Source organism: Uranotaenia lowii, chromosome 1, assembly GCF_029784155.1.
Source record: "Uranotaenia lowii strain MFRU-FL chromosome 1, ASM2978415v1, whole genome shotgun sequence".
In the NCBI taxonomy this organism is placed as follows: Eukaryota; Metazoa; Arthropoda; class Insecta; order Diptera; family Culicidae; genus Uranotaenia; species Uranotaenia lowii.
Window position 1 is genome coordinate 216190119 of NC_073691.1, and position 55065 is coordinate 216245183.

At 35.7% G+C, this 55065-nt stretch overlaps 1 protein-coding gene across 1 annotated transcript; it reads left to right on the forward strand.

Moving 5' to 3' along the window:
- The first annotated feature begins 6648 nt into the window (after nt 1-6648).
- On the forward strand, nt 6649-41731 carry LOC129739898 (uncharacterized). Its single transcript, XM_055731438.1, has 4 exons — nt 6649-7068; nt 7219-7414; nt 40025-40122; nt 40193-41731. The coding sequence occupies exons 2-4, from the start codon at nt 7388-7390 to the stop codon at nt 41439-41441; spliced, it is 1374 nt and encodes a 457-aa protein (XP_055587413.1). The 5' UTR covers nt 6649-7068; nt 7219-7387; the 3' UTR covers nt 41442-41731.
- Nucleotides 41732-55065: the final 13334 nt, after the last annotated feature.

Below are 55065 nucleotides of genomic sequence, written 5' to 3' on the forward strand. Positions count from 1 at the left end.
ACGGCCCCTCCCTCCGTCTTGCGATTAATCAGTGATTAAATTAAATAAGCCACACGAAATTGAACGGCCTTGCTCAGTCAGGCTAGCTAGAGCAGGTGTGAGCAACGCGCGGCCCGCGGGCCGAATGCGGCCCTTGAGACATTTTTGTGCGGCCCGCGAAGCTTATATCAAATTAAATTTATTTAACGATTTATTTCTACGATAGATTGTTAATTATCATAAAATAGCAGTCTCTACTAAACCAAAAAATGATATATCAACAACTTCACTTGTTTGCAGTTGCATATGTCCCATAGTCATAAAGATTATTGACTTTTTGGTCGGTTTTATGCTATTAATTGAGCAATATTATTTATTGTAAAATCGTAATAAAGCAATAAGTAGAGTCATTTTTTTTTTGTTTCAAGCAAAGTAAAAATTGTATGATGAAGTGAAATATTTTTGCTCTTAATTGATTAAAGGAACTAAGTAAAGTTTTATAATAAAGATTGGTTGAACGATGATAAATTTCTTATCGACATGATTCAGCAAAATTCTGATTTCTCAGAATAGCATTTTTGGAGCCTATGTTTCAATAACTGATTTTGAAAGATTTCTGCGTCCTGAATTCAAAACATTTCACAGATTTTATCTATCTCTTCTAGTTTCGGTGATATGGCGTGTTGAAATTTTTAAGTTTATCAATTTTTGGTAAAATCGATCTTTCATAACCAATAAACCTGCATAAAGACAAAAAAATGTTTTTCAAATTAACTTTCTACCCTCATTCAATCAAGGACTCAGATATTGCCAAGATATTGTGGGATCAGAGATACGACGCTTTCAAAATATTGAATTCTTTAATTTATAGAAATTACAAATAATAAGATTAAAACTTCTTCTGGCATCATTTAAAGAAGTATTGAATATTGGATAGTAACGATTTTAATTCATTCATCAGCTTTGTTCAAAACTGCGAAATGAGTTGACTTGCAGTCTTAAAAATATCAAAGATTCCATTTAGTTCAATTTTTCTTTGAAATTTTGTCAAGACTTTTATTTTTTGCTGGTTTGGAAAAAAATAACAAAAAGAAAATTTCCATAACTTTTTCAAAAAAAAATAAAAATTACTCGCGATCTTTGGGAAAGTTGATCATTGAGTCAATCAGTTTTTTTTTCCCAGTTTTATTATTAATTTCTAATCTTTTTTTTTTTTGAAAATTATCTCGAAAATTAGAGCTGACAAAAACATAATTGAATATTTGGATTCAACGTCCCCGAATAAGTCAAAATCAGTTCTGAGATTCCATGCAACTCAGAAAAATGTTAATTTTGATTTTTTTTTATTGTATGTGACATTTCATAGGCAAATCATGCCAAACATTGATTAAATTGAGTCATTTTTATTCAAAACGAGCAAACCACATTACCAAAGCCATGAGATTTTCATAATTAAGCCTTGGAAAGCCTATCCCAGAGGTATCTAAATTAAATAAGAAAATGTATGAAATCTGTAAGAAAAATTAAGATTCAAAAATGTAAACTGAAACATTAACAAATCTGGTAAAAAAATCGGTAAAATAATGAATGTATCATGATTTTGAAACGTTGTTTAACATCTCTATGCAATGATTTCATACGGAACTTCAAATTAAAAAAATCACCGTTTACAGAAAAATGGAAGCTTTACGACAAAATTTAAATAAATCTTTTAACAAACCATAGAAAGACTTTCAAAAATTTACATTTTTAACTAATAGAAATAAAGCAAATAATATTTCTTGTATAAAAAATTATTTCGTTAGGAATTTCAATTCAATTAAAATATTATTGAAAAAGGATTAAGATTTATTGATGAACTTATTCAATTTCGGCTGATTTATAACCTATATTTAAAAAACAAGTTTATGCAAGTACATGAATTCGTTTTATTTATCCTTTTTAGTTTTGTTTTTGTCAAAAATTTGTTGTTATAAAAAAATAACGTAAAGCTCTGCAAACCATTATTAACTCAATTTTATTTTCAATGCGGCCCGCCGAAGTAATTTCAAATTAAAAGTGGCCCGTTACTTAAAAAGGTTGCTCACCCCTGAGCTAGAGGATCATTTGAAGCGGGTTCGATTTTATTCTACTGGTTTTTTTATTCGTGTTGTGGCAGGATTATTCCTTTTTTATTCGAACCATGACAGGGGTTAACAAACATTTTGAAGTCCGACCAGGAATTTTAATCTATTCCACGCGACGACGACGTGCTCGTGAATTTGTTAGGAGCTCCCTGACCTGGGTTCAGCGATTCGTAGTTAGTTTAATGATTGCTCCGGAATGTTATCGTTTGTTCTGATTCGATTTTTTTTTATCTTCCTGATATTTGGATCGAAAACAATTTCAAGTTTTTAAATGATTTATCGACCGTGTTCGCCTTTTGGAAATGTGTCTGGTTATCTTAAACCGTGTGGTCAGAGGACCACGCGTGGAATTCAACCGACTTAAATCATTCAACAGGCGTTCTCGGGTGAAAGGAAAGAACATGTGGATAACCTCCACCTGCATTCAATATTGGGGGGAACATGCATTCGTACTGAGTAGGACCAACAGCTAATGGAGCAGTAAGAACGTGGAGGTAGAGATATGTATACTAAGCTGCCGGTTTAAGAAAAAAATCGGCGAATGATCGAAGCGACTTGAAGTCGCAGCTCAAACGACCTAGATTTAATTGTCAACTATGGGTTTGAGGTAATCGACCTAAATGTTTTAAGATAAATTATTAATCTTTTAAAATTTTTATTGTAGTTATTTAGTACATTCTACACTAGCTGACCCGACTTGCTTTGCTACACCTTCCAAACATAAATTCAATTTGTAAAAATGATTAAAATTTTGATTATTTTTTGTAGGCATCAATTAAAATTTGATTCCATTATAATTCAGAAGCAAAAGCTTTTAAACAAGAAGTTTATAATTTCAATACAAAGATGATTTTTTTAAATTTTTTTTAATTTTCCAAATTTTGATCTTCAAATTTGTTTGTTGAAATTTTTACTTTGCTTTTATGAGCTTCTTAGTTCTTTCGTTATGCCAAAATGTATGATGACCTGGTGTGGATTCACCGCCCTCTACCCCTTCCAATGAGGATAGGGTTCACGAACTACCATAGAAACATTTTTGGGAACTAAATAACGTCAAATGTCACATTTGGGTCCATATTTTGAAAAGTTTTTTAATTATGCCCGACTCTGCGCTGAAAAATGGAGGGTCTCATCAACTTTTTTTTTTTAATATGGTTCCTTTTGCTAGATAAGTTATCAACTTATATGTGTGCCATACATGTTTTAACCTGCAAATAATTGGAGCAAGATATTTTTACTAAATTAACATAACTTATGTAAATCCCGAAAGAAAAATATGCCATTGTAAATTTACATGATCATAACAATGAAAACATTCTGGCTCATTATTCCTTTTTAATTTTTTAATGATTTTTTTTATCATCTCGAATCCGCTGCTTCGGTTTTTTGTTTGTGAAACGATTCTGCTACATACATTTTTAAGCGAATTTGTGTCAACGTAAGAACATAACTACACAATTAACACACGACGCACAATGGGGAAAAAGTGTGTAAACCGCGAAGAAATTCAATATCTTCCCTCTTAGTCGATGCAAACCCATGAAAAAGTACTTTCCTATAGTGAAAATTCCCATCGAAGCAATTGGACATAGTTTCTGAGGCCACACGAGCTTACGAACTGAGTTATAATGGCTTTTAACCCCAAATTCCCCTATATTTTGTGAACAATCCAGTAAAAAACTTATTTAGACTTGAAAAGTTTGAACAAAAATAGACCAATCTTGTGAAAATTTTTCTGAGAAATCGAATGGAGGCTGTTTGAACGACCAAACGCTTCGGAAAATGGAGTTATGGCTGTTTTACCCTCAATTCCGCTACATTTTCAATTATTTAATTAGCATGTTCGGACTTGAACATTTTGAACCAAATAAGACTTCTCTTATGTGATTTTTTTCGATGAATCCAACGAAGCTTGTTTGAGCCACCGCACGGATTGGAAACTGAAGATATGGCTGTTTTACCCTAAGTTTCCCAACATTTTTCAAATAGTTCAGAAAAAGTAAGATCAGACTTTAAAACTTTGAACAAAATGGGCCGAATCTTGGGTGATTTTTACCAAGGAATTTAACCAAGCCTTTTTGAGCTATCGCATGCATTGGAAATGGGAGTAAAGGCTGTTTTACCCTAAATTTCCGAACATGTTTTAGTTAATTCAGGAAATTGAGGGTAAAACAGCCTTAACTCCAGTTTGCAATCCGTGTGGTGGCTCAAATAAGCTTCGTTGGGTTCCTTGTAAAAAATCACACAAGATGCGTCACATTTGGTTCAAAATTTTGTTCGAACATGCTTTTTTTGAATTAATAGAAACATGTAGGGGAATAGAGGATAAAAAAAACCACCATAACTCCATTTTCCAAAGCGTGTGACGTCTCAAACAGCCTTCACTGAATTCCTCGGGAAAAATCCCATAAGATAAGTGGCATTTGGTTCAAAATTTTCAAGTCCGAACGTGGGCTTTTTCTGACTATTTGAAAAATGTAAGGGAATGGAAGATAAAACAGCCATAACTCCTGTTTCCAATGCGTGCGGTAGCTCAAAAAGGCTTCGATAGATTCCTTGAAAAAATCACACAAGATTTGTCCAATTTTGTTCAGGTTTTAAAGTCTGAACTATTTGAAAAATGTTGGGAAATTGAGGGTAAATCAGCCATAACTCCAGTTTCCAATCCTTGCGGTGGCTCAAACAGCCTTCATTGAATTCCTCGGAAAAAATCACACAAAATACGTCCCATTTGGTTCAAAATTGGGAAGGCCGAACATGCTTTTTTCTTATATAATTGAAAAATATAGGGGAATGGATGGTAAAAACAGCCATAACTTCATTTTTCGAAGCGTACGGTCGCTCGAACAGCCTCCATTCGATTTCTCAGAAAAAGTTTCGCTAGATTGGTCTATTTTTGTTCAAACTTATTAAGTTTTACTGGATTGTGTACAAAATATAGGGGAATTAAGTGTTAAAAAGGCACTATAGTTCCGTTCGTAAGCTCGTGCGGCCTCTGAAACTATGTCCGATCGCTTCTCTGGGAACTTTCACTATAGGAAAGTACTTTTTCATGGAGGTGTTTCGAGTATGAAGTATTTCTTCGCGGTTTCAATCTTACACTTTTTTCCCCATTATGCGACATATTACAGGACACGACACTAAACATTCTAACAAAGTTTTTTTTTAAAGTGTACTTTTAGTAAATATTGTCATTTTTGTCATTCTTGTCATTTTTGTCATTCTTGTCATTTTTGTCATTTTTGTCATTTTTGTCATTTTTGTCATTTTTGTCATTTTTGTCATTTTTGTCATTTTTGTCATTTTTGTCATTTTTGTCATTTTTGTCATTTTTGTCATTTTTGTCATTTTTGTCATTTTTGTCATTTTTGTCATTTTTGTCATTTTTGTCATTTTTGTCATTTTTGTCATTTTTGTCATTTTTGTCATTTTTGTCATTTTTGTCATTTTTGTCATTTTTGTCATTTTTGTCATTTTTGTCATTTTTGTCATTTTTGTGATTTTTGTCATTTTTGTCATTTTTGTCATTTTTGTCATTTTTGTCATTTTTGCCATTTTTGCCATTTTTGTCATTTTTGTCATTTTTGTCATTTTTGTCATTTTTGTCATTTTTGTCATTTTTGTCATTTTTGTCATTTTTGTCATTTTTGTCATTTTTGTCATTTTTGTCATTTTTGTCATTTTTGTCATTTTTGTCATTTTTGTCATTTTTGTCATTTTTGTCATTTTTGTCATTTTTGTCATTTTTGTCATTTTTGTCATTTTTGTCATTTTTGTCATTTTTGTCATTTTTGTCATTTTTGTCATTTTTGTCATTTTTGTCATTTTTGTCATTTTTGTCATTTTTGTCATTTTTGTCATTTTTGTCATTTTTGTCATTTTTGTCATTTTTGTCATTTTTGTCATTTTTGTCATTTTTGTCATTTTTGTCATTTTTGTCATTTTTGTCATTTTTGTCATTTTTGTCATTTTTGTCATTTTTGTCATTTTTGTCATTTTTGTCATTTTTGTCATTTTTGTCATTTTTGTCATTTTTGTCATTTTTGTCATTTTTGTCATTTTTGTCATTTTTGTCATTTTTGTCATTTTTGTCATTTTTGTCATTTTTGTCATTTTTGTCATTTTTGTCATTTTTGTCATTTTTGTCATTTTTTTGAGAGTTTAATCCTCTGAATGATTTTAAACTTTGTTCATAACTTTGCAATTAGAATGTTTTTAGCTCGAATTGAAAAAATGAACTTCAGTTTTTTGTTGCATTTTGAGTTCTCCCTTTTTTCATTTTTTTACCAAGGCCATCAACACCAGAAGAAAGGCACTAGTGGAGCTGACAACGATCGCTAAAAAAATGCATTGATTTTTTTTTTGCAATACCGGCAACGTTCCGTCACCGCTATTGCTTGATCTCCGGATAGGATCCTACACAAACCACGGAGCAAAGAAACAAACAAACTAAACCAAAACGCACTACTGGCTTCGAACCTCCTGAACACCGAACTCCTCGATCAAGTGCCGGTATCGAGCGCACGCCGAAGATCGGCCAACCAATTCTGTCAGTCTGTAACGAACTTTTGAGCACGCTGCCAGCTGTTGAGCTTGTGCTCTGTGCTTTGTGGATTTTGATCCAATCCTATCCTATCCATTCCATTCTTCTCTTCAACCGGACGGACGACGGAGCCTCTAATCAATTTTAATTATCGATCGTGCGCGTTTGTTGTAGTTTCCTCCGAACAATTGACGCGTGAACTTGCTTGCGCCTCGGAAAATCGCAACCGTGAGTTTTCGTGCGTGCACCGTCTTCTTCAATCTTAGCAGCGGAATCAGCAACAGCTGAGCTTTGCTGCAAGCGTGGGGTATCGGATTTTGTTTTTGGTTTTGTTTTCAACTCAAGTCGTTGGTTTTTCGGTTTATTTTTTTGTCTGTTCGTCTATCGAGGAAGCTGCAGCACAACAACCCATGGTACATGGTGAGACAAACAACAACAACAAGAGTGTTTAATAACCAATATCTGAAAATTATCTTCATTACGCAACACGCGAACCAGTGAGAGTGCCAAACGGCACAAAGTGCCGGCCAAGAGTAATTACCTTCAAAATTATGCAAATTCTCGCCACAGTGAACGAAGAAACTGAAACGTATAGCAGCTGAGCTGAGCGGCAGGAAGGAAGGACGGAAGGAAGGAAGGAAGTTTGAACCATCGACACGGATTGTGGATGCATTTCTGGCAGAACGAAGTTCACACCAGCCAATGTTAGGATAGCCGCAGCATCCATCGAACAGCGAAAATGAGGTCCTTGGTCTTACTTTTGGTTGTAAGTAGAACGATGCCTACATTTAATTTTTCAATTCCAAAAGAGCACACAAACGGATATGGCAGTGGCTAATGGTTCATTCATGCATTTTCCGACCAGCCCTCTTCAAGTAGATCAATGAAGCGTGCTAATCGAGATGATGTGCATTCCCCGTACGATTCTACGAACCCACTAATGAGTCTCTCATACAAAATACATGAGAGACACATCTAAAATACATTCTTTCAACAGATGATTGGCAACGAACTGTGCTATGTGTGTTAAAGAAATAAATTAAATCGGTGCAATCGAGGGGTGATGTTGTCAACGTCACCTCAACCTCCCACCTTCTTCCACCTAGCAGTTATGAAAAAAAAAACCACAAATCGCGTGATTGATGATTTAAACGATTGCCGATTCAATTGGCCGGTGGCAAGGATTTTTTTGTGCTACCGACTGCAAGTGTTATATGCTTAGGTAGCTACCTAATGATTGTCTTGAAGATTTTTTTTCTAAGCTGTTCGAAAACTTGAACCCTTGAAATAAATGCTCAACTTTTCGTCATCTGCCTGATTGGTTTGGACAGGTGACTTCCGATTCGGTGGATTAATTGAAAACTGTCCAAAAATTAATGACATGCTGATTAGTTAATCGAAATGAACAAGCATTGGAAAGGGGTGGTAATGTTGCAGAAGTGTTGAGTCGAAATTAATTTGCAAAACTGTTGATTGAAATTTTTAAAGTGTCTCCAGAGTATGTTTAAGCAGTACAGCTAACGAACATTCTACTTCAACAGTGTTAAAAACTACAACTTGTGATAAAAAGATGAAAGTTTTTGACCGTCGTAGCGCGATAGTTAGCATCCATTACATCCACTTGGCCTTTCTTTAACTACATCTACATTTGATTGCGCATTTCCAAATGCCCAACTGTTTGGTGCATTTTTGATAAGTGGTTTGGATTGTTGACTCTTAGCTGTTCCCATAAAATATAAATCTCGCTGAACTTTTTTTTGACGAAGAACCACCGTTCACATCATCAATGTTTACTTGAATGCTCCTCTTCGGAATATTTCATGCTGACATGATTTAAGGCAAAAGTGAAAATTGTTACAAGTTAAAAAAAAATTCTAGTCTATTTCTTTTTTTTGGTTTTATAAAAATCCTATATTTAAAAAAAATGCCTAAATATTCTACAAAAGATTTTTTTAAAGAATTTTCATCCTATTGGACGATTTATCCCAGGGTTTTTTCAACAACAAAACTAATTCCCTGCGTTCTCAAATTTTTGCAGAAAATAAGATGTTAAACAATAGAAAAAAAATGTAAAATTTAGAACCAACTGAAAGCTGAAAATCTTTATAATAAAGAAATTTTAAAAAAATGTATGATTTAGGAGCACGTTTTACCAAGATTTGTATTTTGATATATCGTATAATATTTTTTACATGACTTTTTGGAAATATAACTTAAAGACGTATATGAACGTTTGAGGGAAGATTATGTTCAACACAAATAAATGCATATTTTTTGAACGGCTTCAAGAGCGGATTCCTGACCGCGTTTTGATGAAGTAATTCTAAAAAGAGATTTTTCTTTTGCCTTTTTCCAGCTATAACTAAACTGCTCCAAACTTGTATGGGAAATTTCAAACTTGTCAAATGTTATGCGCTGTAGGCTAAAATTGATCCTAGGCCTAGTACAAGTTTTGAATACTTAAAGCCTAAACTAGGACATAAATCTCAACCGAAAACTGCATTTCGATTCGAGTTATGATAAAAAAGTTATTAGGCTTCAAAAATGGGCTAACTTTTTTCAGGGTAATACTGTTAATGCTGCGTCAAAATGTTAGAAGCAGTGTCCCAATTATAGTGATGAATATCATCCTTAAAAAATATTTTTAAAGCTTAATAACTTTTTTATCATAACACAAATCTAAATGCAGTTTTGCGATGAGATATTTATCATAGTTTGAGCTTCAAGAAAAACCGTATTTAATAGAAATTGGTCGAAGTGGACCAAAGTTATTTGGGAAAAACTTAAATTTCATGTTCCTGAGTCGATTTGGGGTCATTTTTGAATTTCTTAAACCCTAGGGTCTAAAAAGCTGCGGCTTGGTTTAAAACTCATCCATGATTTTTTGCAGAATTTTTAAGTAACGTTTACATAAACTTTAAGGTTCGTATAAGAAAATTGAACATTTTGTTCTGAAAAATCAACATAATTTTTGTGCCAATTTAAAAATTCTTTAAAGAAAATTTTCCGCTGAACATCTTTGTTCAAGATTGTAACTTCGTATTTTATTAGACAAAAAAGTTATTAGGTGTTGAATAGGGGCATGTCTTTTGGCATTGAAAAACAATAAAATCAATTGACATTACTGCTGGGTGCCTAACGAGGTATTTCATAAAAAGTAGTCATGCACTGGGGGAGGAAGACTGAATAAAAAAAGAAAAAAATCTTTCAAACGTCAAATTTCTCTCATCAATCTACCGACCAGTGCGAAGGTACTTTCATAATTAGAGATTTTTAATAAAACTTGTTTATGCTGAAAAGCACTTGTTTTGCATAAAACAATGATTTAATTAGGTTTTGTTTTGCTCTGATAAATTCTTGCATGATCAGGCGTATTGAGTCGCTCAAATTTCGTCAAAGTTTTGAAGCTGATAAATAAAAATGGTTTGATTAATGGTTGTTCTAAAAATAAAGTCAAATCTAAATTTAGCACCTAAACAACTGATTTACATGACTCGCTACACGAAACTGATCATCTAAAGTTAAAATTTGAACGATTACAAATCTTTTCAACAATTGCTGGCTTTGCCGAGCAGTAAAAAAACGATACAGAAAACGATACAGCAAATTTTAGTCTTCCTCCCCCAGGTCATGCAATACTTCGCTATGCACCCAGCAGTGATGTCAATTGAATTTATTGTTTTTCAATGCCAAAAAACATACCCGTGTTAAACAGTTAATAACTTTTTTGCCTAATTAGGTACGAAGTTACGGTCTTGAACAAAGTTCATCAGCTGAAAATTTGCTTTAAGGAATTTATAAATTGGCACAGAAACCATTTGTAAGCTCGATTCCACAGAAGAAACAAAAATGATGTTGATTTTTCAATAAATACTCTTCTCAATTTGTTACCATCTGCAAGATTAGCACTCGAGTTATTTAAATAAATTGTATGGGAGCTTTCTTTCCTATCGAATCAGTGAAAGGGAGAAAAAGCCTTAAACAATCATGGAAAAAAAAAATTCTACTTAAATACTCTCTGTTATTTTATTTGAATAATAAGTTCTCGAGTGATCCAAAAATATTTTATAAAAAACCCCCTTCCTTCTTCCCCTATTCCCGTTGGATAGAGAGAGAGAGAGGTCTCGATAAATTAAGTTTTTTTTTTGAAGGTGATGGAAAGTATTAGAGAAAGTTTTTTTGTTTGACTATTTCTCGAGTAATGCATAAAAGAGAGACCCCCTCCTCCTCTTACTATCCCTCCACCTCCCCCTCCCCCGGAAAGGACAGATGGTTCTCAAAACTTCGTAGAAACTTGGCTCGTAGCATTATACCTATGTGAAATTTGGATTCATTTGCATGATTATTTATCCAATAATGCATTACATTGTATGGAAAACCCCCTCCCCCCACTTTGGAGGGTGGAGTTCTAAATAATTATAGAAACATTTCTCGTACCCAAATAACCACCCATGTCAAATTTGGTTCCATTTGCTTGATAAGTATTCGAATTTTGCAAAAAAAATGTATGGGAGGACCCTCCCCCTGTTCTATCACCTCACTGGAAAGAGTGAGGAGTCTCAAACCATCATTAAAATAATCTTCCTTCCCATATACCCTCGCATGCCAAATTTGGTTCCGATTGCTTGATTAATGCTCGAATTGTGCGAAAAGTTATATTGGAGCCCCCTTCCGTGCTTCCTATTTCCTCATTGGAAGAAGGAAGGGGTACCAAATACACTATCATACCAAATTTGTTTCTATTTGCATGGTCGGCTCACGAGTTATTCAACCCTTCGTCTTTTGTTGGAAGGCCCCTTCCGCCTTCCTGTGAGGGAGAAGGGTCTCAAACCATAATAGGAACCTTCCCCGGCCTCCAATACCCCCAAGTTTCACGCCAAGTTCAATCCAAGTTTCACGCAAATCGGTTCAGTAGTTTCCGAGTCTATAGGGAACAGACAGACAGACAGAAATCCATTTTTATCTATGTATATAGATCAACAGTTGTGAACAACTAAGCGCCGATGTGGTCTAGTGGATAGGCTGGCGCGAGTCTGGTTTTGGTATGTCAGGCTTACTGGGTTAGATTCTCGGTATCGGCAAGAAAACTCTTGGGTTCAAATCGCATAAGTGGCCGACAGCTAAGATGTGTTTTCTCTAATAACTAACTATATAATAAGAATGTTCAATCAGTTGCCAGGTATATACAAGAGTGCAGAATACCTGTCGTAGATTCATTACACTGAAAATGTGATGAATCTTATACAGTTTCGAAACTGATTGTCTCGTTCTTCAAATAAGACCCACGTATACACAAAACATACATAAATTACATGACAGTCCACCCACACGAAGCCATGGTGTTGCGTATGAGGTGGTTTGCATTGAAGATTAGCCGAACTCATGATCTAAAGAATGCAATTCAGCGCATACGTTGTCGAAACTGCGGTGAATCCGTGCACCCATGGTGGATTATCTTCATACATACATACATATAGATCAACAGTTGTGAACAACTGATCCAAATTATAGTTCAAAATGTCATTCCATTTTTGGGAATTTAACTTACTCGTTGTCATTTCAATTCTACGCTGTTTCGTAATTCGTGAAAATGTCGGCCCCCTGAGCCGTTGCCACCAAAATTGTAAATTTGTTCTCACCTCACAATAACCACAAATAACTCAACTCAACTCAATCGTGAGTTTATTATTTTTAGCGAATGATTGATGGCATAATCCTATGCAAACTTTCAAAAAAAAACTCTTCAAGGATCCTTACTAACTTTTAATATTCAAAAGGTAAACGCGTAAGCTAAACTGCATGAAACGTGGAACTGGTTTCTTTAAAGAATTTTTCTCATTAAAAAACAACAAAACTAAAAATATCAATCTGGAAGCAAAGAAAATTGAAATCACATCAAAAATAGCAGAATTTTATTGAAGCGAACTAATTAAAGTACCGAATCTCGGTCAAGGTAGGGATAATAATCTTTGGTTTGCGCTTCACTAAACACCGAATGGATTTCTTTCCACTGAACTGAGATCCTGCGTGTGTTTATCCGTTAAAAACTTCTTAAAGTAGGTATGTTGCAATGCGTAAAAAAAAATGAGATTAACTCTAATCGTTGTGTACGATTAATCATCGATCCAATTCCACTGTTTTACTTCTTTCCGGGAATTCTTTATTCTACGTTGGAACGTATTTTGTTTCAGTGATCTACTTTAAACTATAATCACCTGTATCAAGAACGGATAATTTCGCATCTCCAATTGAGTGTTCCATATTTCAGCTATTGAAATAACCGAAAATTATTTTTGGTCACTCGGAAGTGATACGTCTCCACACCGGTCTCATTGTTCTTAGACACCATTAATCTAATTATTTCTCGCGACGAGCAGAAATCAATCGTTTTTTTTTTTGTTTTTCAGCCGTTCCAATAACAACAACAACTTCCTCTTGAGTTATCCATTTTTCGCTCGCTTCTCTGAACGAACGCAATTGATCAAGTTGTTATTATCTCATTATAGAGGTGCTCCACGATCAATATAGGCTACTTAATCTAACAACTGAGATTATGATTTCTCAGGTGTTACATCGGCGCTGGCGATCTCATACATACATAGGAAGATTATCCTTTTGCTTCACATTCGATAGATTTTGACGGAAAGAATTCCTAGCCACATTGTTACCGGTGTGTCGGCTAGACTTTGAGCCGTCGTCGTCATCAGAGAGGTTTGTACGAGGGTTGATCTATTCGATGAATCGTCTTTCGGTTTTGAGAACACCAGTTAAGTTGGTTAGTAATTTTTGAAAGGTGAACATTTTCAACTGTCTAACCTTGCATTGCTGTCTTTTCATTCCAATACATTTTGGATCCACCCTAGCTAGCGACCAATCGATTGGGCCAATGAAGCGCCTGTTGTATTAATCTGTTCACCCTGCGGAATCAATCGGCTCTAGACAGGTACATCGCCTACATTCGGTGAGGTGCATTACAACTTTGCAACAAAATACTTGTACATATCTACCTATGCGATGGGTAGTTGGCTCGATAGACGCTCGCTAGACACGCATTGGACCGAAGTATTTTTTTTTGGTTTTTCACGCGCTCAACGAGATCTATTGTTGGGGAGCGACCTGCTGAATTATCGCAGCCAGTTATCCAACTACCTGCCTACCGACTGCGTCTAACGAAAACTCTTACCACATTGAATAACAGCTAATAACAATAACTGGGGACGGTGTGGAGGCGTCGTAAAAGTGAGGGTGACGTCGTTTTGCTCCGTTGGCGAAAAATCGGCACCGCCAATAAGAAAATACACAATTTTGTTTTGGGGGCAATTGTTTGATAAAAAGGGTGTTGCCAATCTAATCACGTTGACAAAACTGGAAAACTTTCAGTCATTGAATTGGGTTGAAGATCTATTATGATTGTTTTTTTTTAAGTGAAGGAAATTTTCCTAGAATTTTGAATTGGTTGATATTTTCAAAGATTTTTTAAATAAATTTTTAAAACGCTCCTTTGCGTCCATTCTTGAATTTACGTCACAAAAAAGAAAACTTATGATTTTTACGAGGATAGAAAGACATTTTCTAACAAAAAGAATAAAGACCTATTTCTGAAAATGACGAGATAATTCTGAAACATTAAATTTGATAGAAATCGGTTGAAATCCAGCAGAGTTACAACAACGCGAATAATTGAATTCAAGTCACAAAATTTGATTTTTTGCCAATATTAACAAAAAACACGCTCTAAAAACTGTCTTTATCATTTGGTTAATTTTTTGTATAAGTAGGCGTTGACTTGACGGCAGCGCATACGTTTTTTTTCTCCGTCAGGAAAATTAAAATATTTTGTTTGTTTAAGGAGTGAAATTATTGAAAATATTATGTAAAAAGCTGTTATAGGATGATCCGAAGCAGTGATGGCAAATTTCGCCCGTCACGCTTGACTCGACTAGTTTTGTTTCATCAAACGACCGGCACTGTTCTCAATTGACGGAGCCTCACTACTCGCATGACGGATAAAGCACGACAACAATCAACATTTCTCCATCATCGACTGGCGAAGCTCCTAACACATTGTCAAAATTTCTCCTGAGACTGACTGGCAAATCTCTTCACACTTCGATCGGCTGCTGACGGCAGGTACAACTAATTGAACGACTTGCTGGCAGAGAGCAACAATAGCAATAAAAAACTGAAAACGAGCTTGCTGGCAGGAGCAACAATAATAATAAATGCTTTTCTTGTTCCTTTTCGGTCGTCTTCGGCTTGCTGGCAGGAGCAACAATAATAATAAATGCGTTCCTTTTTCGTCATCGGTCGGTTGAATGCGATTGCTTGACTAGGTTATTATTTTAGCTTCAAATGAATGGGGAATGAATGACTGGCAAACGAAGTGACTGGTCGTTAAGGAACAGTCAATTGAGTTTGACGGACCAAGAGGCTCAACAGTCACAGTCATTTGACTAATGACGTTGACTGATGCCAACCCTGATCCGAAGCCGTATCGCATCGGATGTGGTGCGATCTCATGGTTTAGCGGGCCTTCCTGTGTTAATAGTGGAGTGTCGCTTTTTATCAAGGAAAAAAAACTAGATTTTCCTTAATAAGGGTTGAAGAAAGTGGTTCTATTTTGGTGAATTTTCAAATATAGTAGTAGTAAGTAGTAATAGTAGTAATTTTAACGTTTTCCTCAGTATGTTGTTATGTAAATGCGAGGCAAATAAGGAAAAAGTTAGAAAAAAAACTTGAAATTTGGTTCAGAATAGCTTCAAATTTCGTGACGTGAATTCAGTGCACGACCCTGTTATGATCAAACTGAGTGAATTCGCTTCACAACTTTATAGAGCAAGCTAGCCAGGTTGTCCGCATTTACCCGGACTTGCCCGGAATGTTGATACAAAATTTGGAAAATATCCGGTTCAGCCCGGTTGCTCGTTGCCCGTTTTCATTGAAAAATGCCCGGAATTTGCCCGGGTTTGAAAACTTTTTTTTTGTAAAATCAAATAAATACTCAAATTGATGTATTATTATTTTTTGTATTTGCGTCCAAAAACGGAATTTTGCAAATTTATCAAATATTTATAATATGAACGGTTTTTTTTGGAAGCCTAAAGTATGACTTATGGCGTATTTTTTTTTGATTCCGGATTTGGCTCTGGAACCGTCCAAATACGTAGGTGTGCGTGAGAACGAGAGCAATGTTTACATGCAGCTGTCATTTTGTTTTCCCTTCTGGATTTCTTCACTCGGTTCTTCACATCCGGATTGCCTTTTTTCGTGTCCGGATTGCACTGGACAGCAGAAAGTACGATTTTGCTTGGCTGAGAGGTTCAAAATCGCGGCAATGATCATTTTCCCGTTCATTATTTCAACTGTTTTGCTTTCAGTCAAAAACAGCTGTTTAATGTTTTGACAACAACGTTGAGAGTATTAGTGAACTTCTCGCAAAACTGGCTTTCTTCTCAGGGCAACTTCGTCCGTTTTTCGAGCGAGCCTACACGGTAAACAAAGTTACTCTGTTCTGTATAAAAATTCATACAGATTCGAGAAAAGTGTCTCCACTTAGTTTTATGTTTGGGCGCTTTACACAGAGCGTGAGCAAAAAGCTTTTACACAATCGAAAGCTTTCAGCCAGTTAGTCAATTCTGTATATTTTGACATGGGGATGCCCATGCATTTTCAAGATTTCTTCAGAAAAGTAAAAATTAATGAAATTTCTCAAAAAAATAAAAAAGATACAAAAATTTCTTCTTCTGCGTAGCAATAAAATTTTTATTCTCGATTCAATTTATAAACCGGTCATCCGAGTGCCGGAACACTGTTTTTAATTTCTTTTCAATTTTATTTCGGCAGGAATAAAAAAGCAACCATTAGCTCAACTTGAAATATCAACTGGTACCGATTCACGTCTATGTCACCAAACCAAATGCCAAAATGGAAAGAAGAATCTGCAAAAAGAGTTTTGAATAATTGTTATTATTAGTTATAGTAAACAAATCAGTCACAACTGTTACAAATTAATTTAACTAAAAAATAGGATTTTTGTAAATAAAATGAAATTTCGAAATTGAAAATATTTCAGCTCTATTGTCAACTAAAATTTATTTTTTTGACTTTGTTATATTGGAATCTTAATGTTTGCTGATTGAAAATTAAGATTATCTCTTAGCAGTTTAAATATACCTTTTAGAACAGTTCCGATAAGCTGACCAAAATTCAACGACCTGTTCTCTCAAGCTTGCATGATGGATTTTAGCTGTGGATAAAATCAAAACTTAATGAATATTTTTAACCAAAATATCAGAAAGCAAAATCAGGGTGTTGAATCAATAGTTATTCAAAAGATTGGAAAGTGAAGGAAAAAACTGATATCAGACTGCATTTTAGTTTCATTTTACAGTCCAAATCTCATGGAAGTTTAATATCTATTTTATAATACCACGCATGATCCTATCTATTATGGGACTTGTTTACTTTAATAATACTCACATTTTTGTACAGATGGGAATGCAGTACAGAGATCAATTTCTCGGTTCCATTTTGGCTCCCTTTTCAAGAATCCACCGCCGTCGCTCCCAGACACAGTCCGGTTTCGGTTTATCTTTAAGGGAGAGTTCCGAGGAGCCCAGATATTTATCGCATTTTCTAAATGATACAATTTAAAACTATGATTAGATACTTGATTGAAATACCCTTCAGCTCGTTCTATAAACTCCCGTTCGATTCCTGCGAGATGTCTGATAAACTTGTTGGCAAAGTCGTCGAAGTGTGATTCCGAGCCAGTAGCCTTTCGATTCATGATAAAAAAAAAATTATCAGATTTTGATGCACAGAAGAATGGTGCATGAAAGAGCTCGATGGTCTTACTCGAGGATAGGGTTCGGATTGGCCAATAGAACTCCAGTGAAATCCTATAGTTTTCGATATTTTTTTCCAATTCCAGAGAATCAAGTTCAGCTTCTGAAATCGTGATGTAGGTTGAACCGATTAGACATGGTTTTGTGACATTTAGTAAAATAAAGACCGAATTCTTACCTAAAAATCTGTAATTGACCACACCCAGGAAACGGATTTTTTTCCGTGTGATTTGAACCACAGTGCCTGTCGTTAACCGTATGTTGTTCGGTCTCATATTTATATTTTTAATGACCGCAGCTAGCTTATTTTTCGCCTTCACGCAAAAGAATCGCCCTCAGATTACCGGAAGACTCTCCGGTAAATCCACCGCTTTAGTTTTCCAAAATTAGTCCTTGATTTTTCCCGAAACCTTGTCTCGACCATTTCGCAGGATTCCGTTCGCGATGTTCCAGCATACCAGTAGATTTTTTAGTTTTTGTACCGCTATTTCCACCGAATTCTGATAGCTTAACTCTAAAAAGTTAATTCACGGACCTCCATGAATGTTTTTCTACTTATTAATTGTTTTCTTCTTGATCTTTTTTTATTAAAATGCAAAAAAAGCTCACAATTAGCTTTGAACATCCCTGTTCAACAGATTCCAACAACAGCAAACTTTTTATACAGAGCTGCATAATCGATTTTTAGTTCAAAAATGTATATTGGCAACCCAAAACTACTCAAAACTGAATTGAGGATATACAAATTTTGAGCAACTACCGATTAGTTATTTTGAAGGTGTAATCGCAACACATTTTATGAATAACTCAATTTTTCCGTGTAGGTTGCCTCTAGAGCAATAAATGAGCACGATGACAGCAGTTAGAGCGAGCCTAGGTTGTCTCCAGGTGAAAAAAATACGGTATTAAACTCCGCTGATGCGTCTCGATGAAAAAAATTGTTTCAAGTGTTTTTTTCTTGATTTTTGTTGAATTATGACCGATTTTTGTTGAATTATGAGTTGGGTTATGACCGAATTTACCCGGATATTGAACGGTTATGAGTAGGAATTTTTTTGAAATCAAATGCCCGGATTTTACCAGGTTTTTAGATAAAATGATTGCGAGAAAATTCTGGCAACCTTATATATATTATATAAGGTTGCCAAAACTTATCCCGCACGTCGTTCGGTATGGCAAATACTGGCTATTCTATCTAAAAACCAAAACCTATGATTCACTCAACAAAAATCAAAAAGAAAAACACTTGAAAAAAATTGTTTTTCACCGAAACATATAAGCTGGATTAAAATCATGTATTTTGGTTCTAGGAAATCGTTCTTGATTATTTTGATAAATTAAGCTTAGAAAATTTTGTGTTTGAATGCAAAAAAAAAAAAATGGAAACTAAACTTGGGTTTTTGCCTTGTTTTGCAAATAAAGTGATTAAATCCAGGCAAAACCCGAGCTTTTTCTACGAAATTCGAGCTACCGGGCTGGACCGGACTTTTCCCAAATTTTGTATAGCTGCTGTATAGCTGTATAGCTGCTGTAGGAGCTGCAAAATTAAAATTCTTTTGATTGAATAATATAAAGTGACTGTAGTTGCATTTCAGTTAAAGATTCGTTGTTTAACTCTAAGATAACCTTTAAGATTGCAGTGGAAAGTTTAATTTTTATCAGGTGTTGTGTGAAGATGTGAACTGTAAGTGGGATTGAATCTCTGATCGAGAATAGCATACTAATTTCATATAATAAGTAGGTATTTCAATCAACCTGGAGATTATAAGCTCAAAAAGTGAGTGAAGTGTGGATGTGTCCGTAGTTCTTCTGGTTCTTCATCAAAACGCGAATAAGAATTTTACATTGTATAGAGTAGCACATCTCGTGAAGGGTTTATGACCCTTCATTGGAGGGGCTTATCCCATAAAATTCGCCTGTTCCTACAGCCATGGATTTATGGAAGGATTAAGTCAAACTGAAGAAATAGTATACTGAATTGATTAAAGTTCTTTCAAATGATAGAATTTCAAGACCTTTCAAAAGATTTCTACTAACCCGGACATCAATTAGAGGGGGCTTATATTTATGCGCCTGAAATTGTTCCTGTAGTCTGGCAAAGTAAGTTTAAGCTTAGAAACTCTTGCTAGTTAAGATAGTCAGTAATTAAAACAAGCAATCAACACAAACAAAAAAACATATTTTCGAAAATTGTCAACAAGTTTCTTGTTACCGTTAACCGGAGGAAATCATCACTGACGGGGGCATTTAAGTTTTCCACATACCGTGAAATGTAAATTGCAGGTTCAGTTTCAATTGAATGTTTTTTTTCATTTGAATATCACCCGACACTTGACTCGATCTACAAGTACCTACGTATGTAGTGACTGTTTTTGCGCCTTTTTGACGAGGAAAGAAACTTAAGTCAATCGACCTTGGTAAGGTGGTGGCAACAAAAAAAAAAAAACACTAAATAAAAAAGACCACACCATTTGTTGTTGCTGTTGTGTTTAAGCCCAAAACCATCCCCGGTCTGATGAGAATCGGCCGGCAATAACTACACGGCTGTCCAAGGTGGGTTTAATTGGATATTAGTTCGCTTAGTCGTCGTTTTGTCGCACCACCAACATCCATCTAGCTAGGCTAGACCGGACCCCGCCAATAAGCAATTGGATTAGGGGTGGTGCTGTTTGGAACTTCTTTGCGGTTTTCTGGTAGTTTCACCGCTTAGCGCTTAGCTGACGAGGACGCCGCAGCCGGCCGAAACTCTACACGGTTCATCGGATTCGCGACACTCGGATTCTTGAACTTGATTTCGCGGCCCCGGAAACCTTGAAAAGGTTCTCAAAATCTAGCCAGTCCGATCGGATCCGTATGGAAACGAATCTGCACACGGGATAGACAAACAAACAAGCATTCTGGATTAACACGATTCCATTCGCGTAGCTGGCTAATCCGATCAGAGACCAATCCGTGTGCTCTTGAAGGGTATAAATAAAGCAATCGAACCGGATTTATGATTTCGTCCAAAGGCTATTAAATTGATCGATCGTTTTCGAGGTTGACGTGTTTGCGTTGCCTGTGAACGATTTTTCGGTGGTCGTGATTTACTAGTTTGGTCGGAAAAAGCTCATTCACAGGAAGTCTCAACCGGACGATCCGACGATCGACTTTTTCAGTGTCAATAAAAGTTGCAGCAGTGGAATGTAGTAAGGTACCTACTACTATTTTTCTTTTGAAGGTTTTCTGCAACCAATCATGACTAGGCATTTTTTCTGTTGCTGTTTTGTCAATTTTTTTGTAGGGGGTTTTCTCGTTCTCTGAACTCCGTTTGGTGCTTGCTGTTGTTGTTTTCGATCTAGCGAAGTTAAGAGTTCCGAAACTTGAGCATTACTATTCCTGCCAAGATTTTTAAATGTCTGCTGATATTCAACTCCTTCTTGATGTTCATTTTCGTTTGATCAAAAGACGCAATCAATCCCATCTTCTCATGAAACATGATAAAAAAATTTCAAAACGGCCAGAACTACAAAAAAAAAAAAATAATAAAAAAATACAAGAGTCAAAAACACTTTTAAGGTAACAAATATTGAATATTCTTTGTAGATTGTTGATACACTAACTTGTTCCAAATACATTTAAAATAGGCTGCTTATGAAAGATAAACTCCCACAATTTATAGATCCGGAAGAAAATCTCGCAATGTGGAGCAGTTTCATTAAACGCTTGCAGCTGTAAACAGGCAAATTACGCACAGCACATTCAATCGAATTACGTAAATTTTATCAAGCCCTCACTCGCCGGGGCTGGTCGATGAAATTTGGACCACATCCCACCGACCAGATCACACCGATTGACCGGGCCAGTATCACTTTTTTTTAAGTATTCGATGCCAGTAAGCAAAAACATATGAACGTTTATTGCCAACAAAATGCGCTGAAGAATGAATGAAAGACGAAAAGAGCAGCCCAACAACCGACGTCTTCAGGAGGGAAAAATAAGCCATCACGAACTAGGATGGTAAATAGAGATTGGGAGGAGCAATAGAGGCTGGGTTGGAAGCGAAAACTGGTGCAGTAAAAGTTTACGATGCGAGCCCAATGCGAGAGCCGTGCGTTGCTGTTGGTTTGTTTTTTTTTGCGTGTTGTGCATAAGTTGTTGGCAAAAGTGGCAAGTCATCGCTCATCATCTCATGGTGATGCTAATGATGGTGATCAAAATTCATGTTGCGGTGTCCGTAATAAAATTTTGGCCCCCGATCCGACGCTCGATAGTAAACATGAGCGGAAGTTTTGCGGTTTTTCGCTGAATTTGTCAGTTTTTGACAGAGATAGCGAGCGAGGAAAGAAAGATCCTCTCATCGGAAGAGATTCATTAAATTTTTTAATTAACCATGGCAGACCTACTTTTCGCCCGATTAAACTAAGCTGATGACGAAAAATAAGAAATTATCGATAAACTTGATTTGATAACAATTATCTTTTGATTTTTATTCGTATGCATGGGCTGATGTAGGTCCTAAAATCAAAAGCTAATGTGGAATTGGAAACCCGTTACGCAAGTATGTCGTTCTGAGGAGGAAAAAAGCTTGACCGACCTTGGTAGAATAAAAGTAAGCAGGTACACCTCCGGTTGAATTAGTTGTTGAGGCAGCGCTGAAGGACAACAACCGGTTCAGAAAGCTCAGTTAGCATGTAATCGAATAGAATGAAAAAAAAAATCAGTTTCGAAGGAAATCAGGTCGAATCCATCAGTTGATGACCCTTTTTACCCCTGAATCTATGCAACAACTGTAACTATTTTAGAATTAAAGCGTGGGTAACAAAAATTTTGACAATTTTGAATATTTTGACAATTTTAACAATTTTGAAAATTTTGACAATTTTAACAATTTCGACAATTTTGACAATTTTGACAATTTTGACAGTTTTGACAATTTTGACAATTTTGACAATTTTGACAATTTTGACAATTTTGACAATTTTGACAATTTTGACAATTTTGACAATTTTGACAATTTTGACAATTTTGACAATTTTGCCAATTTTGACAATTTTGACAATTTTGACATTTTTGACAATTTTGACAATTTTGACAATTTTGACAATTTGGACAATTTTGACAATTTTGACAATTTTGACAATTTTGACAATTTTGACAATTTTAACAATTTTGACAATTTTGACAATATTGACAATTTTGACAATTTTGACAATTTTGACAATTTTGTCAATATTGAAAATTTTGACAATTTTGACAATTTTGACAATTTGGACAATTTTGACAATTTTGACAATTTTGACAATTTTGACAATTTTGACAATTTTGACAATTTTGACAATTTTGACAATTTTGACAATTTTGACAATTTTGACAATTTTGACAATTTTGACAATTTTGACAATTTTGACAATTTTGACAATTTTGACAATTTTGACAATTTTGACAATTTTGACAATTTTGACAATTTTGACAATTTTGACAATTTTGACAATTTTGACAATTTTGACAATTTTGACAATTTTGACAATTTTGACAATTTTGACAATTTTGACAATTTTGACAATTTTGACAATTTTGACAATTTTGACAATTTTGACAATTTTGACAATTTTGACAATTTTGACAATTTTGACAATTTTGACAATTTTGACAATTTTGACAATTTTGACAATTTTGACAATTTTGACAATTTTGACAATTTTGACAATTTTGACAATTTTGACAATTTTGACAATTTTGACAATTTTGACAATTTTGACAATTTTGACAATTTTGACAATTTTGACAATTTTGACAATTTTGACAATTTTGACAATTTTGACAATTTTGACAATTTTGACAATTTTGACAATTTTGACAATTTTGACAATTTTGACAATTTTGACAATTTTGACAATTTTGACAATTTTGACAATTTTGACAATTTTGACAATTTTGACAATTTTGACAATTTTGACAATTTTGACAATTTTGACAATTTTGACAATTTTGACAATTTTGACAATTTTGACAATTTTGACAATTTTGACAATTTTGACAATTTTGACAATTTTGACAATTTTGACAATTTTGACAATTTTGACAATTTTGACAATTTTGACAATTTTGACAATTTTGAAAATTTTGAAAATTTTGACAATTTTGACAATTTTGACAATTTTGACAATTTTGACAATTTTGACAATTTTGACAATTTTGACAATTTTGACAATTTTGACAATTTTGACAATTTTGACAATTTTGACAATTTTGACAATTTTGACAATTTTGACAATTTTGACAATTTTGACAATTTTGACAATTTTGACAATTTTGACAATTTTGACAATTTTGACAATTGTGACAATTTTGACAATTTTGACAATTTTGACAATTTTGACAATTTTGACAATTTTGACAATTTTAACAATTTTGACAATTTTGACAATATTGACAATTTTGACAATTTTGACAATTTTGTCAATATTGAAAATTTTGACAATTTTGACAATTTTGACAATTTTGACAATTTGGACAATTTTGACAATTTTGACAATTTTGACAATTTTGACAATTTTGACAATTTTGACAATTTTGACAATTTTGACAATTTTGACAATTTTGACAATTTTGACAATTTTGACAATTTTGACAATTTTGACAATTTTGACAATTTTGACAATTTTGACAATTTTGACAATTTTGACAATTTTGACAATTTTGACAATTTTGACAATTTTGACAATTTTGACAATTTTGACAATTTTGACAATTTTGACAATTTTGACAATTTTGACAATTTTGACAATTTTGACAATTTTGACAATTTTGACAATTTTGACAATTTTGACAATTTTGACAATTTTGACAATTTTGACAATTTTGACAATTTTGACAATTTTGACAATTTTGACAATTTTGACAATTTTGACAATTTTGACAATTTTGACAATTTTGACAATTTTGACAATTTTGACAATTTAGACAATTTTGACAATTTTGACAATTTTGACAATTTTGACAATTTTGACAATTTTGACAATTTTGACAATTTTGACAATTTTGACAATTTTGACAATTTTGACAATTTTGACAATTTTGACAATTTTGACAATTTTGACAATTTTGACAATTTTGACAATTTTGACAATTTTGACAATTTTGACAATTTTGACAATTTTGACAATTTTGACAATTTTGACAATTTTGACAATTTTGACAATTTTGACAATTTTGGTAAACTTGATAATTTTGACAATTTTGACAATTTTGACAACTTGGTAGGAGCCTGACAATTATGACAATAAAGAAAAACAAAGTATTTGGAAAGTTTCGACAATATTATAAATTTTCAACATATTAGCCTTCATATATTCATATTAGTGTTTATTAGCCACCTCACATTCTTCTGCTTATTTCAGCTTTCATTTTTTATGTGCTTTTTTCTACCTCAGCTCAATAAAAAGTTACAAAAATTGTGGAATTTTTACAACTTTGTGCAGTAAAATTCAAAAAGTAACCTCTTTATGATTCACACCTACTACAATTATATAAAAAAATAGCCAGACAAAATTTCGCAGGTCCTTTTACGGAAACTGCATGCTTCAAGGCGTTTTAGAAGTATTCTTCGTCGTGCTAAGTAGTATTGTTTTAAAGTTTAAATAATACTAGAGATGGTGAGTTGCTAAAACTGTCTTTTTCAAACATGTGATGCATATACTAATTATGGCAAATCCACTCATATTTTTGTTCAAAATCTTGAAAGAAATTTTCAAATAATTTACGAAAAATAATCATGAAATTTTTATATTAATCGTTTTGACATATCAGTTTGACATACATATTTAACTCCGAAAATGATTCCATTCAATTTTTAATGGTCGAGTCCTTCGAGATGAATGAAATACGAAATATCGATTCCTGATTGAATCGATACAATCCCTCAATCGAATTCAAATTCTTCACTCCACCGAAGATTCCTTCCCACTTCCACCCAACTGTTTCGATCGATTTCGATCACCGTCAAAATTGGACGTGACACACTTGACACACTTCATCGAGCATAAAATAATCATTTGTGTGTGATTGTCAAAAATTCCAAAATTGTCCAATTTTTCCTCAAATTTTAGGTTGTGTGATTTCAATTAAGACAATTGAAAAAACAACAATCAACTTTAGAAAATTCATGGTAGGTCAGAAAAACAATGAACTTCACACCAAATCCAATCAAGAGTACTTCGACCCCGAGGCTCGCCAAAAAGTCTTCCTCGATGGGATCGAAATTTACTCTTACCTACATCAACTTCATCAACAAACAATCAGTAGCTATACCATCCTAACGTTTCGGCTAAACGCAAGCGTAAAGAACGCATAAAAACATCACATCGGTAATTCAATTGGTGCCACACGTTACACGCTCAGGCGATCATATTATCTATTTGTGTTGTAATTTGATATGTGTGTCTTTGATTTTCCACGCTTTTTGGGTTTTTCGTTGCCACTTTAGTGTGTGCTAAGCCGACGAGACTAAGTCACTTTAAGGGGAGAACATTAATTAACACTCGACTCGAGTCGACTGTCGATGATTTTGTTTTTGCTGTTGAGGGTTTTTGTTGAGTTGTGTTCATCATAAAACAAAATATTGTTCACCGGGTGGTTGGTTCATAATCATTGATTGGAAATGCACATGGTTTTTTTTTCGTTGCTGTTGTTTTAGTGAGTCGAGAAACCCAGCAGGGTGTCAACTTCATTCATGGTTCGAGCTTGTTAACTCTTCGCAGCACGATTAGCTAATTTGAAGAATCAACTCTCGATGCTCCTCCGACTGTTGTCGTCGGCTGAACGTCGCTAGGAATTAATGCTAGACCGCAGACTGAATGCCAGCTGTTGATTGAGCTTGTAGATATTCTGATTTGTGATGATTGATACATTGTGCTTTGCTTTGGATACGGTTTGAGCGGCTTTGAGGTGAAGGTGTCATTCTATGGCAGAACTAATCACATTACAATCACACGTGATTTATGGGGCGCCACATAACAATGGGCGACGACTACCAAAATATTTATCAAATCACCACCAATTGAAAGTGAAAATGTAACTCAACATGGGTAGATTAAGTGTTTGTTGAAGTCTGTGAGATGTACTCTTCAGAGAGTTGAAACAAAACCCACTGATTCGTATCTAATATAAATGAGTAGTTTCAAGACCAAGGACATTTCAACCTCAAAGTGAACTCTTTTGGCAGAAATATATAACTTTATGACCCTAAGCTACCTGTGTCAAAGGTAAAAAGTGAATGTTTCCGGAACTTTGTGTCAAGAGGCACGTGGGAGCGAGATTCGAGGACATCCGGTAGCTGTTGGATAACTTCAAATGGATAGGTTTATCACAAAATAAACCCTAATGGTTCACCTAGAAGAACCTTTCAAACCTCAATAAACGTGAGACTTCATCGAAGGTTATTTATTTTGAAGGACAAGCCATTGTTGTAGATACTTTTAATTTACTTCTTCGATGCAGAATGGCGTCCTTCGTTTTCAAAGTTAGTCTATAGAATAATCAGTGTAATCCAATATTCTTTTCGAATCCCTCATTCAAGGATGTATGGATTTACCTTTAATCAATGTCATTCAAAACTCACCACGACAGCTTCAATGAAACTCAACTTAAAAGAAAGGTCATATTTTTTCCAGTGCTTTCACATTACCACAGTTTATTATGGTTTTTGTTATTATATTAGATTGATCCAACTCGCCATCCAAGTGCGCTTTGATCAAAAGTAAATTTGACACAAGGGAGAGAAATTATATAGGAAGTTTTTTTTTCTTTTTTAAATACATTTGTTCCAGGGTCCTTCTCCTACAGCCATTCATTCCAATAATATTTTTGCAAGTAGAGGCAAGCATGCACCGCCAGAGCTTTCATTCTACTAAAAGCCACTTAAATCGGCGTCCTTCATCAACGAATACTTTCATGTTAGTCCACCTTTCGTTTAATTTCAATCTTCGAGCACTGTGACCCAATTTATTGTTCTACCAGCCGACCTCCAAATTCATTCACCCAAATATGTGGTTCTATCAAGGTTTACCTCTTTTTTTACAACTTTCGCTCAACCTCCGAAACTTGCGTAACGGGTTCCGGATCATAATACGTTATAGATTTTTTTTTTGCAGTTTCAAGTTTTTGCGATTCCCGCTAATTCTCAAGCTACAATCATCTGGCTGCTGCTGCTGCTGCTGACTGGTGATCTTGAAAGACTTTCATCCCCAACGTTCGATTCGGCCCCTCCCTTTCGATTTCAGGTTCCACGGCCTAAGTGAAGTAGAACCTTCGGCGAGGCATGGGAATCAATGATTGTCGAAAGAAAACTGTCCTACCAAAGTAATATGATGTCCTTCATGTTCCGCGAGCGGCCCATAATCTGATGATAGCGACCAGTCGATTCAGATTTCGGATCTTGCGAGCCGCTAGACCAACTGAAGAAAACGAACAACAAATGATGTTATTTTATGCTCCATGACGTGTGTCATGTCCGATTTTGTGACGGTGATCAAAATCACTAAAAGCGGAATGAATAGGAATCGTGGGTGAAGTGCGTTATTTGCTTGAGGGAACGCAATCAAGCATAGGATTTGGGTTTGACTTGACTGAGCGATCGAATAGGTTGCCTGATTCGATCTAAATCGATATTTCGTGTTACGTTTCGTTTCGAAGGACTTTAAACCATTAACAATTGCATGGTGTTTGATGTTTCGTAGTCCTTTTGCATTGAATTGTCAATTATGGTTTGAACTAACATGGTCACATTTTTGCGGGGCGATAGGTGATTCCACAGAGATTAGTGGAAAATCAAATTGAGCTTTAGATTTTATAGTCAATTATTTTTTAAGGAAACATCGTCAAACTTAGAACCTTATCTAAAATAAACGGGTTAAACTCATCTGCTGATTATTTAAAATTTGTTCGGTAGAATTAGACTGAACAGATTTTTTTAAGAAGCCATACGTTTAAAATCCTGATTTGATTGAGTGACTTCAATGCGGGTCAATGAAACAACGAACCCTAATAGTTTGACTTGAAGTTATTGATATGATCATTTGTCAAGTTGAACTGTTAAATATTCAACATTATTTTTTCCACAGCAGGAGTATATAAAGGAGCATAATTTTTTATTTCACGCATAAAAACTAATGAATCTGTTAAGCTTTCGGTTAGTTTTACCCCTAAATGTATATGCATACAGTTATTCTTGCCCTCAAAAACTCACTTTTTTGCAGATTGTACCGATTAGGAAATTTAAAAAATAAACAATAAAGGGATTTGAATGAAAAAGATTATAATGATCGATTATTCCACTTGAAATTATGAGACGTGGATTGATACCGTGCAAATCACAATGTATGAGCTTCTTCCAGCTATCCTTATTTCATTTACTACAATGCCAGCTGAGAATGATAAAGTATAATTACAAAAAAACTAATCTCAAAGATTATGACCTAAAAACTAAAAAGGAAACAATTATTTTGTGCCTTTATCTTAAAAACTAATTTGAAAACAAAATAGAATTTTACATCTGAAAATTTTTTGTCGGGTTTGTTAAAAATCAGTCATTGATCTCAGAACAATCCTATATCGAATACAAAAACTGATTGTTCACCAATATATCATGCATAGTTCAAATTGATATGTACAATCCCTCATGCATTTTCGTAATTTTTCATTTATCCTGACAGTTTGTAAATTTTGACATAGGACTTCAATATAAATGCGGAAGGTCTCCCCATCCTGTTTAGGGGGAGGAGTCACAAATGATAAATCTTCTCGCTAACAGTCCGATGCCGAATATTTTTTTTGTCTACCTTGGATTAAATTATTGCTGAGTTTCTTAAGCAGTAATCAACCACCTTCTCCCAAACAAAAGACAAATATTTACATAACTCAAGAGCTAATCAGGCAAATGGTACGAACTTGGCATGGGAGGGTAGTATAAATATTTCTTTGATTATTTGAGACCCCTCCTTCTTTCCAGTAGGGAGAAAGAAAGATATTTTTTTACTTAACTGAAAAAGTAATTAGCAAATGGAACCAAATTTGGCATGGGAGGGTATTTGGGTACGAAAAATGTTCCAATGACTATTTCAGAAGGAGTGGAGAAGGAAGCTCCCATATAATTTTCTGTATAACTCAAGAACAAATCGAGCAAATGGAACCAAAATTGGCAATGATATTAGGATACGATAAATGTTTCCCTGAATCTTTGGTATTCCTCTCTCTTTCCAGTGGGGTAATTTGAAGAGAGAGAGGGAGGATTCCTGTACAAGTTTTTACATTACTGGATAAGTGTTTGAGTAAATGGAGCCAAATTCGGCATGGGATGGTATTCGAGTACGAGAATTATTTCTATGATTATTTGTGAACTCTCCCTTCTTCCATAGGAAATATAGAAAGGGAGAAGTGAGGCTCCCATACTATTTTTATTGCTTATCTCGAGTGCAATTTGAGCAAATGGATTAAAATTTTTCATGGGAGGGTATTTTAAAACAAAAAATGGTTTCTATCGATATGTGGTACCACCACTGACCATACTGACTGGACACTCGATTTCGGTTGTTGGATATTTTTTCCAGCAGTACGCAACATCGATTCCAGATTGGGGATCGATCGCTTTAGATGAAATGCTATCCCAGTTGGAAAGTTTCACACAACAAGGAAAAATAGGCAATTTCAACGATACAATCGAAGAAATTTTTCCTACAGGAAATTTTTGTCCAAATTTGCAAGGTTCGTAATACCGACGATAGGTGGCAAAATTAGACAGAAATTGATCGGATTTTTGTTCAAAGTGCCATGTCAGTGTAATCAGTGGTACCACCCCTTCTCTTCAATGGGGCACTTCCCTTCTTCCAATGAGTACGAAATTCGGAGGGGTCCTAATACAATATTGTTGGCATAACTCAAAAGTTAATCAAGCAAATGGAATCGAATTTGGCATAGAAAGGTGTTGGGTGCAAGATATGTTTCTAAAATTGTTATAAAACCTTTATAAGAAACGCCTGCCTTCTTCAAGCAGTGGAGGTGGGAAGAGGAAAGGGCGTTTTCAGCATAAATCGAGCACTTATCAATCAAAAGGGACCATCTTTTATGAGAGAGGCTGTTTGAGGTCCTCCGTTTTTTTTCAGGGCGAAGAAGGAAAGGAGACAAGTTTTTTTTTACTTTATTATCAAACAAACGGAGCCACATGAGGTAAGGGACGTTCTTTAGATACGAACAATTTTTTTTAACAATTTTTCTCAAGGCCGAATTAAGGGAGGAGGGGGGGCAATGAGGGCAATTTCCCCGCTCTCCTCGGCTCTAGGGGGCCCCCCGAAGAGAAAAAAAATTGAAAGTTTTGCTCTAAATAGCTATCAAAACCAGCAAACTATACTCAAATTTCAAACTTTATGAAATTTGAACTTCGACGGAGGGCTACATAAATATAAATTAACTCAAGATTTATAATTCAGCGTATAGTAAGACACAATTTATGAAAAAATCTCCACGGACCCGCTGGATGGGGTAACATATAGGGCCCTATTACATAAAACGAGTCTAGTAGCTGGGCTCGACTCTAGTTACTGTCGAGTCGAGCGAAATGTCGTATTACGTATTTTCAGTATAAATGTTCTCAAAGGACTTCTTCAAGCTTGCTTCAGAAGCGTGAACAAATTTTCAAAAGTTCCAAAACTTAAAAAGTCAAAATGTACAGTGGAGATAACAATTTGATACACTTCAGTTAAAATGGTAAAGAGACGTTTCATACCTTAAAACTTTCGACAAAGCAATAAATAGTTACAAATCATAATCGATTACTTCTTTTTCTTTTGATGATGAACTAATATATATGTTAAGAAAAATTAACGAAAGGTTTTGAAACTGCAATGTATCAATGTCGTAACATAATACTTTTCTCGTAGCATTGTAATTTTTTAATCAATTATCCAAATTCTTTTCAAGAACGACGCTTGATTTAAAGAGTTTCAAAATTTGATATTAAATAACAAATGCATTCTTTTATTTTCCAATCACAAAATTTATAACTATCTGCCAACATTCGATTTCCGAGTTTTGAAGTATGGTTCTGCTAGTTTTCTTACACCCAAAATTCAGCCTCTGTGCCAATGGCGTGTAGTCAATTACATAGCATCATTGGTACAAGAAGATAACGCGATCGGTGCTGATTCGATTTGCTCCCACCGGCATTAATCTCCCAAGTTAACCGAATTGCGTGTGTCTGAAAGAAACAAAATAAAAACGCTTTCACGTCCCTCCCTATCGCATCACAAGACGAAGAAGGATGGAAATAAATACCGGCCAACACCAGGCAGCCAGCGAACCGAGCACTGTGCGTGTGAATGTAGCAAAAGCAACAACAAAAACATCCTTCTAATTCAATCCCTTCAATCCTCCGGCAAACAACCACGGCCGAGCTGTGCGTGTGTATGCAGTAAAAGCAACAAAAAAAAACATTCCTTCATTCAATTCAATTCGCCGGCAAACAACCACGGCTAAGCTGTGCGTGTGTATGTAGCAAAAGCAACAAGGATATATACCTTCAATTCATCGGCAAACAAGCACCGGCCAAGCTGCCCGGCTTTAGCAGCTGTGTATATGTAGCGTGTGTATGTAATAGCAGGCAGTAAGCAAAGCACAGTTCTCATTCAATGGGTATCCCGTTTCCTCCACTCCCGTTCCCTTTCCCGTTTCCATCGCAAGACAAATGAATACCTTGAAAGGAGGCCAAACGCCGGGAAGCCACTGTCGTGCGTTTCTTTTATGATTGATCGGTGGCAGAATGCCTATGACAAATATCCCTCTTCCTGCATGAAGCTCAATAGTACACTGGTTAAGATGTCGGTCTGGCAAGACCATATGGTTGATGATTTGAGTTCGATTCTCCCTACGGGTGCTGTGGTTTATGTTTTTATTTTCTTGTTTCTGGGATGAAATATCCAATAGGAACTAAATCCCATAAAATGTTTTTCTTGTTTTGCTTGAATGTGTGGTCATGCATCATTTTAGTTGGGAGCCGAGTCCTTATGCCAGTTACGGTTTTTCAAACATATCATCTTCGGCACAGTGCACATTTCAGCGCATTATCGGCACAGAGATGTGCTAAATAGGCATTGGATTTTTGCAACCTCTTCTATGGGTGTAGAGATACAATTAATTATTATTTTTGAAAATTACGATGCTCATTTTTTTCCTAAAGTTTAAGCTGATTCTTATAAAATTTTCCAAAAAACGTTCTTTCTTCAGATTATTTTTTTTGTTTCGATTATAGTCGTTTCACCATCTTTATGGCATTCGCGACTTTATCAACGTTGCAGTTGGCGTTATTGAAAAACTTATCCGGTACAACTGTGTTAGATGTTTACTCTTAGGCTCGAACTTGTGGACATCGGTTCAGGAGACAAAAGACTTGCCAAATGAGCTATATCACAAGCCCTTTTCTTCAGATTATCATTTCATTTTCTAATCTGAGTTCCAATTTATGCTGCTTCAATCATAGGCTTAAATTGAATTTTTATCTGGACTGGCTGGCTGAACCAAATGTTGAACCTTGATTTTTATTTTAAACTCTTAATTATTGAATTATGTTTTATCTTTATCTCGTTTTTGTCCAATTCTTATTTTGAAATCCTGTTCTATATTCCAATGTTGATTTAGAAGAAAAAAAATCTCATCGTTAATTTAATTTTGTAAATTTATAAGTTCATAGTATAATTTTAAAATTTCAATCATTCTTCTCAATCTAAATTGTGATTCTGTTCTCTAATACGTTAAAATCCTAGACAAAACATTTCGATGATTTCGAATTTTTATCATAACAAAATTTAAACTAGTTTTGTAATTTTAACGGGGGCTTTCTCATTCATATTGTGATTTTAAAATGCTGAAGACAATTGCTGTTTAAAATATTTATTCTACACAATAATTTGGAATTAGAACTCGATTGTATTTTCATGGTTTCATGGTATATTTCTCAAGAAGAACTTTAATTTTTAGTTTTGACTTTGTATTTTTAACTGATAATTTATTGTGAGAGTGAATATTTATTCAGGATTCATCTTTCGAGTTTGCACATGCGATCGCCAGGTTTTTTTTTTCCTTGAGATCTTTGAAGTTGCATTTGCATTCTTCATGCAATTCTGATTTAAAAGCTTGTTTGATTATTTTTAACCTTATGTTACTGTTGTATTCCCCAGATGACGTTGAAAGGTTAAACTTCATTTTGTCTTTTTTCAATGTGTCTGTCCATAAATAATGAATAAATAATCAATTTTTTCTTATTTTCTTTATTTTCAATTTGACATATTTGTTATTGATGAAAATTTAATGATGAAATTTAATTCTCTTTTTTCACATTCATCGGGAAAGAATGTTAAGCTGAAATGTAACCTGTTTTTACAATAAGTTAATTAGAATTTCAAGTATACAAACAGCTATAGATTTTTCAATTAATAAAATAAAAAAAATCTAGGGGCCCCTTAGGAAAATTGCCCTGGGCTCCCCGAAGGCTTAATTCGGCCCTGATGTTTCCCCACTTTGAAAGAATAGAAGAAGGAGAATCCATACGAATTAAACTTAGATTATAGCATAATTAGAGAACTCATGAAACTTACAAACACAAAGTAAAAAATCTGGTCTTAAAACAAATTTAGAGATCAAAGATTAAACATCACTGAATAAGATGACTAAATCATTTTTCATGAAATTCCAAACGCCAGTTACAGTTCTCATTTTAAAATAGTTATTTCTGATTTATTCAAAAATTGATTTAAAATAATACCTTCAAAAATAAATTAAAATGTTGGAAAGTTTAAAAAAATTTCATTTATTTTTGCAAGGTGTAGCAAAGCACCACGGGTCAACAAATAAAAGGTGCTCCGGGTCGTAGTAAAAGCCCGATATCGGAAATTTCTTGTCCTACGATTTACTATACCAACCTGGAAAATAATAAAGGATTTTTTTTAATGCTGAAAGTTGTGAAGATAATTAAAAAATATGTTCTAAAAACAGAACATGCGCATTTTCTCGCTAAATCGTTTTTTTTTTTCATATGAGACTGTTATGCGAGTATGGGCAGCAGGCCTGTGCCAAAGACCCGTCCATGGGTGAGTTTTTGAAATTCAAATTTCAAAATTAGTTAGAAATGATAACAATACCAAAAATGCACAATAAATAAATAAATTTCTTTCCTCAACCTTTTTCTTACTCATGACCATCACATAAACTCTGGTAAATTATAAATTTTACTGATACGATTTAAAAATATATAAAAATAAAAGTTTCAAATCCTATTTCCAGCAAGTCATTAAAAAAAGTCATTCCAAAATTATTTTCCTTATTCTGAACTTCGAATGTTCGAACACGAAAAAATGATGTAGTTCACATATCATAGCTGTTTTCTATGGTTAAATTAGCGTTTTCCTTAAGATGGCCATTATGCCCTTATCTCCCCTACATAGAAAAATTTTTGAGTCATACTTTAGTCATAATTTTGTAGTGCAAATCTAATTGTGTCGTTTGTATACATGTCATAAAAATGAGGCCAAATCCAAATTAATGAATCTTTTTAACTTATTTTAGTTACGGTAGTCTTTAAGAGTCTAGGCTGCATATTTTGTTATGTATTTTTAATTTGGTATGGAAAATTGCTTTCTTATTATTTCTACCCCTTCTCTCAGAGTTTATCTTTCCCAAATTTACTTCTCTAAAACCTCCCCATGTTTATGGGTGGTTCGTTGAGATCCTTGCCTCTATCTGTGAAGTAAACGAGACTCACTTTTCGTGACTAATATACCGTTCTCATCTTCCCAACACAATTCGCAGGGTTCGACCAGGGCACCTTCAACATTCTGTGGGGGCTAGTTTTTCAATTAAAGAGATTCTATAATCTGAGGCAACGAATTGCAAGACTTCGCTCCCTTTGAAAAAAAAAAAAACAGTCAGGAAGTTTAACACCATCTACGAAAGAAAGTGGTGCAATTCTCAAAGATTGAAAGTTCATAGAACGTAGAGTTGACGAATAGCACCAACCGAAGTTCTATGCGACTGTTTATGCGAATTCGAAAAACCTTTAGAATCTTGAAAATCCTTGAAAATTACCTAGTCAAGTTACTAGTTAAAGTTAGGCATTAAGGAAAAGCTTGGTTTTTACCCCTAAATGTATGCATCTAAGTTACAATCTATCGGGATTATCTGAAATTTAAATGTATTGAATTCTCAATTCAGTGTTCATCGGAATTATGAATTTGAGTTATAAATGACTAACCTGAATACTGAACCTGAATTCTGCACCAGAAATAAGAAACGCTTGTTCAACAAAAAATTCCAAAAAGATTTTCGTTTTGACATTTTTAGCTAGGTTTGACTTTTTAAATTTACCGCTGCACTGCCATTTAGTTGCTAGTTGAAGTCCAGCTCAACTGTCTGTTCTTTGGGCATTATGAAAAGTCGAAAAAGGTTTCGATAAAAACATTTAAGTTCGAATCGTTGCCTTAACCACAATGTTCCAATTACAGCCTAAATGACCATATAAAATTTCGAGTGACCGAGTTTCGGTTGTTCAACTTGTCCCCCATCTGAGAGCGGAGCAGTGATAAAGGAAGGGAGGAGGGTTGCCCACGTCACGGACATTCTCCGGAAAACGGGTAAAAGATATCGTAATGAGCCACTGGCTGCCTGATGGGATAGGCTAAGCGAAGGCCGTGGTTATACGAACGAGTACCTCTACTTACCATGTAGTAGGTATGCACACAAGATCAGCGAGACAGTTTAAGCGTCGGTAATTAGTTCAATTTTGAGCCACGGAATTGGTTCCGCGAAAGGAGTGGGAATACGTAGGCTAATTTGAAATGTGGCAATCCATCAAGTTTGACAATGGCGTCAAACCAACACGATTTCCGACTCAATGCAGTGACTTGTGATGCAAGGTTAGGCGAGCTATTAGGATAGAACTTTTGGGGGCACCATGGGAGGTCAGATTCTTGGTAGATTTTTGAACCCTGGACATGTGACCCAACGACGCATGGGTTAAAGGCTACGGAAAAGTGCGACTAATAGGTGCTCAGCCGTGATCACCTGTTGAACTGGACAAGTGTACAATATTGGTCGATTAATTGAGATGTTTGAGAACGCACTGCAGCAAAGTGGTTTTACGCGGCCTAAGAGTAAACAATGAGGGTTTAAAGTAGCCTAGAGGTTGAATTTGCTTATTCTATGAGGTCGAGGTAAGTTGAACTTTTTTGACACAAAACGAAATCAACGATTTTGTCATAAATTTTTATCAAACACACCAACATCATTAATGGGCGAGCCACTGATGGAAAGAAATCTTGCGAACCTTAAATGATTTACGACGAAGCCAACGTAAAGTTACACCACCTTTATGTTTGTGCCAGGATTCGTTCAAGCGAAGCGCCTTCATCATACCATAGGATTCTCCCTTGAGTATATCTTCTGAATCCTACGAAGTGAAAACCCACGACTTGAGACAACAAAGCGAAACTTTGGCTCCGTAGGCTTTCCGAAAATTTTACGCTACTCTTTCTACTTCCCAAAGCTTATCGGGTCTGATGAAGCCGGATCCCGATGGCAAGGCGTTTCGTTTCCATACTTCTAGCACAGCTTCCAGAGTGATTCATTTCTCAAAATTATTCTGTAAATAGGTAACAAACTTTTTTGTGTAATAAATTCGGAAGAGTGCTACTCTAATGACTACAATATGAGACAAAATTGATAATAATAACTTTAGGTAAATTAAATGACCCACCCTAACTATCCCACCCACACAAAAGAAAACAAACAGGCTTCGCACAACAATTGGTTGAACGATGCCAAGAAGAAGGCTTCCTATCGCAAACTTACCGAAGCCATCAAATCATTGTCAGGAGGATTAGCAACGATTGGAAAGGATATTTCGGATGTTGTTTGGATAGCCATCTGGCCACACCTTCTCGAGTTTCGCCCAGCTCGGTCTTGACGAATTCATTGGTTTTTTTTAGGGATTAGTGAGACGTTTACTACCATATACGGAGTATACGGAGAAATCTTTTGCTTCGATTTCCAAACAAGAGTCCTGTTGAATTGAGCTGATAAATTAACTTGCGCTCAAAGATGGGCGTGTGGCTCTGTTGATTTATTACACCCAGTTAATCATGGTGGGGATTTTGTTGGGCTTCTTGAGTACAATTAGATTTAAAAAGGTTTCTAAATTGCTCAAGATTTTTCGTCATCCAAATGTTAATTCAAGTGATTAAATTTAAACTCGGCACTCTCTCGATCTAATTCGATGAATTTGAAAATTGTTGGCTGCTTTTAGTTTTGTGCATGATTTTGTGTAATATTTTTTCATTGTTAAATTGATATTCCTTGGATACGTTCGACTGATAGTTGCCTGAATTTAGGGGTATAAAGAACCACAAAGAATTTTAAAATTTTAATCAAAATCCCTGCGAGGGTTTGGAGGCTCAATCTTCTGACATGACTTAGGGAGAGACTTACAATTTAAAATAAGGAATTTAATCGTTTTCAAACTTAAGTACCAATATCTTGTTGCAACCAAATGTGAAGTTAAAAAATCTGCTATATATAGTATAAGGTTGTCACACCTGGTAAAATCTGTGCATTTTGTCAAAATCCAAAAATACTCAATAAAAATCAAGAAAAAAATAAAATGTAAACTAGATGTTCAATAACAATAATAGGGTAAACTTATAGAGAAAAATTCAAAAAAATAGTTTGTTGGCAGTTTTAATGAATTTTTCGTTGAATATCTCCCATCAATTTCTGCACAAAAAAGGCGCTCCTAATTTGGGTGATGGTTTTGCATTAGTGCAAGTGGGATGCAGCTGAAATTTCACCCAACTTTTGACAGATCTTACGGGTTAGAAGGAGAGAAAGAATAATTTTTCGGTTCCATCGCCCTTTGAACAATTTTGAGAGGGAACTGAAGTAGGCTTTGACGGGATAGGACGAAGCTAATTATGCGCGTGTGTCAAAATCATTGTCCTAAGAGACATTCTATTTTTGAATAGAAATTAGGTTGAAAAGTGAAATGTCTGGCCATGTGGTTAGCGGGTTCCCTCCGATAGTAAAGCGGGATCAACCTGTCAGGCTTTCGAAAATCGATTCAACAAATTTTTTTCCCGAAAGATTCTCTGGCAGAATTTGTAGTTAGCAGTAGCCCGAAGATAAGTATTTTTATTTTTTTATTCAAATAGATGTTTTGTAATCCAGAATACATATAATTCAATCAGTGTTTTGCTACGGATTGCGAGAAAAAAAAAGAAGCGAAGCTTGCAGTTCAATATTATTTAAAGACTTCGATTAATGTTGACACAGTCTTAATTCAAGTTCAAAGTATTCATTTCAAGCGCATGGAAGTTCCTTCGAGTGAATCAATCAATGGTGTTCTTCTTGTCGTTTTTCATTTAATTTTTTTCTTGTATCAAACCTAAACATGGATTGACTTATTCAACAACTTGTTTAGAATTCCTACATAACTTTAAAGCATTCGATTTTATTCATTTATATCATGATTAAATCATAAAAAGGACACAAGTTAAATCCTCATGTTTCTGATCAAATGCGAGAAATCTTAGGTTTTATTTTTGACACTTTACCAGCATTATGGCATTCGTGTGTGCGAGAAATCGTTACATGAATGTTTCATTCAAAATTGCTGAAAAATAACATAGTTTTTATAGGAAATTCCTTCATAAATATGATATAGAATATCAGTTCGAGTTTCTTTGAATTACGTTAGAAACAACTATTAGAGATATGAAGATGGAAATCGAGTTCGAGTTTATACGATTGCCTTCAAATGTGTTTTAGTCTAAATTACCTTTCAAAAATGCTTAGTATTACACAGCCCCCAATGTGTCCCGATGTGATAATAAAAATAAGTCAACATTAACAGAAATCAATTATCACTCGTGTCCATTAATAACACAAGTAAATCAGTCCGGACTACTAAATACATTATCAGGTCAGCAGGCCAGTCAAAGCCATTTTCCAGCCCATAATTACTGCACATAACAGGAGTCAAGTCGCCTAACAACAACAACAATAACGACCGAAACGATGAACGGAAGCCAATAAAAGTCCGAATCATTTCCGCTTCCCGCCATCAGGCGGAAAAATAAACGCTCACGACCCCTCAACGCTACCTCTTTTGTTGGTGGGAAAAAAGTCCTGCTTGGGGTAGGGGAAAGAGACCAAATTCACATTAAACGAAGACGACCATTCCAATCAAAGCCAACGACAAACTAGGGGTACCTACCTATCTACCGAAAATGATGTCCTTCTCGTCAGATCGGGGCGGTCGTAAAAAATTCATTCGCCATGTCATGAACCAGTCATTCAGTCAGTGACTGGCCAGACCAGTCGCTCGCTCCAAGTTGGTTGCCACGATTTAGTCACGAACCACTAGCCTACGCTTAGTCCGTTTTGGTTGCATAGTCCTAATTTAGTATTTCCCTTTTTTTTATTTCCATGAACCTCCCACGTTGTTCAACAACAAGAGCACATTTTGCCTGGCAAAGTTTGTCAAATCTTACGGCGTTTCGGAGCATCGCGTTGACTTCATCAAAACCGTGAATGGTCATGAATACAATTATCAGTGAGTATCCTCGAGCTATTTTCTAGTTGAAATTTAAAGTGAAAATGATAAATTATTTCTCCTTTTTCAGTTACCATGACGGCTCAGCTCCCCGATTTGAAAAACACATCAAACGATCCCACCGACAGCCTACGCCCGCTGCTCCTTTGCCCATCTTCCAGCACCCTGCGTTGGTCCTTCCGCAGCAAAGTAAACAGCCACAGCTATTGGTGAAGCCCGTGGCCACTAATCGGCCATCGCCTTACAAGCAACCCTATCACAGCAAATTCTTTCTCTCGTCGGCAAACCATGAACAGATCTATGCCAACGAATTCGACGCCCTGCCGGGAGGAAACGGAATTTACTCTTCCTCCGATAATAAGCTGCACTCGATCCACGGGAATCAGCCGAAGAATCCAATGCGAGCGATTGTGGTTCCCGATGATGATGATGATGACGACTACGAGGACGAAGATGAAACACCTGTGAGAAGGCCCGAAGTTCGCCTCGGATCTCCGAAAACTAACACCGGATTCTACAGTACTCCCAATTCGCTACAAAACTTGCAAATAGGACACAAGTTTCAGCACGTTAAAATTCCCGTTCAGACGCATCAGAACATCAAAAGCGTTTCCGGATCGGATGAATCCAACTACGTACCCCGAGCTGGCAGTTTCTTCTCCAACGTCAGCAATCCAGCGACGCTACCCGGATTCCACTACATTGCTGGAGGATTTTCCTACTACAACAGACATCTGAGTCCGAAGAAAGAAAAGCCTTCGGAAACCTCCTCGTATGTGACTCCTGACTTCCTGACCACGAGGAAACCCTTCACGACTACCGAGTCCTACCAGAGGCCAGACTTCCTGAAAGTCTACAAACCTTACGTGACCCCAGACTTCCTAACAACTAGGAAACCTACAATTCCAACCCTATTCCCTACAACCGCAAGACCCCCGACCTCTCCAACGTCACCTGCAACTCCTGCACCTCCCTCGAAATACTTCATCCAACAACGGCCCACGAAGCACCCGGTACCTCCCCCGAGACCTTACCTGGCTCCGGAACTCACAACAACAGTGCGATCCTACGTCGCTCCAACCATTCTGCAGGAACAGAAACAACAGCTCAAGCTCCACGAACAGGCTCTCAACGCCCAAAGGACGAGGCCACAATCGGGCGATGCCCTGTCGAGAGTGACCGCAGCCAACGGTGCCAGCCGCTTCCGATATCTAGCACCTGCCAGCGAATCCACTCCGGTCGCCCAGAAGCAGAGCGAGCTCTACGAACCGGAGTTCGATATCGACATCCGGATCGATTTGTCCTCGGATGCGGCCTAAAGGTCAAATCTGTAGATAATGCGCATAACGAACTTCCTCATACGTGAATGCTTGCTTGCCTGCCATCCGAACTTCCCTATGAAATCAATCTACGATCAAGCTGATCCAGGAAAGCATTCATCCCCGAGGGGGAGCAACATACTGCCTTATTTTTGTTCTAGCCACTAGTGTTATTCTATGAAGTACATACATTTTAATTTAAATCAATTGCTAAACAATAATGAAAAAAAAAAAAAAACAAAACAAAACAAAAGTCCGAAAATATTTGGAATAAATTTATTAAACCTAAACGCTTTTTTACGAATTTTCGAGCGAATTTTGTGGGTCGTTTGTCCGAATTGACCTTGTCCATCTTTTGGTGGTTCATCGCTGCTGATTCGAATTTGAAGTTTTTATCACGAACTGAGAGAGACATGTTATATAGACCGCAGAAATGGACAGTCAAGTTGAGGCCCAATAAATTTTATTGCTCCAGGCAAGCACCTCAATTAATTGAACAGTATTTTTATCGCTCCACTTTTGTGTGTGTTGATAGTGGCAATTCTATTGCATTTGCCAGAATTTAAAAATGACAAAAATGATAAAAAACGACAAAAAATGACAAAAAATACAAAAACAGCAAAAATGACAAGAATAGCAAAATTGACAAAAAATTAAAAATACATAAATTATGAAAATTACAATAATGACAAAAATGACAAAAATGACAAAAATGACAAAAATGACAAAAATGACAAAAATGACAAAAATGACAAAAATGACAAAAATGACAAAAATGACAAAAATGACAAAAATGACAAAAATGACAAAAATGACAAAAATGACAAAAATGACAAAAATGACAAAAATGACAAAAATGACAAAAATGACAAAAATGACAAAAATGACAAAAATGACAAAAATGACAAAAATGACAAAAATGACAAAAATGACAAAAATGACAAAAATGACAAAAATGACAAAAATGACAAAAATGACAAAAATGACAAAAATGACAAAAATGACAAAAAAGACAAAAATGACAAAAATGACAAAAATGACAAAAATGACAAAAAAGACAAAAAATGACAAAAAATACACTTTTCCTTTTGATCTGTGTGTAAGAAACATACTCAATCTCTCTTCCTGTACTCGGATTGGTTTTGTCCTGGGCTTCCAACTTACATTTCGGATGATCTTGGATAACATTTTGTTTCAATGCATGAAAGCTTCTTATTCAAGAAAACATTTCAGAATGTGTATCATTGTCTATATACATTTTCGCTAGGCACGAATTCAAAGACCTAGCAAGATTTGCACATTTTACACATTTTTCTTGAAAGATCAATGTTGTACTTCTTGTTCTACTTTATTTAGGAGAACACTGCCCTTTTTTTCTGAAAACTTCTATGCACTCATAGAAATTTCATACCACATTTCGGAGATAATAAAGCTGCTCGAAATTCGAAACAGTTTTTATTCGAACTTCGTAACAATTGAACAGTTTCTCTGTGATACAAGGTGTTTAAGTTGAAAATAAAAAACATCAGCATCTTGTTTTCTCATCCATTATTATCATTTCATTGCCTACATCAAGGCGTTAAATTTTGTTGCTTTCAATAAGTTGTTTTCTACAGTGATTTTCACTCTTATTCGAATCAAATAAAAACAACAATCAATATTATTGTGTAATACCTAAACTCATATATCTCGTTCCCGATTAAGCTGCCATCAAAAAAACCAATCGACGAAACCTGAACTCCAAGAGCACGAGCCAACTTTCAGTTCTTGTTAAGGCCTTACACCCCGACGTCTCCCACACAAATCGACCGGACAGCCGGCGCGGCACACGCTCGCTACTTGGTTGGTGACATTCGTTGTGAAGAAGAAGACGACGGCACGTTCGTACGCCGCTGTTCGCCGGCAGAAAGGTATTGATTTTCCCAGAAGCCGTAATCCTCTTATTTCCTTGGATGACGACGGCTCACTTTCCCAAACAACCACCATTCATTGCCATTGGTTTCATCTGCCCTGAGGATATATTTCCGTTCTCTAAGGTAGAAACTTTGACTATCGTTTTCGACAATCGGTTTAGAACAAATTCTGTAGCGATTGAAACTAGCAACCTCGACCCTAGCCTTAGAGGATAAAGCCGTGAGTATTTGCGTAACAGGTTTAACGAATTCCAAGAGTTTTATCCGTGGCCCTGGTTTTATGCAACCGGTCGGTCGTCGTCATCGACATCGTCATCTTTATTTGTTTTCGGTCGCGGGTCACATTTTCCTTTTCGTCGTCTCTTCGGCTTGGCGGCATGTGTAGGAAAAGGTTTGTCCTTCCCATTGACCTGACGAGTGCCAATCGGAAGTGGCTTTGGGATTGTTTGTTTCGGTTTTCGACCTTTTCGCTTTATGATTGGTCTGGGGAAAAAGTCAATGTGGCTTGGAATATTTTCATTTTGATTAAACATGGAAACGTTTTATAATGACAAAAAAGTAAGTTTAATATCGAATTCAAGTAATCGATTGTGTTACAAAAAATCCTTGCATACATGAAGGCGTTTTTTGAGACCCCGTCAGTTTTTATTATCTGTATACACCCTTTTTCAAAATTTGCCATTCCTTCTGTTAGAGGCATAACATAAAACATCTTTCTCCCACAAAGAAAAACAAATCGTAACAAAAGTCATCACCGAAGATAAGAAAGCTTGCGTTGCAAAATCTCATCCCGGATGATGATGGAAAAAAAGCTTAGTGCATTCTTCCCTTAATGCGATGCTGGATGGCGTGCGGGTTTTTTGATGACGCGGACGTAAAAGCTCAGCCGGAATTATGTTGCAGACTTTTGGGTCCATTCTGAACATACCTTCATAAGCTGCAAAAGGTGGATGGTCAAGAATAGGCACGCATTTCATCTCCTAGACCTGTCATCCGCTGTTTTTCCTAACTGAGGAGCACATCATTCACATCAAGTGGCCCCGATGGAATAAATATTTATGGAACATGCTTTATGGTGTGACAAATTTACTACCTTTAGATAACGATAACTATTCTGGTGGGAACAACTGCGAGAAGCTGTATGTTAAACGATCAATAAATTAACCATACCACCAAACGGAACATTATGCAACAGCAGGGTTAGATGCAAGATTTGTATACCACAACACTTAATCAATTTTTATTTTTATATAATGTAATAAAGTTATCATTTTATGATAACAAAATTATGATGACATAGTTTCTCACACCGTGAGATAGTTTTTTTTTAAAGTTTTGATTCTCATAGAAAATTCAAAAAATCTAGCAATAGATGTACAGTTTTTTTACCATTTTTTGATGCCGTATTACCCAGTATGACAGATTGGCTTAAAGATATCACCTACAAACTGTACCTATATTGTTTTATTACCCTATATCAACACTATTGGTATAAAAATATTTTTCAGACAATCACAAATTTTTTTAAAATTAATATTTTTCTAATTCAGTTACCAGCCTGGGCTAAAATGCATCAAAATGAAAATCAAAGGATTCACCTTTTAAATCCCGTTTTCATATGCTGGGATATAATAGTTTTGTTTTTTATGATTTCAGCTAGTAGAATTTTTCGTAGTATTTTTTTACCCCTAAATGTATGCAGCACCCTTACGCATTTTCTTCAAGAATCTTTTTGACAGATAAAAATGAATAATTTAATTCGAACAAAATCAAAAATAACTGCAATTAGTGCTTTTTGTGGCATGCCATCACAAATATCTATAAAACTGTAACCTTTCAAACGTTTTCATTTTATTTTTCATTTAAAACAAAGTTTGTTTCAACTTTCCCTTTTTTCGTAGAAGGGGGAAAATCGCTTTTTTTTGTAAAATTAAATGTAATTGGTAAAACCAATATTTTTCTGACTACCTCAATATGTTGTCCCATAAGCCTTAAACATTTTTATGTACAAGCGGTATGATTATCTGCGAACATTAAGTTTTAAGAAGCGATTAAAGTCGAAAAGTGTTGCATGAAGCCCCAGTTGACGATACTACTAATCATCAAATGAAAAACACCACAAAGACAGAAATTCCAAATAATCAAAATTGTATCGTGAAAAATTCAACCACCCTCTGACCACTCCGACACTCGTTAAGAAATTCATCGCAAATCGTGACCTACAATTGTTGTTCGTTTTATTATTATTATTTTTTAGCAAAACGACTCTCTGGAGCCACCACCTCCGTCCGGAGTGGCAAAGTTGGCAACGATTCTTTTGAAGCGAAAAACTGCAATTCATAAAAATGCCACAGGGTAGAGAATGATTGCGCGCCCACACTCTCCTCATCTGCGCTGGTAGATGTTAGATCACTCGAAAGGAAGCGAAACAGATTTCTCCCTCGGGATGGCCATTTTTTTTCGACTCAGAAAAGTCAGCTAAGGAGCAGGCAGTGGGTACCTACTTCGGAACGGAAGATGAAACTGATGCCAAGCTTCGTCGAGAGTTAGATGAAAGAGTCAAATTGTACCATTAACATGGTCCATAAATTCGTATAAGTCTTTGTCTCTAGCGATTGCAAATGGGAATGAGGATGTTATATGCTTTGATAAATTATAAAAACAAAATTAATTGCAATCTAGGGCAAATGTTATCAAGTTTTTGTGGAAATACTTGAATCAATCATTTACACGAAACCATCATTCAGACAGATATGTACATAATATGAGGAATGAAACAAGATATGAGCTTTTGCACATGTTGATGTTTCAATATGAGGGAGATGTTGTTAGTAGATTTGACTAATTCTGGAGTAAGTCATTCGTCATACAAATGCTAAGATAATGTAGGTATTTGATGCTTAGTTCTTTTAAAAATAGGACGCTTTCTTTTGCTGAAAGCTCATTAATTAGTTATCAGACATTCAAAATTATGACAGCATTTTATTGCTTGTGAAAATTACTAACCGTCTTCTTTTTAGATAGCTGACAAAACCGTTGATTATTCATAGAATTACCGTGTGTGAGTGATGGAAAAGTATGCAAACACTGTCAAACATGCTTACAAAGTTCAAATCAAGCATTGTCGTGAAGCACATGATCGGCAAATACGGTTAAGGGTCATCAGGGAAGTCAAGTATCGTAAGATTTATTTTTTTTAAATAAGCAAAAAACTAAGTGTAAATCGCTGAAATATCCACCAATTTTTTTCTTTAATCAGCTGAAAGTGTTGCCTCGTTATGAGTCATGCAAACCTTACCTCAAACCAAAAATTTTTGCTAGTTCCAGAGCTCGTGAGCTGTAAGCCGGTATCAAGGCTTTGAGACGAATGATTTCTGATGAATTACAGCTTTTGAATCCCATAATATTTCTGCTCGTGGTTAAGTCCCTGGCATATTAAATATGTATGTATTTGCTGGTTGTTTTGTAAAATAAAATATAATGTTTTGCCAAGATTCTGCTCCTGTTGAAAAAGCAACAAATTTCAAAGCAAAAACTTTGGTTTTTGCTGTTTTTAAATGCTTAATAAGAGTCATCTTGTATGTAACCTTCGCAACCTACGATCTTTACTATAACCGATTATACTTTAATGTTGATCTCATGATGGTTTTACTTTTTTATTGTCTGGTTTTACCAGCAGAAATTCCAATAAAAATGCTTTTAAGTGGCTCAAAAATAATCAAGTTTTGTTAATTTCGAAACAGCTGTATCCACTAAATTACTCTCAGTTTCTTTAAAAAGACAAGTATTGGATCGAAAAGTAGCAGAAATTGAAGGAGGAGGATGCAGCTACCTAAAATACAGATCAGACAAAATAAAAGTTAGAAAAACTTATCAAAAGTGTGCGCCGGCCGATGATACCAAGAATAAAGTAACAAAAAATCTTACATTCATTGGATATTTTATTTTCAAAGTTAGAATGGTAAATGGATTAGCAGGGGTGAGCAACCTTTTGTACCAACGGGCCAATTTAATTTTGAAATTTTGTTAGCGGGCCGCACTTAAAATATTTTCTTTTTATTAATTAGAAGAGCTTCACTATTTTAGAAGTACAATTTTTTGGCCCAATGGAATTTGAAATAGGAAAGATAAAACGAATTCACGTGTTGAAAAACAGAAATTCAACACCACTTTTTCATATTATTCATATTCCCATATTAAAAAGGGACACCACTGAATCTGCCATTTTAAAATTATCTCAAGGTCTTAATAGTACTTCTTGGCGAACATTCGATCTGACAACATTCTTGTTAAAACCGATTGTACTATTTGTCATCACTCCCATTTAATAATTTTCTGGGGCTTACCACAGTGATAACTGATTGTATGTAAAATATATATTCAAACTAATCACCGTCTTCTTAGCGTTGGAAGTTGAATCGTTAATTGACTTTATGTGATTTTTTTTCCACAATTAAAACTTGTCCTCAAAGCCTAGATATTTTCTCAACAACCGGTAAATAACACCGTTTTTTGAATTGAAGTTCTGTATCGGATCATTGCATTGATATGTTGAGCGAAATTGACGAAATCACAGAAAAATGTTCAATTTCACATATTTTTAAGCAACTATCTTCAAAACTAAAACTCCAATATTACGTTATTATCTATATATATAAAAATGAATGTTTGTCTGTCTGTCTGTTCCCTATAGACTCGGAAACTACTGAACCGATCATCGTCAAAACTGGCATCTGAGGGTTTTTGAGGCCGGGGATGGTTTCTGTAATAGTCAAAACTCCATCCGACTTAAGGAAGGAGAGGCTTCCATACAAAATTTGTAGTTTTTTGAAACAAATAAAAGTCATGACATCCATTTTCTTGAGATTTTTTTTCCTTTGGGTGGTTTGTTTTTCGTCTCTATGGTCGAGGCGTCGCGGCCAACGTCGCAAAAGGATAGTAACCCAGGCATAACATACTGATTAGTAGGAATATTTTGGCGCGTATTTCTCAACCAAGCGTATTTTCTTTGAGGGGTTTGTTTTTCGTCTCCATGGGCGAGCAAACGTCGTCGCAAGAGGATAGTAACCAAAGCTCACTGTTCATTGATTGCTGGAAAATTTAACAATAAGGCGCCTGTTTCTCAAACACGTGGGGCGATATGCAACCTAGATGTGTTTTTTTCTTGCTTATTTGATTTGTACACAGCACGTGGTAATAAATGACGCCTAGATGTGACACGGATTGGTATGTTATCAATAGAATCAAAACCAATTGAAAGATTTGCAAAAATACTTCCATATTTAGTTCGTGTTAATGTAGGTAGCATTCGACTTTTCATTCAAGGAACATTAGAACATGTTCAAACGGTCAACTTTTTCTGTTAAAAAAAATTAAAAATTATGTTTTCTTCTAGAAATTGTTACTTCGGCCCAAATACACAACTGAAACGAATTTAGAAATGAAAATAAGAGCTTTTTATTTTAATTAATTCTGAAAAAACCATCGTACTTCTTTCTTACATATGAATTCAAGTACGTACTTAACATGAAAAGTGTTTTTGTGTTACATGGCTGCATAAAAGAGACTTTTTATCCGCTTCGTTTTTGAAAAGCGAGACTTTAGAACTGATATTCAACTGGACGCAAAAATTTTAAGAGAAATTTTTAGTTTACCCTTAAAGTGTTAAAAACAATATTCCCTTCTGTTAACTTACACGGTGGGGCAAGGGCAAACGTCGAACTTTTAAGAAATTCATCTTCAAAATGATTCAATACGTTGGAAAGACCAGAAGGGGTATTCCGAATGTTGAAACTGCAGCGGATATTAAAAATTCTGAAATGTCTTTGTAAATAAAGGTCATTCCCTTTGAACAGCATTCGATTTTAAAGCCATTACTCTGACGCATCTGTAAATAAGCTTTGCATTGACACTTACCCCAATATACGGGACCAATGTAAACTTAGAAATTTGTTTTTGCCTACATTTTTGAATATTTGACTTTCAAAGAGAAAATAAAAAAAAACTCTGAGAACTTATTTTGTGATGCAACTGATATTTTTTTAAATATTTATATGTTTACCGTAGTAAATTTATTAAAAAAAAAAGAAATTTGCACCGTATTTGATATATAACTTATTTAATATTTTTTCCATTACCATGATAAGTGCTGTTTGGGTATCGAGCCGGTTAAATTTGCCTACCTTCTTCAAGCAGTGGGGGACAAAACTGAAAAAACTGGGAGAGCTCCCATGTAAATTTAAGATAAAGAGCTTTTCAAAGAAAGGACCATATTTAAAAAGGTTTTTTTGGGTACAGAGTACAAATTTCAGATCTTGAAAAACGAGTTTCGAGATCAAGTTTCAGTAAATAATATACCATCTTTGAATTGCAATTCAGAACTGCAGTTGCAGCTCTCATTTTAAAGTTGTTGGTTCTGAAGTATGATGAGGTTTGATTTAAAAAAATGCTCTCTAAAATCTAAATTTGAATAAATTTTTACAAATTACATTTATTTCCGGAAGGTGTAGCAAAGCACAACGGGTCAGCTAGTATTATTATAATATTGCATTTATGCATTGAACAGAACATAATAAATGCTTGAAATGTCAGAAAACAGTCATTAATCTGACTGATTGTGAGGCAGGTAACTGCATATTTGATCAAGTCATATAAAGTTGTATGATGGATATGCTCAGCAGTTTTTTTTTTGAAAATTTAATTATTTCATCAAATTTGAAAAGGCTAGTTTTGAGCAAAAATGGAGAATATATACGGAAATGAGGAAAGTTGCACAAAATATCGGGAGAACGATTTTAGATTTCACACGACATGTGTCATCGACCCAAAAAGTTGGAAAAAAGAATTATGGAGATGTTATGGCGTATCGACGGGGTGCCGAAACCGTCGGCGCCAGCGGGCGTTGGAGGCTGTGTGGTGGCGGCTTATAGAATACTACCACTGGGATACTGGTCCACGTCGTAAAAGGCGACTTATCCAGTACTTCCCATATGCGTTAGTCATTCTTCAAATGCGACTATCACATTGGGAGGGGGGAACCTTGGCTTGGTTCCAAGCCAAGTTTCTTCAGGGAGGATTCACCAATTGTGCTTATTGCTATTAATGCGCATGCACGAGTTGTATTCTCCTAAATTTTGTAAACACCCGCTTCAAGGTGGTTCTGTGCCTGCGGGCCCCAAAGTGGGGGTAGGAGGGTGTATAATAATCCTATCTTAAGCAGAACGTTGTTAAGGTCTGCACTATAGCCAGGCACTGGTGCAAAGGGCCGTATTTTTCCTGGCAACTCGTGGGATTCATATTATACACACGATTTTAAAATTTTCATCCTGTATGGGATACCCCGCTTCATGCGTCGATATGAAGGTGCAGAGGTTCTTGTGTGTGATGGAAATATGTGTAGAATTCTTTGATAGAAATGCTTTCTATTAAGGTTGCACAGATAAATCTGCAGCACAAAAGAACCGCTACACTGAACTTATGTCGTTTAATCCTTAATGGAACTGCATCAATCGCCTTGGTCCAAGAACCATATTTCCGAAATGGAACTTTTTACTTAGGGAATTTGCTCAAACCAAACTTTACTGTGTTCAGTGTAATTGGAATGACTAATGCCCGAATAATGCCTCGTGCATGTATATTGATAAACAATTCTTTAAATGCAACACTTATACCCAATCTAACAACAAGAGATATTTGCGTCGTTCAGGTTTCGCTGCCTGATAGAAAATACGTCTACTGTTCAGCATACTCACCATATGAACAATCATCCCCTACGGATGATTTAAAAAATGTCATTTCATTCTGTGAATCACAAAATATACCTCTTGTAATCGGCTGTGATGCCAATGCCCATCATTTTGTATGGGGTAGCTCAGATATCAATCTGAGAGGCTTAAATTTAATGGAATATTTAAGCAGCACTGATTTAGAAATTCTAAATGTAGGAAATAAACCAACTTTTGTTAGGTGTGACAGAGAAGAGGTGATTGACATCACACTTTGTTCTAGAACAATTTCTCAGGAAATTTCAAATTGGCATGTGCCAAACGAAGAATCGATTTCTGACCACAGGTTTATCTATTTTGAACACTCAGGTGAGTTTTTAGAAACAATAACATTCAGAAACCCAAGAACAACTAATTGGGACCTATATTTGGAGCATATTGCTATTAAATTTCATGGATTTACACCTGAAATTACTACTCCTTCTGAGTTGGATGAAGTGGTTGCAAAAACCACCGAAATTATTTTAAATTCTTATGAAGAAGCATGTCCCTTACGAACGTTGAAATTCAACAAAAACAGTACACCATGGTGGAACTCAAATCTCAGTAAATTACGAAAAAACTGCAGACGCTCTTGGAACCGAAGGCGCACGGAAGGTTTTGATGCTTTCAAGTTGGCTCGCAGAGCTTACCAGAAAGCAACACGAGCTGCCGAACGCTCAAGTTGGCAGAACTACTGCACAAACATTTCAAGCTTGCACGAAGCAAGTAGGTTAAATAAAGTCTTAGCCAAATCAAAAGATTATCAGGTTTCATACCTTAAAACCCCTAGTGGTGATTATACATCAAACGACGAAGAAACATTAAGTTGTCTATTCAATACTCACTTTCCAGGATGTGTTGATCAAGATTCATCGATAGAGCCTGAGTTCTTTTCTGGAAGTCTAGATTCCTTGCATTTTGCTCGGAAAATAGTTACTACAGAATCGATCAAATGGGCAATCGATGGTTTTGCTCAATACAAATCTCCTGGAAGTGACGGTTTATTTCCAGTTTTGCTTCAAAAAGGTTTCGATCATTTCAAACACATATTAAGAAAAATAATGATAAGCAGTTTTGCTCATGGATATATTCCTAAACTTTGGCGGCAGATAGCCGTGAAATTCATCACTAAAGGGGGACGATCATCATACGACGAAGCCAAAAGCTTTCGTCCTATTAGTCTAAGTTCATTTCTATTAAAAGCACTTGAACGTTTAATTGATCATCATATCAGGCAAGAATGCCTTGTCCAACATCCGCTTAATGCGACACAACATGCATACCAAACAGGAAAATCAACATTAACTCTTCTGCACAACGTAGTACATAATATTGAAAATAGTTTTTCACAGAAAGAATCATGTCTAGGAGCGTTTCTAGACATAGAAGGAGCATTTGATAATGTCTCGTTTACATCAATAATGGATGCGGCACTACTTCATGGAGTGCCTAGTGTTATAACTAACTGGATTAGCGCAATGCTAAGTAACAGGAATCTTCATTCGTCTTTAAGACAGGCTTCAATAACAAAAGTTAGCACACGTGGTTGCCCACAGGGAGGTGTACTATCACCTCTTTTGTGGAACCTAGTTGCAGACGGCTTGTTGAGAAAACTCAATGACCGTGGAATACCAACCTATGGATTCGCAGATGATTATCTTCTGCTGGTAAGAGGTTTGTGCATAAGCACATTATTTGATATAATGCAACAAGCTCTGCGCTCTGTTGAACGATGGTGTTCTCATGTAGAACTTTCAGTTAATCCTCTAAAAACTAATATGGTTTTATTTACTAAAAAACGTATCACCCGCGGGGTGCGCCCTCTGCTGTTTTATGGTTCCGAAATCACCGTGTCTAATCAAGTTAAATATTTGGGTGTCATTCTTGACTCCAAATTAAACTGGTCTGATCACATCGAATTCAGAATCAAAAAAGCATGCATGGCCTTCGGACAATGCCGGCGTGCAATCGGAAAAAACTGGGGACTCAAACCCAAACATATTCACTGGATTTATTCCACAATAGTAAGACCAATTATGGCCTATGGGTGTCTAGTGTGGTGGCAGAAAGGAGAAGTTGCAACAGTTCGGACTAAACTAAATCACCTTCAAAGAATGTGTCTTTTGGGGATGTCCGGATCGTTCACTACAACTCCTACTGCAGCACTAGAGGCTCTGTTTTCTATCAAACCTCTATACTTGTTCCTAAAACAGGAAGCCTTCTCATGTGCTTTTCGTCTACAGGCAGTTGGTCTCTGGCTGTCAGGAAATATCGAAAGATTATCGAGTCATACAAATGTGTGGCCTGAATTAGTTAGATTAAACAAGTTTAATCTAGCGCCAAACGATTTAACACTCTCGAGTAGTTTTCCCTACATGGGGTTTAAAGTCAAATTTCCTTCTCCTCAAGAATGGTTATCAGGTTTCGTAGAGGACCAAATGTCCTCTCATATTGTATTCTATACTGACGGTTCATTATCAAACGGCCGTGCAGGTGCAGGAATTTACTGTCACGAGTTGAACATAGAATATGCTCAACCTCTAGGAAAATATTGTACAGTCTTTCAGGCTGAGCTATATGCTATTATGTATGGAGTGCAAATTGCACTTCAAAAGAAAATTATGTTCAGAACAATTGATTTCTGTTCAGATAGCCAAGCAGCTATCAAATCACTCAGTGCTTCCAGTTCTAGATCAAAACTGGTAATCGCATGCCGGAAAGCAATCGAAGAACTTGCTGAAGGCAATGGATTAAACCTTCTATGGGTACCCGGACATAAGGGAATTTTTGGAAACGAATGCGCCGACGAACTCGCCAGAGCTGGGTCGGAAAAGGAATTTTACGGACCAGAGCCGGCTGTCCCAATATCACCATGTTGGTTCAGAAACCAAATTCAAACTTGGTCCTCTAACCAGCATGAACGATACTGGGAAGAGTTGGACACTTGTCGTCAAACTAAATTATTTTTAGAAAAACCATCTCCAATCATATCGAGTTACTTATTAACTTTAAATAAATCTCATTGCAGCATCTTGATCAGAGCACTCTCCGGTCATTGTAAACTCAACTATCACATGCACAACATTCAGCGTGCTGAATCTCCAGTATGTGTTAGTTGTGAATCAGATGTGGAAGATCCCTTCCATCTTATATGTAACTGTCCCTCATTTGCCAGACTACGTTTTCGTACTCTGGGATCTTACGCTTTAAGCGAATCTGAGTTTAAGAAATTAAACCTAAAAAAACATTCTATCATTCCTTACCGAATGTAGAAAAGAGCTTTAATGCTAATAATCCCTAGTGGAAAGGCTTTATGCCATCTTAAATAGATTGAATTTATTTCTTCCTTTTATAGGTTTTTCAGGTTTCTCAGGTAAATGATGAAATCTTGGATAAAAAAAGGCTAGGCACAATTTTCCCGTATGTTTGGATAACGTGCCGCTATTAAGCCTACCCCCATTCTGATACCTGATACCTGACCTGATGATGGATATGCTCAGCAGTTTTTTTTTTGAAAATTTAATTATTTCATCAAATTTGAAAAGGCTAGTTTTGAGCAAAAATGGAGAATATATACGGAAATGAGGAAAGTTGCATAAAATATCGGGTGAACGATTTTAGATTTCACACGACATGTGTCATCGACCCAAAAAGTTGGAAAAAAGAATTATGGAGATGTTATGGCGTATCGACGGGGTGCCGAAACCGTCGGCGCCATCGGGCGTTGCTGGACTCGGTCGTTGCAGGCGTCTTCCTTCTTTGGCTTTTTATCAGCCTGCCCACGAGAGTGCCCCGTATCCGGACAGGCCGAGAAGGGAAGTCCTCCTTGAGAGTTAGGGATCCGCAGAACCCGAGGACGAAGATGCTGATCCTTTACGTTAAGGCGCGAGACCACAAGGGATCTGCGGGCCGACCCGTGAGTAAGCCAACTGGCGTTATCGGGTG

Excerpts from the sequence above, each read along its gene's own strand:
- LOC129739898 (XM_055731438.1), top strand. The coding sequence starts at position 7,388 with ATGAGGTCCTTGGTCTTACTTTTGGTT. Across the intron at positions 7,415-40,024 it reads CCTTGGTCTTACTTTTGGTT|AGCACATTTTGCCTGGCAAA; the intron begins GTAAGTAGAACG and ends TTCAACAACAAG. Across the intron at positions 40,123-40,192 it reads GGTCATGAATACAATTATCA|TTACCATGACGGCTCAGCTC; the intron begins GTGAGTATCCTC and ends CTCCTTTTTCAG.